Source organism: Excalfactoria chinensis, chromosome 10, assembly GCF_039878825.1.
Source record: "Excalfactoria chinensis isolate bCotChi1 chromosome 10, bCotChi1.hap2, whole genome shotgun sequence".
Taxonomy (NCBI): Eukaryota; Metazoa; Chordata; class Aves; order Galliformes; family Phasianidae; genus Excalfactoria; species Excalfactoria chinensis.
This window is the reverse complement of record NC_092834.1, coordinates 8125195-8197283: the sequence shown is the minus strand read 5'-3', so window position 1 is coordinate 8197283 and position 72089 is coordinate 8125195. Positions and strand designations below refer to the sequence as shown.

At 39.3% G+C, this 72089-nt stretch overlaps 1 long non-coding RNA gene across 2 annotated transcripts; it reads right to left on the bottom strand.

Moving 5' to 3' along the window:
- Positions 1-24952: 24952 nt before the first annotated feature.
- LOC140256674 (uncharacterized) lies at positions 24953-51958 on the bottom strand. 2 transcript variants are annotated; one of them, XR_011904828.1, is made up of 4 exons: positions 51710-51958; positions 36373-36492; positions 35573-35649; positions 24953-27241 (listed from the first exon to the last, which is right to left on the bottom strand). It is a non-coding gene; the product is annotated as an uncharacterized lncRNA (long non-coding RNA). The 2 variants fall into 2 exon arrangements; XR_011904827.1 differs by lacking the exon at positions 24953-27241 and having other exon boundaries at positions 32047-35649.
- Positions 51959-72089: the final 20131 nt, after the last annotated feature.

Below are 72089 nucleotides of genomic sequence, written 5' to 3'. Positions count from 1 at the left end.
GAACAAGGCCAGAAAGTGTATCTCTTAGGATATACCTCAGAACTTTATTTTTTGTGAGTATTCTCCCTCTCCAGAAAGAAAAGGGATTTTCTGCAGCACTCACTGAGCATTACATTTCAGCCATCCAATTCTTCTGTCAGAACTTCTACGTCCTTGTCTCCTGATTAATAATATCACCTTCCCTTTTGAACAATTGCAATACTAGATAAAATAATGCATACACTTGCATTGTCTATCAGATAGGTAGTGTTTACAATTTGCAATCCATCTTTAGGAACATACAGATCTTCTCATCTCCCTGATTCTCTCTCTCAGATGAAATGATGTTTCATTTCACACATGAAAGAGACTGACACAGGTGTTTTCCTAAGGCCTTGGAAAGCTGTGTTAAGCTGAGATCCCATACGTTTAGACAATACATCTTAGTCTGGCATTTAGATATATGTTTTGTTACATTTTTGATGATTCCATCAGCACCTGTGTCTCTTCAGTGGCAAACTGGTGTTCTAAGTAGAGCTTCCAATACCTGTTTGCAAGTTTTTAGGAACCCATTTTCCTTCTGTTATTCATTACTTAAGCAATATGCCCAAATGTGGTGCATGTGAAATTGTCTTCAGGAAGGAACACCCACTACAGTTCCGAATGACTACACAGGTTTCTCAAACAGTCCTACACAGCCTCCAGATCCAGCTTGCCTCTTGTACAGCTAGGATGATAAGCTCTAAAACTGCAGAACTTCACAGCATTACTTCTTAATATGAAAATCCTGTACTCTTCCATTAATACGTTACACCTTGTCAAGAACAAAGCATATTTAGAATAACTGGAAACTTCACTGTTTAGTATCGATCAATCACTTAAGGTGTGAGCATGAGCTGGAGATCTGGTATGTTACATACTCAGCAAACACTGTCCTGAGGAATTCAGAGAGGTTTGTTATGGATACAGCCCTTATGTTTGATTTATAAATGTTGAAAGCTGCTCTGTTTTATAGCACCCCCACCCCTCTCATGCAAGAACCGTTCTCTGCACATTTAATTCTAATCATTAAAGTAAATAAACTTGATTTTGGAATACTCTCAAGAACACTTGCTCATGTTCTCATGAACACTTAGGAAAAGACCCAAGTTTTTGGTAGCCAGTATTAAAGCCTTATCCAAAATATTCATTCCAGCTGCCCCAAATTAGAGTTTCTTCCAGCATACACTTAGAGGATTATGGGACTCGGGAAGGTGACATGAGACTCCAGAGGAAACCATAAAGTGTTCTGGCCCTGAAATACAGGACTGCAAATCTCATTTACTTTATTCATAATCTTTCTGGAGGTAAAATTTCTACTTCTCTCCTTAAAACAAACAAACAAACAAACAAACAAAACCATTAAACCTTCTGTGGATCTCTTTGGATGTCAGGCATAAACAATGGTTTCATGCTTTATAAGGCACGATAGGAGACATGCCTTCTTTGTATTTGAAATGGTACAAAGTAACTACAGAAATCAAATTCTATTCTCATTTGGCACTGAGCTACAGAATTATGGTTATAGAACATCAGTGGGCCTATGGGCTTACCATTACCAGCAGTGCAGTCCTCTCTGCACCCCTGGGAATGAAAGGTTACATTTAACTTTGGTACAGATAGAAGCTAATGGCAATTGCTACTGGGTGAATTAATAGCATATTTGAAAAAGCAAGACTTCAGGCTCAGGGTTGGATCAGATCCTGAGGCAGACGCATTCTTATTTCCTTCAATACCTTCTATCATCTAAAGTGCTTCAGAGTGTCTTCTGCAGTACTGGAAGATTTGTCTTTGGAAGCAGTAAGGCTCTGTGGGACACTTACCCACTGTATATCCAACTTGTTCAGTACTGAAGTTCTTAAAATAGCTCTTAAGTGTTATCTAGGCTTTGTGCTTCTCACTTTGTAAGTTGTGTCACTCAAAAGGATTAGATGCATGACTTTTCCTGGCCAGCAGCACACGTTTATAGTTTAGGCAGCTCTTTATCTAATCATGGGGCAGCCCTTGTATCTTTTCTAGGAAAACAGTAAAGCTTTAATTAGAAGGCATATTTAATTCTAACTTCAAGTATTTTATCTGTTGTTTTCATGATGTGATAAACAGAAAAAAAAGAAACTGTTGCTTCACAGTCATAGTTGTAGAAGAAATGCATAGAGAGTTAACAGTGGTGTTGATGCTGAAGGAGATATCTTTTGCTGATTAGGACTCCCACATTAGCTAGAATTAGCTTATTTTTCACTGCTGCATCCGTGTGTGCACTCATGCATACACATTTACAGGGCAAAAGTAAATGAAGAAAACTGTAGTGGAAGTGAAGCTCAGCTGAAATTTTTTGTAAGCTACAGAAACAAACTAAAGACATAGAACAACTCCTGAGGACTATCAACTTCCATGCCTTTGATCCACAGTCCCGCTTATTGAAATAATAAGACAGAAAAGTTTGTTCAGATGCCAACTTTTCTCCTGATTCTTTTTTATGTGTTGTAGAAACTGAGGTATAGCCATACATTTAGTGGCACAAATCTTTCAGGGTTATCAGGATGAGCTATAAGCAAATTCCTTGGATGGCTGAGCTGTCAGACATCAATTTCCATACAACATGACTGCTGTACTCTCTTCTTCACCAGCATCCATGGGGGTCTCACCTGCAAACATAAGGACCACATTACAGCAAAGCCTGCTATGTTGTGTCTCATCATATCTGCACTAAAAACCTTGGGTGTAGCTAAGACATCTACCATGTCTCTCCCTTTTGATCACAAGTTTATGTCAGGACCCCAGCTGATGATTTTGCAAACTTTTTCAACGTCTTAAAAATGTGGTCTTCCTTTGGTGGTAGACTTCACTGTGACAGCAATGTTTTGGCATAAAGCTGAATAATATCTTTCCTTTTCTTTTACTAACTGAGATGTTGACATAATTATAGTGCTATGTCAACATAACGGCTCCAAAAATTTTTGGTAGATTTTCAGATAGTGTATTTGTAATGAATACTTACGATGTCATAGATTTTTTCCAGCCAAGATTCTGCTGGGTGAAGTCATATTAAAAATACTGAGCTGCATTCACAGTTCCTATGCTAACTTTTAAAGGAATGCTCATAGAAAAATAATACTTTACTATTAAAGTGATGGCATTTTTCTGCTTCTCAGATGTAGTCTGATTTTGCAGCCTCTCTGCTGGTAGAACTCTTGATGAAATTAGTTAGCAGCGAGGTGGTTTCTTCTGCAAGGGTTACCTAACATCACCTCAAAGTGTGACTGAGACATCTCTGCCTTCATACTAATGCAGGACATTATTAGGCCCTGCCCTGACCAAGAAACCACTATGAAGAAATATAAGTTCAATAATTTCATAAGTTTACTGCATTATCCTTCCTGTTTTATTTCAGTTCATCTTGAAAACTGCTCTCTTTTATTGCTTTTAATTTCAGGAACTCTTTGTGATTTGTTAGAATTTTGTGATGTTCACCAGGAGATGTCTTCATGCTATGGCCACATTAGCAAATAAATCAGTGCAATTGGAGCAGATCAGTTGATTAAAGAAGTTGTTGTGAGAATTCTGCATCTACTACAATAGCACTGCAGTACTGCATGTATTTTGGAGACTTTTCTTCAGAATAAATTCATTTTGGTCTCTTGGAGTGCATTTCCCCACTGTGGTGTGAGGTTGCCCAAGTAGGCAGCTATTGGCTCAAGCCCCATATCCCTGTAAATCAGTTCACAGTGGAAGACAAAATTCCAGTTCTTCCTTTTCTGAATTGAATCAAACAAGGCTGTGTGCTGGTTTGATTCCCGGGGCAGTGCCTGCGTTCAGGTGGGGGCTTGCTTCCGAGCTACATCCAAAACACAGGCGTAGGCGCAGGTCAGCTGGCTCCAATTTCTTATAAGGGAAGCTCTCTGAATTTGCGAAAGCTAGATCTCAGGACGGTATCTCAAATTGGACAGTTAGAACATGAAACACTTTTTAAAGTGTAGATCACAATAAATAAATAATAGACGGTTTAACTGTATAAGTGCATAGTAGTTGTTCTGCCATTAACAAGACTAAAAGTTTAAAAGCTTTCCAAGTAAAGTGACTTCACTGCATAATGAAGTTCCTGGAGACTGAAACACTCAGAAATTTGGGTAGACTTGGGGAATTGTTTCAGCCAAAATTTAGATGCTGAAGGAGGGGAGCATTTTAACATATAAAACCATTTTATTTTATAGCTGGAAGCTTTTCAGACTTTCAAAACATTTCACTTTGGGTAGGAAAGCATAGCTAACTTCTTTTTTAAATGAAATAATTCTACCAGAAAGGCAGAGGTATTTCTTTCAGTTCCATTTTTTTTTTTCTTCTTGATTTTCTTTTTCTCAAAACCACAAAATGGGAAAAACAATTTATTCACCTGCTGTTTCTTATGTTTAATTAGTTTCAGATGCAGAATCTTAAATTATCCTCATCTCCAGGGAGAGGCTGTGTCAGAATTTTCTATAAAGCAGTTTCTGTAAATCAGAGCATTGTATAAATAAAAGGAATATAGAGCTTAGAGCGTTGCTGCTCCTCTGATCTCATCATTAACCAGAGATGGCTGTATTTTAAAAAGATCCTCGCTCCCAGCCTTAACGAGGAATTTCAGACACTTGACAAAACATAGAGAGAAGTGAAGGTGTGTGCCGTTCTTGTGCAGCTCATGCTCCTCCTAAACCAGTTCACACATGAGCATGACCCATGGTCACCCATAGTGACACTATGAAGCCCAGGGTGCTGCAAGGGAGCTTGGGTGGCAATGTAGGGAACTGCTGCCCTTGGCATGGTTTTGTTCAGGGCTGTCAGGTGAAACCCACATTATTTGGTGGTTTGTGCTAAAACATCTCCTCTTGCCATGCAGTGCTGGAGGCAGACATGTGTCAGAGTGGGGTTTGGCTGTTGGCTGTCTTTATTGGGGTCTGTCTGTCTGGCAGAGCCCTGGTATGGGCAGGTTTAATTCAAGGGTATGAGAGCATTATTTTGCATCTGCGTCACATCTTTAGCATATGTACTTTGGGGAGGTTACTTTGTAATATACAATATATTAGAATGTTTAGCAGTAAGCGACCTCAATACCGGCAATTTGAAATCTCTGAACTGGAAATGAAAATAAAGCTAAAAGCAAATTCTCCCTGGTCCTCTAATGGCTGACCATTGTTAGAGGATATTGAAATGCTTTGCCAGGGGGATGCTTCCTTTCTCATGCAGTACAAAGAGTCCTGGGCTTAAGAAGGTTGTGTGATTTGCCCAGTATTACAGTTTGGTGGCAAAACAGAGTTCCCAACCCCAGGTCCAACCACAGTTATCACTACTTTTCCTAGTGATAAGTTAAGCAAAGTGCCATAAAACTGACCAAATAATGCTGAATTATCCTGAGGTTTGCAGTAAATGAACAGACAAAGGGAAAGCACTTGTCACAATCTTGCTGGTGAATAGAGACAGCCACCAAGCTGATGAAAGAGATAAAATGGTCCTACAGCACATCTTTACTGTGTGATCCCACTGCACACCCTCAGATCTCCTGGTTTTTGTGGAAGCTGTTCCTAGAATTTGACCGCCTATGAGAAGACAGAAATACTCTGCCCGAGGGAGAACAGCCGAGAGGAAAAAAACGTTTCTTAAAATCCTCAGTAAAAGTCTTGGCGCTTTATCTAGAGCTCATTAGAGAGTTTAAAGAAAAGCCAGCGTCGTGTTTAAATGCTTTTTCCCCCTCCGTTTTATAGATAGTTAAATGGCACACAGGTTGTGGCTGTCTCAGCCATCAAAAGCTGAGAAAGGAGGTTAAAAGACCCCAGGGGTCCTCTGCATTAATTACTACCACTGTCAGTTGGTGTGAAACCATGTTTGGGCCTTTTAGAAAGGAAGAGAGTGTAATTTGTGCATTCAGTTTGGGCTGAAACAAATCCTATGTGTGCTGATGGCATACACTCACGTGTAAAAATGAATAACTAACTTCTTTCCGCTATATTCTTGTAGTTAATCTGGAGAAAAAAATTATAGGAAGCCCCCTCACCCTGCCTGAATAATTCCTAGTGAATTTTAGCAACCTGAACTGGCGGAGTCTGTAAAACTGCCTTGAATTAATTGGAAACCTAATCCACGGAAATTCTCAAAAAAAATGCATTATTCACTCCAGTGTAACAGCAGGGAGGAGAAATGAAAGAAGCAGAGAGGAAAAGCAGAAGCAGCACCTAAGGCAAAGGGCTGTCATTTGAATTTCATAACCGAGGGTGAGACAAAGACACCTCTTTGTCCAAGTAAATTACCTTCCGAAAGGGAAAATCTGTAGAAAATACAAGACTACACAGAGCATTGGGGCTGGCTGGACTGCTTTGCGCATCTTTTACAGTGATGCACAAGAACAACCAAAGTGCAGCGAAGTTTCTATAGCACCGCAGCACAACGCTTGGGATGCATTTGCCCCACAGTCTGCCACTTGATTTTGTCTTTTGTGGGCAGCCTGCTGAGAGATATGCATGGAAAAAATAAAAAGCTGAAGGGTACCGCAGTTACAAGGAGACCGGCTGGAAATCCCTTCCCACACCTGCATCCTGTCCCATGTGATGGCAAACAAAAAAAAGACATATTATATTTGAGTTCCTAAACATCTGTATGCATGCAGGGAAGTAGCAGAGGTTGAGAAGGTAGAAATTATCTGGAGTAGTTGACAATTATCTCGACAACTGGTGATTATCTTGCATTACCTAACAAATCTATCTCAGGAGGGTAAAGACAATAGGAGCTGGAAGGAAAGCAGCTGAAAACCTCTTTTTCATTTTTAAGAGTTATGTGGAAATCCACGGGCTAGAGGACAATGTTATCTTTTTGAGTTATGGCAGTAGGTGTTATCCTTACGAAAGACAACCTCGAATTAAGTCCCCTCCTGAGCTGGAAAATGTTTGAGGCTGCTCAGCCTGGGTCCTGAGCAGGGTGTTGAGACTGAAAACCAGCGTAGCAAACCAGGAGAGCTGTTGTCTGCAGGTTCAGAGCTGAACTGGCTCCTTGGGAGAGTCAGAGACCTGGCTGTGCTGCAGAGTGCAGAGCAGCAGAATGGCAGCTTTGGGTTGTGGTATCTGCTCAGGGATCTGCTGAATCCATGTTGTAGTCCCCGCATTTTCCCTTCACAGTATAATACTTCTCCTAAAGTCTTTTGTGTTATTCTGTAGGGTGCTCAACCTTTCAAAAGAGATACTTAGTTACATGCTGGTAATGTGCATAGATTGCTGCATGGTAACTGTTGAGTCATGGCCTGAACCACTGATTGAGCAGCTGGGGAAAGGACCCGGTCAGCCCTGGGAGCACAGGTGAGGGCAGTTCAGCTGTGGAACTAGAAGGGGTGCAGCCTGGCTGCACTTCTCTTAGACCTCATTTAAGGGCTGACTGCCAGCGGGGAAGGATTCCTGGTTGGAGATCATTCCTGTGAGCTGAGGTCTTCAGAGATGGGTGAGTGCTTTTCCTTTGTAATACCATTCCATTTGCTCTATTCCTTTTGCTGTTATACTCCTGTTTTGCCCTTCCACCAATCTTTCTTATTGTAAAAATTGTCTACCAAAATTTGGCACACAGACATACTTTTCTCTGAGGAATTTAGTGCTTCCTATATGTGTGTATTTATATATATCATAATAAAAAAAAGTGAAAAATTGAAGTCTTCCTTAAGGGTGAAGAAGCTGAGAATGCAGCCTTATTGCTGCAGAAATACCAGTTCTCTTTTTCATCCTCAGCGGAAGCACGGGGAAAGTTAAAGAACGGACCTGCCTTATTTTTAATTAGAGCTGCATCCCCAGTGCACTATGACCTTCTTTTTGGCTTTGCCACATCCATGTTTTACGATGTGTAATCTCCCAGTGTCTGCTTCCGTCATCTATAAACTGGGCCGTATGCAGCCACTCTGCAGACATGGTGGGGGGTGGGAATGAAGAGGAGGAATAGGCTGTGCTGCCTTCCAGCTGCTCCCTGGCATGGCTTGTAATTCACACATAAACCTGCTCCTCTGCCTACATGTGCACACCTTGGAGGGGGATGTAGAGGTTAATTAATTGTTGTTTGAGAAGTGCTTTAAGATATTTGGATGGAAGTGTAACTGAATGGGAAATGATTAACCTTCAGGTTGGTGTAATGCTGGTACAAGCAAACAAGGATAATAGTGGCCTACATCCACCTTACATGAAGAACTCTGTTGTTCCTCATCAGGAGCGAATGGGGCAAAGCTGACTTTGCTGTGGCCAGAACTGTGCATTTTATTAGGTTTTCTTGGAGAAAAGTGGCTGCTTCACATAGGTTAGCATTTAAGGACTCTGATTAAAGTCATGTTCTCCATGCCTGATGCAGGTTATTTGGTGTTTGGTGATGAGATGGGATACAGGTGTGCCTTAGAAGCAATCTTCTGCAAAGAGCTAATGAAGGGCTTAATTACTTTCCTCAGCTGTGACTGAGAAGCTGATTAGGAGCAGCTGTTGTAGCTATGGCTGCCCTAGCCAAAAGGAGGCAGGGGCAGAGGTTGCCCAAGGAACCACTAGATGGAAAATGGAAGAGTCAAGTTTGGTGCTGCTTCTCTTCAGGTACTTGTGTCCTAAGTACAGGGAGAGGGCCTGGGGTTTTCTCTCCTGCTGATCTTGGGGAGGATTAATTGAGCCTATAGTAGGTCTTACTTTGTGGCACTCTCATCTTTAGTACATGGCATTAATCTTTTTATTTTTTTTTTTCTTGAAGACTGATGAATGCTTAATCTACCTAGATAGAAAAGTGTAGTTTTTCTCCCAAAAATGTGGTATGAAGAGATGATCTCTATAGGTATTTTCATAGCCTGTTTACAATTTAAAACACATATACTATGAAAACTCTGTAAGCTTCTCTGCAATCTCTAAAATGTTTGATTAGGGAAATCATGTATGTGTAATGATCTGAGAAGCTGGCCATGTGTCTTCTTATTCCAGAAAGTAATTTCCTTCAGTTCTAGTTTACAAACTTACAACAGTAGAGAAAAATTTGCAGAGGTCAAATTCTCTTGTTTCTCCCCTAACAGCATTTGGATTCCTCTGAATCCCTTTTAAAAACAAGAAAGGTTTTCAGAATTTAGTGGCTGAGGTAGCTCATGGCATTTTGTTTCCTTCCTACCGTATGGAAATCTTTGTGTTAAGCAGAAGGAATGCCCTCTTCAGCTACTTTGGTAGGACCTTTTTGACAGATACAATTGCATCCTAATTCTTCTGGTCACAAAACCGAACAATAATGTCAAGTTAATGTAGATCTGATTGCTGGTGCGTATGCATGTCCCACTTTTTACTCCTTGTATGAGCACCAGGTATTTCCCTGGTCTGCTTGTGAAAGCAGGAATAAACTTGATTTCTGTTTTTCTGTGGCTGAGCAAAGGAAGGAGTGGTGTGTCTACAGGTGCCTTTCAGGTGGTCTGTTTTGGTTGGGATATCCTGTACTATATCTCCCAGGAGTAGTCTGTTGTTTCCTAACATCAGGATACTTTGCACTTTCACAAGGAGTCACAACTGAAGTTCTAGGTACTTGGTTTAAATTTCTTTAGCCAAAACTATGTGCAGAAAATATCATTCATAGGGGAGGTAATACTACAGTATGACTTAATGAACTGTGTGCCTACAAATGTGATAAAGCTCACAGTGTGCTTATATGGCTGTGTAACTGATCGTCCTACAAACACAGCAGCTGAAAGCTGTATTGCCTCTCCATTTCCAAGCACTGTCAAAATCTGCAAATAAGTTTTCACAGCAACAAGGTAACCATTAGTCACTGATGGGAAACACATGTGCAGTTGTGATGGGCTGCAGTTTTGGAACGCCTGGTTGTGTTTTAAGAAATCTGCAGTTAGTGATGATAATGTGAAGGCTGTTGTTAACTTCTTCGGTGCAGGATGAATTTGTGGGTGTGAACTTATTGGTGCTTAGAGGCATGCTACCATCTTGTTGAGGAAGGAGCTTACTCTGCTCTTTATCTTAGTTCTTTTGGACAGTGATGTCATAAAGATATTGAGATTAAGCTAAATACACTCTTCATTTATCTATATCCATATTCATGGCTTGAAGTGCTGTTTTTGAGGCTTGCAGATTTTCCCTGGTTCCTGGAGCTTTCCAACTAGCTTCAGCTGGTGCTTGGGACTGGGTTGAACCATGGTAGTGATGTGCAGCACATGAGCTTATAGGATCATTCATGGCCTTTTGTGATGGAAAAGTGAGATATTTCCTGAAGGATGGCCTAAATGAGGATAAAACAAATGAATGCGTTGGCAGCAAACACCAATATCAGATCTATGTATAAGGGAAGAGTTCTTCTGGGACATCTCCTGGTGTGAGGAGTTTTTCAGGGCTTTCCCTGTCCCCTGGGGAAAACAGAGCCCTTCCTCTTTGCAGGACAAATGTTCTCTCGTGCAGTAAAGTTGCGGCAATGGCAATGCTTGGTTAATGAAAAAGAAGTGAGAGTGTAGTAGTGAGTTAGGAAAAGAGGGTAAGAAAACAAAAGGTGAAAAAGAGAGGTGTCAGATTTCTTCTGGCATTCATGTGCTCTGAATATAGAGTCTGAATATATTTTCCAGAAGAGGATTTCCCCTTACATTTGCAATTCAAAGCTTCTAGCAAATTCCACTGTTTCCCTTGGCAGTTCTTCAGCCTCTGTGGATTTTCCAGTTCTGCTTTTTAGATGCCATGTGGCTGTCAAACAGTGGAGTTTTGTTTATTTTCTTCCCTGAAGTAATGTGGCTTAAGGTGTATTGTGACATTCCTTAAGGTTTTAGTGCAAAAACTGAACATGTGCAGGGACCTCATTGTGTTCTGGATTTCTGGTTCAATTCATGGTCTTTAGGGCTCCTTGCATGTCTGACAGTGTTTCTTGTCTTACTTTCATTTATTCATGCATGGGAATAAAGCAACAAGAAGAGTTGGGATTCTCAGTGATATAGGTAGCTGGTGATGTGCAAGTACTTTTATTCAAGTAAAATCCCTATCAGAAGTTGGTTGGTTCTTAAAAAAAATAACATCAAAGTAGAGAAATAAGCAACTTGCTGCATCACTGTTTTTGCTACAACTTGATACAGAAACTTTGGTTCCCAACTCTTCCCTCTGAGCCCTTCTGAAGTGTTCTTTCAGGCTGGTCGTTTTGAAATCAGGTTGTGTTTATTATGATGTTTTCTAATGGTAAACAGCGCAGATGGTAGTTCTTACTCTTACTTCATTTAGATCTCTTAGCATACACAATGAATGAATATTTATTTTTTAGAGTGGCTTGGTTTACACACATGTTGCTTACAAATAGGAAACATTTTCAGTTTGTTAAACAGGACCACAATACTTATCTCTGAAGTCTTAATATCTGGAGAGCTTTTTTAAGTTGTATTGCAGTGAAGTAGCTAGCATGTGGCTCTTCAAAAGCCCACATGCAGTGAAGATATGTTAAGAAAGTGAAAATTGTTTAGACTTGTTCTGAACTGAAGTAGGATCCTGCAAATGGATCTGTTACCAATATGAAGATGTGCAGTAAGGCTTTCACTAATTACTGCTGTGATGAGCTGCTGAAAGTATTGAGGATAAGCTGCAGTAATAGGTAATTGTATGTGGAGGCCCGGCAACTTGACCAGGCAAAACATTTCAAAGAGCTGCATGGGAGAATTCACTTCATAAGAGGCCCTTTTCAGATACTCTCCAGGTTCGGAGCTCCTTTCCTTTTAGTACGTGTTCTGGGAAAGCACTTTTATAATCCTCCTTTGGAGTTATTGCAAGCAAATGCAGTGATGGTTCAATGAAAAAGCATGAAAACAGTAATGGAATTTCTTTTCTTTTTTTCTTTCTTTCTTTGCTAATAGGCCCTTTAGAAAGTCAGGCCATATGTGAAGGCTTATTAACTAGAGGCCAGCTTAGGAAAGAGTTGTGGTAAATCACCAAAATGAATTTGAAAATAAACCTAGAAAGCCTACATTCAAGTTCTAAATTTGTACACAAATAAAAAAAATAAGCCTATAATTATTTGGCATCTTATGACAGTACCAATAAAGTTTTGTGTAGCTTTTATGAGATGGAAATTTATTAGGCTGGAAGTATTAGGAAAAGTTTTAGAATGCTGCATTTTTTATTTTTTTTCTTTCAGTTTGAAATCTTTTTCTTTCAATGAGAGAGCTTTAATTTTACCTTGTGTGTGTCTTAATGCATTACTTGCAGAAATGGATTTTTCAAGGCTATGTAAATATTCTGGGTGGCCTGTGTATGAAACATAAATACGTAGAACTGTTTTACATAGCTGCAATTCTGCAAAAGCTAGGACAGGACGTGGGGGGCAGGAGGCATTATTTCTCTTTCAACGTACAAGGATTTTCTTTAAGAATTCCAAAATGTTCTTGGTTAAAGAGTATTTATCTGCTAATACTTGTTCCTAATGTGTCATAGGTATGTACGTTGTAGGGCCATCTTTTTTCTTGTTCTTCTGCCAACACTAAGTAAAAAGGATGAATAAACTAGAGAAATAATGAGCGAATTATGTCCAATTCAGTTGTTATCTGTTTTTTTAATAGATTATGTGACTCCTTTGTTCAGAGGTCTCTGAAAATTGTCATTTCCACCCTCTCATCTGTAAGATTCAGCCGGCTGTTCTGTTGAAGGGTGAAGTGAAAAGCTGTTAATTGTTTGCTTAAATTAAATGAGTAATATCTGGAAGGTTGGTGTAAATTTGTTGCATTTCAGAACAAATGTGCATTGTGTACGTGGTTTGATTGTGTCCTTTGGAAGGAACATATCTGTTGTTTCCTCCCCCAAACTGCTGTTAGCTACAGCATGGTCTGTCTGGTTGAAGTAGCACCTCTTCTTTACTTTAATCACTTCTTCAGATTTGAACATTCTGACAAGACCTACAGAGAACAATTAGAGCACTTAAAATATGTCTTAAATTGCTCCAAAGCTTCATAATCAAAACCTCTTTGTCGCTTTTTTCTTCTATTAACTGAAGTTAAAGTATCTTATTGCTGAAACATCACTAAATAGAGCATGTTAATAGAAAGTAATGAGAAGGAGAAACAAAAGGATTTATGTTCTGCGCCTTCCCTTATGTATTTCAGAATAGTGATCTTGCTTCTAGTTTACAAGCATCTTAAACATTGCCTTTTTCTAAGTGGTTTCTCATATACTGCACATCTTAGATTGCTAATAGATAATGTGGGCTTTCAGATTTTTTTATTTATTTTTTAGCTGCCTCAGATCAGCATAATGTACCTTTGTCTGGCTTTGGTTGTTTTTCTTCTGGGATTAAAATTTTGAAGACTTTCCTGCAAACATCAGTTTGAAATGACACTGTGCAGGCTAACTGGGAAGAACAACAAAATAGCTTGTGTTTAAGATGGAAAGATATAGCTGCTCTTTTTGGACAGTCTATAGCTGAAGGTAGAAGAAAATGCAAAAGCAGAGAACAAAAGTTAGCGGCAGCCTAGTAGAATTAAAAGATTATTTTTCTGCATCCTCATCTCAGAACATATTGGACTCTCAAATCTTAAGTTATTCTCCAATAACTTCATTTTTTGTGGTGAAATTGAATTTAGATATATATTTTAAGCATAATACAGTATTTGTTTAGGAATTTGTCTTCCCAATCTTGATAGTTTACTGGATGCACTAATTGAGCACATTTGTGGTTCTTTCTGATGCAACACAAATTAGCTAGCAATTGTGAATTAACATAGATTTGGTTACAGATGGAAGTGCGAGGCAAATCACATTTATGGTTTAAACCTATTAATGTTTACAGCTGTTGTTTTAAGTTAGATTTGTTTTTAAGTTGGTTGATTGTGAGAATCCTTTTGGGTTTCTAAGATGAAAGAAACTGAGCACGTAACTAGTTACCTGTGGCATGGATATTCATAATGTCTTTTGATTTAAGGAAAAGATATAAATTGCAACATAGAGCCATGCTCTAAAATATCAGTTATGCTTTTTAAAGAAAGATTGGTCAGTTCCTATTATCACTGTTTTGTAGAATTTTATCTCAGTAGTGCCTTGGCTTCTGGAAAAATATAGTAGATTGAATTGCTTACTTAAAGATGAGTATAACAAACCCTTATCTCTCCTTTCTCTATTACTTCCAGTGCATCTTAAGCAGAACACCTATGACTGAGTTACCAATTTAACCTTACTGATACAGCTTTGAAGCATTGTCTTTTGCTATTGCTGAGACAGCATGCTGTGTTAGGCAAACAACTGAATATAGGAGGAGGTGAGGTTTAGCCTTGTTGTTTATATCAGACAATGAAATTGTATGATCTTCTACCATCCTTGTTGTTAAGATGAATGTTCTTCTGCAGCTCAGGCTTTCCTATGATTTCATGGACTCTATACAAGCTCTCTGCTATGCTGGACTTGATTGAATTTCAAAAGAAAGAGAAAAATGAGTGGTTTAAAAAAAAAAAATATCCCCTCAAGGCTACAACTCCTGAAGATATCCTTCATTTTCAAAGAAGATTAATGAAGGGTAACTTCTTTAAGTAAGAAATCTATTTCTTGCTTCTGAAGTAGAGTTCAACTGAAGTGGCAGAATTGCCATTTTTTGGTTTACAGGGAAAAAGCTTTGCTATACATTGAATGCAAGATTTTCCTTTTTTTTTTTTTTTTTCCCCCTCCTTCCAACTTTTTAAATGTGAGTTTCCATCCTCCTCTGAAGTGGAATATTGACAAAGCAAGAGAGATTTATCTGCGGTTCAAGGGTACCTCAACAGACTGTCTATGCTCTCTCCCAGTTTTGATATGGGAGCCATTAGATCCCTGTTAAAAAAGTTAATGCCAGCTTAATGCCATTCCTGTTCTTGACCCCAGTCCTCAAGAGTCCATGAGGTGAGGCAATTGCAATGACTGTGTAATGCAGGAACATACGTATTTAAAACACTTTTTTGTGAGCAGCAAACAACTTGTGATTCTTTCTGACTGTTGCCCACAGAAGGTGTTTAAAGAAGAATAAACTGAGGCTTCTGAGAGGCCTGGGTTGATTGAGTTCTGTGATCTGTAACAACAGTAAATGCAGGATGGCCTCCAATGAGATACTTAGCTGGTGTAGTGTTGGCATTCAAAACTTCAGTATCCTGAAGTCCATCTTCAAAGGTGATGTATTTAATAAGCTACTACATAGAGGTTACATGTGACTGCATTTGATTATTTTAAGGAAGAAAATCAATTTTTAAAGTATGATTTTTGGAGGCTTTTTTTTTTTTAATGATCTATCATTCAACTTAGGTCTGCCTGGCCGTGAAGTCATTGGGAATTTTGCTTTGTTAGATCAGTTACCTCACTACAGAGGGAAAATTGCTGAACTTGCACACTGCTTGTTTCTGCTGTGCAAGCATTCAATATTTCATGTGATAACTTTAATAAATTTCATACCTCTCTTTAGAGGGACAAGCCAAATAAAGAAACATGTTTAAAGTCTAATTTTGGTTAACAATTAACATGACCAAGGCAAGTTTCAGGCAGGTTAGTAGGAGGTGAGAAGCTTCCAATGTCCTGAGGCATCCAGTTCCCCTGATGCTTCATATATGATAAAACTGCTGTTTCTAGATGTAAATATTGCCAAATAGCTGCTGGCTTTTTTTATATATAAGTTACAGAAATGTAGCAGTGCAAAATAAACTCGATAAACTGTGTGGAGGCAAAGAGTGAGTTGCTTATGCTTTTCTCTTGGATAATTGCTTGCATTCTCCAGTTAGCAAGAGCTCTCTCCAGTCTTTTTAAACTAAGTGCTGCTATGAATCATCTTGTGCATAGTGGCCAGAGCTTAATGAATATATATATATATATATTTGTAAGTGGATGCAGTAAAAAACCTCTGCTTCTATCTGTTTTAAATTAACTGGTTTCCCCTTAGAATGGTGATGCAAAGAGGAAAGCCTGAGCAAAAAAAGCTTGGAATAACATTGTAGAGGTTGCATGTATTTGAAGTGCAGGGGGATTTTTTCCCTTATCCATAATGACTAACTTCCTCTTCTGCTAGGCTGATGTGTGTTTGATCTTAAAGACTTTTGAGCTGTTGCTTAGTGAGATCTGTTTCAACTGATTGTGCTCCTGTGGGAATGTTTCATGGTGTGACCAGCTTCACTTGGTGGGACTTTGGAATAAAATGGAAAGGTGAGATGGCAGACGGCAGTGTCCTCCTAATGGTGAACAGCTTTTAGGTAGGCGGGTTGAAAAAGTTGGAGAAGAAAATGCGGATGCTGCCGTATGTCTTGCTTTATTGGCAAGGAATGGCCAAAGGAATGCAGTACTTTTGCTCTCATCTGTGACCTATTTCCCTGCCTTCTTGTTGCAATGGTTGCTGGAAGGGACTGTTTGGCTAGAGCAGAAAGAAAATGTAAAGTGTGGTTCTTAGTATAGAAGTCTATAACTTATTATCTTCCCTGCAATGATGCATGTTCTATAAGGTAGCTGCTCACTTTTGCGGAGCAAATGGCACTAAATGCCCCTTTAGGCCCTTTTTTGGAGGTGATCTTGGAGCGTATAGTAGCTCTGCAGTTGGATGTTATGCACTAAAAACTGTTTATTCATTATATTCTGTAAACAAAGGTAATTGCCTTGAGTGTTGTGTTGGTGCTATGTGATACAGGGTAAATATACTAGTCTAATAGACTTTGGTTAGTATGAATAATTAAAATGCAAGAAAAATGCACTCATGGCAGATTTCTTTCACTCTCTATTCACCTTCACCTCATTGTGCAAAGCTCTGGGGAGAACATGGCAGCCGTCTTGTCTCAGTACTTGTTATGAGCTGCATGTGGAGAGAGGAAAATGGCTGCTTCTCCTTGTGCTTTCTCACCAAAACATTAACATGAATGGTACAATGCTGCACATAGCTGCTATACCTCTCAGGCTCTTAAAACTTTTAACGAATAACTTACTCCTTTCATAGTCTGAGAGCAACATATCAGTTTGCCTGCAGTCCTTGGGCCCAGTCAGCAGAGATGCTAGACTGGAGGGCCGTGGCAGATGACTGGAGGCTGTAGTTAGATCCTACTGCAGGAATTTGCATCAGAACATGGCTCTGGGCATCTAATCTAGATCAAAGCAAGAAATGCTGCTCAATACGCAGCAGTGAGTCTTAACTTTGTTCTTCTTTCTGTCTTGTTGCAGGCTTCTCTCTGGGACACTTGGCAGAGTCTATGCTAACCCTCTTTTGAAAGTTGTTTCTCCCAGTAACAAGTTGTCATAAAGTTTTTTGCCTGCATGTTAAATTTTCTTGCTGGAGCTGTTGGTGTCCCTGTGTCATACAGTGCTGCTTTTGGTTTTGACTGTGCATCACAGCACTTGAGCCTTAACAGGCATTAGAGTGTACTTTGAGTCTGTGCAAGTTGGGTGAGCGTGTTTTATCATCCTCTATTTCAAGGCTGATGTCCTGGTGCCATTTCTTATTTATCTCGTCCTCTTCCAGAAAGAGTGAGAGGTTAGTTTTTGACTTCCCACGTGCCACCAAGTTTTCCATTCCAATCTTCCTCTGTACTGTAATTCTTCTTGGAGAAAGTGATTTAACTACTGTTATATGTAGATGGTGTGGTCATGGTTAGCAACCTCAATTCAGGGGGCTGTTGTCCCTGCATCCTCAGCACATCTCATAGATGATAACAAAACCCAAAAAATCTGCCACCCTGTACTGTCTTTGTTCCCCAAGAACAAATTTAGGGAAAAATCTTCATTTACTATTAAGTTCTAACACAATCTTGAAGAAATAAAATACTCAGAGCATTGTGTAATCATCTCAGAGATTTAAATGAAAGGGAATTCAAAGCTAAGGTTCCATCTGAGTCACTGTCTCAGAGCTGTACTCTTGTAAGCAAATCTACAATACTGTATGTCAGTGGTTCAAATGCTCTGAGCAATTAAATTGTTCAGTTCCTAATACTAGGGAATTGCAGGTATTCTTGCCCTAAGTTTATGAACTGGTATTAAATATTTATTTCATTTCTGCTTATCTAGGCCCTGTGGTGTATGTGCCAACAGCTCTACACCTATCCTTTGTAGTTTTTAATGGAATAGCAATGTCAGGGACTTTGTAGTTATTCAAGATTCATATTGAAATAATGGTTTTGTATTTGAATACAGTTGAATTCTAGTCTTCCACATACTCTTTGGTGCTTATGATTTCTGGACAGCAGGTTTCAAAAACAGTTCTGTCAGGAAAGGTATTAAAAAAAGTCATTTAAAATAGGAGTACTTCTGGTTCTGTTTGAGCTTCTTAAGTGTAGTATGACAAACAGACAACAGAACAAATAGATGTCCTTAATTTTAAAGAAAGAAAGAAAACCTAACTTTCACTCTGCAAAGCATTTGTAAAAGGATGCTTCCTTTGTGGAACAGCATTCTATTGTCTGCATGTCCCTCAGCAGTTTAGCTGAGAAGATGCACAACTCTAATCCATTTGGTGATGCTTGTCAGCTTGCTCTGTATGCTTTCAGTTGAAAGGGCACGCATGTTATACTATGTCCTGTTATGATTGCTGGTGGTGAGCTGCAGCTTGCTTTTCTTGCCCTTGCTCTGGGAGAGGTGAAACCCTTGAGGGTTACCAGGCAGGTTGCTCCATGGCTTGCAGGGGGGGAGGATTTTGGGAGGTCCAAGTAGGCAGCCTGCATGAGCAACCCTGCCCAAGATGCTGGTGAGAGAAGTAATGCCAGGCAAGTAATGCCAGAGGAGTAATGCCAGGCACCTTCAGAGGTGATGGAAAGGAGGGTGATCTCCTGAGGACTCAGATGAAGTGGTGGAAATCTGAGATGCCAAAAGCCTGATGGAAGCAAAGGTCTCATCCTTTCTGTGTTGAGAAAACTTCCATTTGACTTCCATGTTTTAATCTACTTCCCTTAATATACCTTGAACAGCTGATACAATCTAAAGGAGCCTGCAGTGCCTAGATGGTATCTATTTTAAGGGAAACTGACATTTTGCTCAGAATATTCTTGCATGGTGGTTCTCTATTTCAGATAAAGAGATTATCCAGAATCAGTGCCCTTTTCCCATAGTATTTTCAGTATTGTTTTTCACAAAGTTCTGTGACAGAAGAGTTGGGATTTGTCAGTATTCTGCTTTTCTTTGCTGTTGGGATGTACAGTACTAAACTATGTTGTTGAAAGCTAGAAAGAAAACAGCTGTCCCACACAGTTACCATATCTCACAGACTGATCCTCCTGTGGTCTTCCTCTTATCTTTGTGCACCTAATTCTTATCTTACAAGTAGATGTTGCTAAAGAAGAGTAAGAGGAAATACAGGTGTACCAGCACTTTACTAATGAAGATAAATTAAATGGTTCTCTAGCGGCAATACTTGTCTGTCTTCCTAGTACCTGCACAACTAGTGGAATGCTTGTTGATGTGTGTTCCTGTCTGCACTGGATGGTGATGGTCCAGATTATTCTGTTTCTGGACAGTAACCTAGGTGGGTTACAAGACTCTTATTGCATGCTGAAGTATAGATTGTTTTGGGTGCAAATAAGACAAGATGTGTGACTTAATCCCAAGAATTCTCTTTTTCATGGAAAAAAAAGACTGTTGCAGAGTCATAGTCCTCATAAGGAAAAAAATGTGTGATTTGTTTTTAAAAACAAACAAAAAACCATCAAAACCCAATTGTTTCCTCTAAATTGATTGCAAATGTGCAAGTACAAGTAACATTTGGGTTTCTTTAGCAAATTCCCAAGTGGTTCAGCAGTTGCCAAGGTAACAGTGCTACTTTTAATAACAATAAGGAAAGCATATAAAACTTTCACGTTTCTCATTGTCTAAGATAATGCTGCTATGATGCTGTAATAACTTTATTAGCATGTACTTTCTTTTGTTCATTGAGAGGCATGTCTGGCTTATAAATTGGCTGAACAGTAGTGTCAAGCATGATGTGATCTGGGTCCGTTAGGTCTCCTGAATACTACAGTAATATGAGGAGATAAAGTATTTTAGCCCATTTGTTTCTTAGAATGTCTTTTTGGTTCTGCTTCCTATGGTTATCATGGTAGTATGTGGTTGCCTTAGATTAGTTAGTTAAGCATTGCTGTGACTTTTTTAAAATTCAAAAGCAAATACTGTAAGCAAATGTTTGGGATAGACTTTGTGACTAAGCTACATTTCATAGGACATCAGGGTAATTCTTTGTTATTCATGGAAAGCTGTGCTTTACTAAAGCAGATTCAGTTTCTAGTTGTGAGATGTTGCTCTTGCGTCTTTTAAAGCTGCCCTTTTCATGTCTAAAGGGATGTCTTCTCTTGCGCATTTCCCCTCTCCCCCCTCCCTCTGGAACTTGAGTTGCAGTTGAACTTTGGCAGATATCTCAGTGTGGTTACTGTGGATATAAACTCCTAGGTCTGGGTGGATTATTTGTATAATGAGTACTTGACCTCATGCTTCTTTCTAACAGCCTTCCACCTTACTGTCAAGATTTTGGCACTTCACAAGTGAGAAAACTGGTTTCTTATTTGATGATTTTGTATTCAAATCTCTGGTTTATTGATTATTATTATTGTATCTGTAATTTTATTAAAAATGTCAAAATAAACATTGAAGAGACTTTTACTGTAGATGCGGCTTATCTTATTTTCTTTTAAAACATACCTATTACTTTTTAACATTCTTGCATTGAGGAAATTGTGTGAATAACTGCAACAGTCCCACCAATCTGGTTACTTGTAGATTCGGGATAAGAATGTTTAATCTATGTCTGTATAACAAATGCAGGGTATTTTTAGATTAACCCTCATGGGATGAATTTGAGAAGTGGAAGGAGGAACCACTTGCCCATCTATAGCCTTGTCAGTACTGAGCCGTTGGGCTAGTCATCTCTCAACAGTGTTTAAAAGACCTCAGAAAAGATCTTTCCTACCTTAACATCATTTATTTAAGGCTTCTGTATTCTTCAGTTTTTCTCACATGGGGTCTGTGGCCTGGGGTCTGTGAAGGTTGAAGGGGCGCATTGCTGTTAAGGTGATCTTGTATGGGTTTCTGTAGGAAGGTGTATTGGAGTGCAGAGGTCCAAGGCAATCATGACAGAGACCAAGGGTGGGTATCAGTTTTAATGCTTTTTTTGGGATACTTGTCCTTAAATATCACACAACATGACTTGGGGAAGGCTGACATTCAGAGATAACTCTTTGACCTACCCAGTGCCTCTGTCAGAATTGGAAACCTTCTGTTATTTTATAGATACAAGACTGTTAGTGCCAACTGTGCATCTGCTGTGCTTGTGCTATATAAATATCCATTGATAAACTAGGATACTTTAGGATTAAAAATTGATGAGCTCATTTTAAAATTTTCATCTTTTTTTTTTTCTATTGGCTCTTGTTACGTGACATGAGGTTATTTTTTATTTTGCTCTATGTGAGGATGTGGAAACTTATAATATTCAATACTTTTAGTACAGGAAAAAATACACTTGATACAAAAGCTACATTTAATACAGAAAAAGTTAACCTAAGGAAGAAAAATTGTTGAAGGTCTTTACCCTACTGAAGTCCTACTTTTTTTTGGCTCCTGTGAAGGAGTCAGTTCCAGCTTGGTTCTGTCATTAGATTCCTTCTGGGTTACACTCAGATGCTTTGGGGCAAGGATCGTCTTTTCTGGTTTGTTTGCATTGTGCCTAGAAAAGTGTGGCCCTTGTCCCTGATGGGGCTACCTGAGTGATGTTGTAAAACAGGTAATGGGTTACTGCAATTGTGCAGAGGACAGATCAGGATGCTCTGTGGCTTATATGCTTCTTTATAAGGAAGGTTATCACCAGGGACAGGATGTAAAGTAAGAGGAGAGTGGTGATAACCATTAATAATGATATTTCATAGGAACAGACTACAACAGATAGTACAGCTACTATAATTTACAGCATAAGATATAGCGTTGCTGATTTAAGCTTTGAAGGAGATAAACAATTTTTAAGCCTTTTCTATTCCAGGAAATCTCACTTTTAGGGTAAGTGGTGAGCTGTAACTGAAGAAGCACAGAACAGTTCTTTCCTCATTGCGAAGGACTGCAGTAATGAACGCTTGTGCTTAAATACCTAAATGCTCTCTTAAATGTAACTAGGTTGTTTTCTGTCTCCTCCATCCAGGCATCCATATACCAAAAGTGCAAATTTGCAATTTCCAGAAAAAAAACTACTGCTTCTTAGTGGCCAAGGGCTGATGTAATAGACTGATGAAATCAAGATTTCATTTGCACCATCTTTGCTATTTCTGGTTGGCTTTGGTTGTGCTGTTATCTGCTTTTACCTTGGTGCAATAAGTCAGTCCTTAGTCTCCCATTTGTTTTTTATCCCACATGCTGCAGTTACCTGTTAGATAGCAGTATTAAGAGGAAGAAGTCTGTAGCTTCGTGCTGGTTATAGGAGAAGAGAAAGCATGCTGAGTTTCACTTTCTTTGTTCTCATACTTTTCATTGGTAAGGAAACAAAATTATTTGAAAGCCATTTGACCTGCATGGTTCTGCTTTGTCAGGATATCCAGTACCTCTGCTTACTGCTTGCTTTTTGAACTGCCTCATTCTTTCTTGTTCTTTGCTCAACACATCTGGGAGTTGTTCTGCTTGAGAGATAAAAAGCTCTGTAACACCTCCTAAGTTTTGTGCCTGTCATCAGTGCCCTTCTGTCATGGGCAGAGGTATGGCCTGAAACTCAGCACCTCATTTTAGAATGCAGTGTAATGTCTAGACCCAATTGGTAATGCTGAAGTGTTTGAAGAACATCTTAGAGGAAAATGTGGCTCAGGACTAGAGGGAGATGTTTAAATCGATGTCAAATGGTTCTGAAATTTACTTGGATGGATGAGCTTCTGCTGATTCATTAGTGGGCCTGCCAGTAGGACTGCTGCTGTGCTAAAACACAGGCCTGCTTGGCCTTGAGTAAAAAAAACAAACCAGGAAATAGCCTAAATCCAGTTAAAGACTGAGTTATTACGATCTCCTGAACTGGCCTAATTGGGAGCAGCACTGGACTTCAGAATGTACAGGTTGAAGGAGCATTGGAGAATTTCCTGTAAAACCTCATGGTCAGCAGGGGAAAAAAAATGTTCTTTTTCCTTGTAGTAGTCAGCTGTGTAGAGAGCAGTGAATGAAGCACTGGTACTATTTGCATATTCTACTGAAAATAGTTTTATAATGTACTGGAACTTAGCAAATCTTGGTTGACATTTTGGTCAGCTTCCCCTCACAGGTGAATGCAGGATAGGGCCAGAGCTGGCAAAGGCTCTCATTTTCTGATCTCAAATGAAAGTTAACTGCTAATTAACAGCTTTAGTCACAAATACGTTTAATTTTCACCATGGATGGCTTGGTAACTTTTCACTCTGTAGTGGGTGCTTAGCCATGTTGGCTCACGCAGCTTAGGAGTTATTTCTAGATGGATGGCAGAGACTTTTCTTTTTTACTGCTTGGCTTCTATTTTATCTTTTGAAAGCTAAGTGACTTGTTATGAATAGATTGTGCAAAGCATTACTGGATAATTTCTGTTAAGTGCTGCCTCTTGCAGAATACTGACATCTGTAGAACTTCTCTCCTTTGGAAATACTGAGTATCTACTGGTTGAGTCACCATCATACAAAGTCAGCACTTGGACTGGTGAAGATATGTGCTGATTCTAAAATTTAATCAACTCTGTCAAAAGGAATGAAAAATTTTATAGATAGTTGAATGTAGCAAGTTGGAGGAGGGAAGAGAACAAGTTAGTGGCTGTAAACCAAACTAAGACTTTCAGTTCTAAAACATTAAGTCTTGTGGATGTTTGAAAGCTGTGATTTATTTATTTATTTTGAGAGGAAATTTAACCTATTTGTTTGTTTAATAAAGGGGACGGTAAGGGAAGGGTGATGGGCTGGTTGGAGGGTTTAGTTTACTATAGGACAGGAAGTTTATGCAACTTGGCAGTTTTTCATGGTGTTAGGAAGTAGAAAGATGTTGATGAGAAGTGCTTGACATGTGTAGACACCAAACTAAAGACTGAAGAGTAATCTTCAGCTAAGTTAGCACTGAAAAAATCTGTCTAGCAAGTTGAGGTGGCTGGGGACTATTACTGCTGTCACTGAATGGTGGAGTCCTCAGATTTTTGGGTGGCAAGACAAGCTGGTTGCTGCAGTGAGTGTCTAAGAATGGAGTACATAGAGTTACGAAGTTTGTTTGTAAATCATTTTGCTAAATGTAGCGGTGATTACTGTTCAAGATCAAACATCTTTGACAACTGCTGTTGGAAAGGAATTACCAGTAAATCTCCTGGTTATACTCGCAGCAACATTTGCTCTTTAAATTGGTAGTATTTTAAAGAGTATTGTATAGTGATTCAGTGGAAGAGAAATGCAACGTGCCCAGAGAAGTGATGCAGAAATATCCTTCCTATTAATTGCTTTAGCATGATTAATCTAGGTAAATGGGCGCTCTTTCTATTAAAATATTAATGGTTGGAGTAACAGTATTCCTGTTATTGAAAAATAGCAATCACTGAACTTCAGTAGGTTCTGATCAGACTTTGATTTGTAACTGAGTGAAGTAAAAGTACTCCTGATAATCTTGTAAGCATGCAGCTGGATGAATTCAAAACAATTTGGGGATTATGAGCAGGGAAGAACAACTGGCATAACTTATTTTTATTAATGTCATCCTTTGGAAGCAGGAACTGTGTGGAATTACTACAGAAACTAAGAGCACTTCTGTACTTTCAGCCTGTGATGTTCACAGGCTTGGGAGCAAGCTGGTGTCCAGGCACTGCACTTAGGCAAGGCTGTGCCTTGCCAGCATTGCACTGATCAAAAAACCTCTCCTGTCATTCATTCTGAAGTCAAGGGATTTTTTTCTGCTCCAGAAGGAGAACTGGGCTGGCTCCCATCTTGCTCAAAATCTCATGTGGATGACTGTATTTTTCCTTTTAGATCTGGTTGCATATAGCATTTTGTTGCTTCATTGTAGTTGTGTTAGGAACAAGCTGCTGCATTTCACTGTTAAGTTGGCTGCTTCTGGGCAATGGGGTGAAATGGGTAATTTACAGGAAAGACAGTAATGAGGTTTGTTGGGTATTTTGTTTTTTTTTTTTACAGTAATTGTGGAGGTATTTTATAACAGAGCCTGTAAGCTGGTCGGGTTTGAACCCAAACTTTTCAGCTTTCTCTTTTTGACATTCAGATTGAACTTACAGGGTGATAACACCAAGGCACCTCTTTGTGGTTGTAATTACAGAGTTTTGTGTAAGATTCATACTGTCGAGTTTGTGGACTCTTCTGATTCTCTTTCACTGGAACAGAGTTTTGTGCTTCAAAGACCAGGTCTTTTTTTGCAAGAATCATAATTGTCTACATTTTCTTTTGAGGAGATAATGTGTCTTAAATTTGCAGCAAATAAAAGAGTTGAGCCAATGAGGAAAGAAAACCTAGACTTCCTGTTTAAATAAATGTTTAAGTACTATAGCACACCCATAATTACCAACTGGTGGTACAGATGTACAAGCTTTTAGAGGTAAAATGCTTACATCCTTGATTATCTGACTTATAATGGCAGAATAGGCTATTTTGTTATTGCAATAAAATGAATTGAGTATCATGGCACTTAAATGTCTTGAATATTAATGGATTTAAGGCACAGACTATTTGAAATGGTGCCTGCTCATCCTCATGCTATTCATCCTGATTCTCTGGCTCAGTTTCCTTCTAACCAATGAAAGGAATAATCAAACATCTGGACATCCAGGGAAAAAAAAATGGTGGTGCAAAAATGCACGGATACTTGGTTTAAATTGTTTGTATTATCCTATGGGATGAAAGGAACGCCAGCAGGATGTATTATGTTTAGTGTTACTTGCTCTCTATGTTAAGGCTCTCCTGGAAAATGAATTTAATAGCCAGCTTTCAGGGTAAACATACTTTGCAGTGAGGAAGTCGGTAGGTGGTGTTTTTCACTTACTGACCACTTGGCTGTACCACAAAAGTCTTTGGCTGCTGATAAATATTATGCTGCTGGTCTGCGTAAGACTTAGTTTTCTGTTTCTCTGCATTGCTCTTAACTCTCCAACACCTCCCTACTCATGCCTGTCATTGGGAACAGCTCAAATATGAATCTTCAGAAGAAATGCATTGCATTAGTAGGCAGGCACAGAGTTCTTAGACTTCCTTAATTCATCAGACAAGCAGTTGTTTGCAGGGAGTTCTGTCTGCAGGCATCTATCTCCTTTCTTCTGTACAAACTTAATGAGAAAAATGTAACCATATGTACCTTCTAATGATGTAAGTGACTCAAGTTACTTTGTTTGAGCTGATTACTGTAAACAGGACAAGGAACCAACATTTATTTTTGCTTTAATCTTTTCCTGGTGCTTCATAGGAACTGGTAAAATTAAGCAGTAATTAGGACCTTATTCCTGTATAAGAAAATTCATACCACTTAGTGTGTGGGGTTTCTTTGGTTAAAGGAAGAATTCTGGCTTAAAAAAGCATGTCTTCAAATTTCACCAAGAGTCGAAAGTGTAATGTTGTTTTCAACTTTAGTGTGGCTGCATCTGTTGAATTGCATGCATGTTTGCAGGAATTATTCTGTATGTACAGTCTGTAAGAGGCTTTTGTGATCATAGGATAAAAGTTGCTGCATAACTGTGAATTAAAGTATCTGATGAACTATAGCTCTAGGGCAAGGATGAAGAGTTTTGGCGAGGGCAGGTTATTACACCTTGGCTGAAGTCTTTCGAACACTGTATCCAGTTCTTCCTTCTTTAATTGACCTGGGGTGATCTAAATGCTGCCGCATCCCATTGTATGGCAGGCACTGCTTAGCTCATGTCTGTGGTTTAACACGTACACATTAAGTCACAAAACAGATTTAGATTCAGCAAAAAATATATTGGGATCTTGTGAAAGAGTGAAAAATAAATTGCAGGGACTGAAAAGCTTACAGAACCAGTTCAACCGATGATAGTAGGTGCTTTTGTGGGGCAGGTCAGGAAGGTGCAAAGCCAGAGGCTAATATTGCTGTATGATGAAGCCTCAGCAGCCTTCCTTTCAGGAGGAATTCTCAATGACTTACTTCTGTGATACAGAACTTTGCCTGAGAAGTGATTACTCTTTCCTAGCATCATCAACTCTTTCTTGTTCTAGCCTTTTCTCTGAGAGCTTATTCGTTGTTCTTATACAACTAGGACCTTCCAATTTTACACTCTTCTTCCTCCCCAGGATTTTACCGTGGATATCCAATCTTCTGGTCCTTAAAGGAAAACTAGCTTCAAATTCATCTGAGCATGCCTGGGGAGAAAAAAGATCTGCATTAGGAACTGGGAGTGCTGCATGTACTGTGCTCAAGGGAGATGATGCACTCAAAAACATGCCAAGAAAAGATTAGTCAAGGTCATGGGCAATCTAGCCTGGACTTGTCTGGGTCAAAGCATGCCTCCTTTCTATGAGCAATCAAAGTATCTATTTTTAATGTCTTTTCCAAGGCAACGGTGTTTTGACTTGCATTGTTCCAAAATCTCTCTAGGCCATAGCTATAGCTAGATTGCTCTGATCAGGCTGGGAATTATTAGAGGTGGCAGATAGGTATCCAGTGGGTGATGAAATTTAACATAGACCTCCAGCCAGTAGCATTGTAAGCAGCTCTTAAGACTGATAATGAATAACACTAGTGATTGATCATCTTCACCTTTCTTTTGGAAGGCTGAGATGTAAAATCTATCAGTCAGGGATCCCTTGGGGCTAGGAACATGTCTGATCGCATCCATCGGCCTGCAGAGGCTGGTGGGGTGTGTGAGGGGGAGCCTGGCCATGGGCTCAGGTGTTTCCTTTCTCTGGCTATTTGCTGTGGCACTGTATGAGATGAGAATGCAGGGGATTTCTGAAAACCCATTCTATTCTGTCCCAGGCTGCTGGGAAAGGGTTTCCCCTGCAACTTCACTTTCTCTGACGGTCTTTGCCTTCTCAGTCTTGCCTTGGGGTGAGAAAGAGGCTGGGAAAGAGAATAATGAAGAGTACAGTGAGGAATGAAGATTAGTTGAGAGTCAGGCAGTAATTAAAATGGAGTTGTCTGCAGGCTGAGAAGGAAAAGAAGAATACTGTACTTAGTGGCTGAATCCTGGTCATTTTATTAACTATTATGCTCAAAAACTTAAGGCCTGCGAATACTAGTTTTGAGCACCTGTGCTCATTCCAGGGGATTTTGTATTCAGGCCTGTGAAGGAGGTCAGTCAGCCAAGATGTTCTTTTGAAAGAACATCTTGTTTGTCTCTTTTCCATTGCTATAAGTATGCCCAACCCTTTTCCTGGGTGTCTAAACACAGGAACTGTTACGACTGTAGGATATATAGTACTGTCAGCCATGGAAAAGCAAACCCATTTGGATGAGATATCCTGCAGAATCTGTTCTATGTTCTGGAAGTGATTTATTCACTGCATTTTAACCTCTTCTCATTGCTTGCTGATAACTCATAATTTTCTCAGGTGTATGGCTTGTTTGATGCTGAATAGAACCTGCTGAGGTTCATTTTTATTAATTTGGAAAGTATATATACAATTAGTTGGTCAAATTGAAACTGAACATTATGGCTTCGTTTTTATTAGACATACAAATCATCTCTTTTTTTTTTTCCTTGAAAGAGTTCAAGATTTGCTAATGGCCCTGCTAATAATCTCATCCACTGAATTACTTCTGGAAGATGAACAGATGAGTTCATAAACTTTATGTAAATTATTTCTTTTAATTTGAGCGGGTTTGCATGGAGCAGCTTATTTATTTATTTTAAGGTTACTTCTTTAACTGAAGAATAACTGCGTGCCAAGCTCCACCTTGACCCTCTGTTTACCTTTGAGGGCAGCCAACTTCTCTTTTCATAATTTTATGTATTGAACTTAATGGTTTCTGGCTGGTTCAGCAGAAAATAGCCAGTTTCCTGAAAAGCAGCCTGAGAGGTTGTTTTTACAGTACTGTCTCTGCTTGAGCAGACATGGGAAGAACTAGAAATCTCACTCAAGCTGTTCACAAGACTTCCAGCTCTGTTTTGCAGAGAACTGAGTTTTCTGAACTTCTGAGTTTCTATCCCGAACCAAACCTCCAAATGTTTTTTTGAAGCCTGCCTGTTGTTACAAGAAAATCTTGTATAGAGGAGGTTTGTTTATGAAAGGATATATTAGCTCCTTCATTTCCAGCCAACAAAAGCAGCACTCTCTCGTTCTGGCTACTCTAATTGATTTTTAGTTTTTATTTATTGTTTTGAAGTTAAACAAATCATAGATTTAAAAAACCCTCAATCCAATGCCTCTGGGTATTTTTGCCACATAGTAAAAATAGAAATACTGGTGCAAATGAGAAGTGAACCACTGAGGTCTGGAGCATGTCGTTACTTGCAGACATTTTGCCCATGCCTGTTGACTTGTTCAGAACCACATTCTTTTGTAGCTGCTGCTGCTCTGGGATTGTGGTGTTGAAACCAACGGTGGTGGCAATGCCTGAGTTCAGAGTAAGCTGGCAGACATGTGAGGGATATAAAACTTGTTTTAGTGTAGGTGAAATAATTATAGTATTGAAGTGAATATAATAATAAAGATTGTTTTTAAATGGACTTTCCTGGGAAACACTGAAGCCAAAGACATAAGCAAAAATACAATGTCGTGGCTCAGAATAAACAGATGATTCCACTTCTGACCCCAGTCTCTGAACACAGAAAGACAAACAATGTTTAAACCCACTTAAGAAAATATAAAGCTTGTAATTCCCTCTTAAAAACTTCAGCATGAACTAAACCTTGTGAAGTTTTCAGTCTGGTTAGACTTCAGCTACCTGTCAGTCTTTCTTCTTTTCCATTTTATTGCACACAGCATTACTGTTGGCAGCATTTAATGAATATTTAAATCCATGTGATGAATAGGGATAGATTGCTTCATAATAGAATATGAAATGTCTTCTATTAGGAAGAAACTTCTAGAGTCATGACAAAGCCATTAGAAGAAAAATATATTCTTTGACATTTGAGTTGGGCCACAGTGTTTCTACAGAACGTAATTAAGATTGTAGAAAATAGCTAGTTTGATCTTAGCCTGAGTACATTCACAGGCCTTTTTATGCAGGCTGGCTGCGATTCTGGTTCACAGAAAGGATGGGCAGAGCTCTGGCATGGCAGTAAGCTGAGTGAGGGTGTGCGGTTCCTGAGTGCTGTAATCGGTTATTTAAATTCTTCCATATCTCTGGACAATTCCAAGTCCTGCTACTGGCTTTTTCTTCTGTTTTAAAAGTGCTGTGTAAATTCTATCTGTCTTTCTCTCAGCATGCTATCTATAAATTTGAGGGGCTGATGTGTCTGCTGTGCTTGGTGTTCTTTAAACCTATCAGTGGGACAGATTCTAAGCCAAGTGATGAACACTCACTGACATCAGCTGGGTACCCATGAATTTCTTATTTATGAAAGCATGGGGTACTTCTGAACAAGCAATGGCAAGGTGCTGGGATGCTGCAGAACTTCATGAGGAGACCAAAACACTAATCATGAGATCTTGAGTGTGCTGACTCCCTTCTGAACAGATGTGCTGCCCATAAATTCACAATGTATTTCTTCAGGAAGTAATCTTTTCATGCTGATGGTTTAATAGCAAGGGTATGGCTTTCTTTATATGCAGAGTCTTCGTAAGCTGTACCCCCATCTGTATTCTGTGATTAATGTGAAATTGGTTTACTTAAATATTGTTTGGGCTTGGTGATGTCACATGTCCTTCCTAAAGAGGTCTTAACTGTCCATTCTTCTTCCTCTATAACAAATAGTGCATAGAAGGTGTGGGAAATATCTTGGAGGAAACTGGTAAATGATTAAACTTTCTAAAGGAGCTCATTATAGGATGGTAAGAACTATAATCTGACTTAGTTGTACTGTAAAAGTGGGCTGACACAGTGCTGAATCAAAGCCATTATCTTTGGGGATGCAGCACTTTGAAACAGTCCATTAAAACAAGAGATTGCCCAATTAGATATTCACGTGGTAGTTAAAATTGCATCAGAATGTTAACCACTTCCAATTTCCGGTCAAATAGCCTTTTAAAAACTTCGACTGAGATGTTCTTAGTTTTTGACACATGGCAAAAGTGAGGAAAAAGAGCTTGAACCATTTGTTAAAAATAATCAAAGTTCTTCTGTGAGTAATGTGAAACATCTGTGATATTCAAGTATTGAGACTCATAATGGTAATATTAATATGCCCTTATAATATTACCATACTTGTGTAAGTGATGCAAACTTTTCCTTTGTAAACTGAGATCCGTGAACTAGAATTGCTGTTAAAACGTGGTCATAGCTGGTTTTTCTTCCTTTGTTTTTTGTCTTCCCCTATTTTATTTGGGTTAATATTGATTCTGAAAACAGGTAACTGAAAAGTACCTTGGTCTAATGCAGATGTGGATCCTCCAAAATGACGCATCAGTGGGGTTGTGCAGCATCCAGTAAAGCTGATGTGAATAAATTAGACACCATAATACTGGAGTCAGTCACTTACAACTGTCTAGTGAAAACAAGATAATAAAGGCAGAGATCAAATTGCCTGGAAGACTGCACTGGGGCTCTGTGTTCCCGCTTGTGCCACATGAATACAGTGCCATGTATATTACAGCAATTCCTTCAGGAATGACAACAAATACTATAATATTAAGGCTGTGGTAATGGGCAATTACTTGCTGCTTGCAGGGATGGATACTTCAAGGAGAGCGCCATGATTATTTGCTCTAGGAGTTGAGGAACATAGCTGGATACAGTTTAAAAATTTAAATCCCAGCACTGCTAGGGCTACATTAGAGTTTGTATTAAAGTGGCTGACTTCTTGAATATTTAGGTATTTCTATAAACATCTCAGATTTGTTATGCAAAGAATGGGCTTACCTAAACCCTCTGCCCTAAAGTTGTGTGAGGAGGTTGTTGGTTTTTTGGCTTGACATGAAAAGAGATGACCTTCAGACAGTTCAGGTGTTGATGTAAATTCTTAGTCAGCATTTTACTCTACTTAAAGATAGTGACTAGGAGTAGTCAGGTACCCAGTGACTGACAGTGAGGACTACATATGTTAATTGTTGGGTTTTGATCTTGGTAAGGATTAATAAGAAAATAAATGAAGTGGATGATATCAACTGTCTTTGTGGATATTCTAGCATACTGGAATAAGTCCTTGCATTGAAAAGTCAAAGGAGAATTAGCCAAGAAGGAATGAAATGGAAGATGATGCACCTTGTTGTTTTTCTGCTGAAACTAAAATATTTTAAATGTAAGGAGCTGAAAGGCTGTTAACACATCTGTGCTATGATGGTATTGTGTATCAAATGCCACATAGTAGGGAGAGGCTCAGAGTTGAAACTACTTCATGTTCTGTATGGCTCTGATTGCATGAATCTAGACAGTAGGCTAAAGATTGTGGAAGTAATATGCTAAATTAGGATATATGCAAGTAAAGAAACAAAACCCTTGTTCTGAATTTGTTTTCAAACTTTGAAAGAAAACACCTAAAGGTGTTAAGGAAGATTTATTTTATGGCATGGTTTGTGAAAATACCTAGGATGTGGCTCCAACTGAATCACTGCTATAAGAGATTCTTAGTAATGGGTGCTGCTTTGTAGAGGGACCAAGAGAGCCCTTCACTGGGCTACCTATAGAGATGGAATGACTTTCTCTTATTACTTTGCCTTGCGCTATTCTTTAAGCTTCTAAATCCAATCTTATATCTCCAGTGAGAAAGCAATGATTGAAAAGAATAAATACATCTGCCTTGTGATGGAAGGTTTGCAGATACAGTAAGTATATATGGTAAAAGTGCAAATGTTGAATTTTACCTGAGAAACAACAGTTTGTTTCCAAGTAACAAAAATAGCAAGTAATATGTAGCAAACATAACCAGTACCCACCAGTGTTATCTGGGGAAATAAAGATTAAAAGCTTTTGTAGCTTTAACCAGACTTTAAAACAAATAAATACAAATAATAAAAGTGCTCAGTTTGAGATTCCTGAGGTCTGGAATGTGACTAACATATAATGCCTTCACTGGAGAGGGTCAAGTAACATACTGGAAAACATTAGGCTGCACTGTTTGATGTCATTCATGTGGAAAGTCTTAGAAGTTGTTTTAAATTTGAAGTGAATTTTAATGGACCAAATGAGAAAACACTTGGAAAAAATGTCCTATGATTAACTGTTTACCTGCTGAAGTTGGTGGGTAGCAGAAGAGGATGAAAAGCCAAAAATAATAATATCCTTCCATAGCCACCAATGCTCTGAAGAAAGCTGTGTGGAAGTGATGCTGGGTATTACAGACTGCTAGTAGCTCTTCCATCACATGCATCCTACTGTTCCTGATAGACACTAGAGAGAGAGAAGGAGTCTCTCCAAGATGATATTCTGAGGGAGAAATGGCTCAGGAAGCCAAATTCAAGAGGCAAATCAACCATCAATAATCTCTACAGGCCAGGAAGAGCCCATAATGCAGGATCTGTGGTTTTTAGTGCAGTCTTTATTTGTGCTGTAATCACTTCTGACAATGTGACACAAAGCAAGGATTTCAAAGTGAGGGATTGGGGAAAGGCACGACAAATAACGAGGCCTCTCCCACTACAATTAGAAACAGGAGATTCAGGTCATTTAAGTTGCTCATAAATTGCAAAATGCAGTCAGTTAGGAAGCTATAAATAGGCTTTAAAAAAAAAAAAAAAAAAGCCTAAAAGGAAACAGTTAAAACCTCATATATTATGGGTGAGATTGCAGAGTGCACTGCCCAGGAAAGACACTTTCAAGTGAACATAAAAATTGCTGAAGTGCTGATCCCAACATGTACAGCTGCAGTAAAGAAGGCAAACAGCATCAGTGCAGGAGATGTGGTGTCAATAAGGGGGGCTGCCTGTCTTGGTGTCTGCTGTTTGGGGCAGGAGTGCAGGGCAGCTCTGCTCAGTGTATCACTGACAGGAAATAGCCACCCTTAATGGGATGTGAGGGAGGTGAATCCAACTGACACCATAAATCTTGGAGATGTTGGTAAGCAGAGGAAGCTAGGATCTTTTTTGCTGCAGAAAGGAGACAGTTTTATTGCTTCTTTTAAAGTGTGGTTGTTTTTTCCCCTAAGTGATATAGGTGCCTATTTTGAAACCACTTCATTTAGATACTGTAATGACTGGAGAATGTAATCTCAATGGGAGAAGCAATCTGAGGTTTTGAGCAGGCTATTCTATACAAACATGATCCAAACCAGCTGTTTGCTACCTTTAAATAATTCCAAGTAGTGTTTGGTGTGTTCACCTACATGAAGTGTGCAAATTCAAGCTTCCAGTATGGCTGCCAAGGCAGCGTTGACAAAGCTGTGTGGCTTCTCTGAACAGTGTATTTTCTTGTTCACTCTTCATCTTGGCCTGAAGCATCCCTCAGCTACCAAATCTAGTGGCAGCCTTCTGAATGTAGGTGGTATCTCTTGGACCAAGTGTTCCTGGGTATGTGGATGGCTCTCCAGACTCTGCAGAACCTTGTGTGGAGGAGCAAGGAGGCAGGAAAGGGAATGATGGACGTATCTATTAGAGGATTGCTCCTTTCCTGGATATGCTGGCACTCTGTCTTTATAATGTGTTGATCGCCATGGTATCTGGGCACTTTTTTTGTGTTCATAATTTCAGAGCTTCTGCTAATGCATGGAATCTGCCTATACACATCTGTCTATATACACATTTACATTACTTTTCCCATACCTGTTTTTTTTATACACCAATTGTGTTTTTTTGTTTTGTTTTTTACAAGCTGAATAGAATGGTTTGTTTGGATTTTCTTCCTTCAGAGCTGTAGAAGTTCTGCAGTAAATGGGCTGGCATACGTATCATGCAACTAAGTATTTGTGTAGGGGTGGAGTTGGAGTTCTGTGCTTATTTTTTTATCTGTGCAGGCTACAAATACGTTACTATCTTGAAATCATATAAATATTTCATTTTGGTGCAGCAGTAGGGCCCCTGTCTTGGAGTCTATTTCATAACCATTTTATACGAACTGTCTGCTATGGTTCTCAGTTCTTCTCCACCTTCTCTGCATTACAACTTTGCATGCAATCCAGATGCTGAACTATTATGGGTGTTTATTCACATATCAGTAGAATAGAAATTGAATGTAGTATGCTGAGGGTTTCATATGCAATGCATTTGATTCCCGATCAAATTTCCTGAGCCTGGGAAGGAAAAGCTTTTCCTGCTGTATGGAAAGGCTGCAAATTCTCGTATCCGGAACACAGTGAATTTCTTATGCATGTTGCTAATAGTAATTGTGGCAGTTCCATTCTGATCTTAATCTCATTCTTACTCCAGTGCCTGTGTGTTTGTAACCCTTACCTGGATCATCCTCAGTGTTGATACAAATAATAATGAGGGCATCCATCGCTTTGGGCATGCCTGTAGGTTTCAGTGGATCATTGTAGGAGTGTTGTCAGTGAGGTAGTGTGTGTATAAATGATGAAAGCTTGTCAAGGAAAAGAAGTTTTTTTTGTATTCATATCCACGGTGCTGTGGAAATAGTATAGTTTTAATTGCTCAAGTGGTGCGAAATGGACTCGCTGACAACTCATTTGGCTGGTGTCTCCAGTTCTCATTCCTCACCTTGTCTTTTCGCATGGTCTGTGAACAGAGCTTTGAGTTCTTCTGCAGACTTCCTTATGCTTGATGAAGGCTTTTCCCTTGAGAAAGGTAAGGTTACAAAGCTGATGGTTAAGCAAGAGTTTCACAGACTAAGAATGAAGAAAAGTGAGTAATAGGAGTGATACTGAATTACCAGGGAACTTCTGAGTGAAAAAATTCCAAGAGAAGGGGTATCTGGTTTGTGCTATTTATAGGGGAAATGGAAAGTTGCACTTTGGAAATTGAAGGTTCAGAGTACAGTAATGCAGACTTTGGGAAATGCTCGAATGGAAACTTGTCTGTAACAAATTGCTGTAATGATCAGCATAAATGTGTTTTAATTTGGATTAATTACAGCCTGGAAAGACTTTACTTCTAAATAAACTTCAGGAAAATGTCATTCATAATGAATATACTAAATAAACTTCAGTATAAATAACTGGGTCATAGCTTTCCTTCCCACTAAAGACTTGCTGCGTTTAGAAAATGTAAACAAAGCCCTGCATATATTCTATACCTTAAGGTATTTACGTAATGACAAAAGATCAGTCTTTCATTTTCCAACCATGACCAAGGGATTGCAAAGCAATCAAACTTTAACAGCCAATTAATCTCTCTAGATGATGTTTGTGTAGCACTTAACCAGTTTCAGTAAATTAGATCCCTGTAGGCTGGGCTGTTACATTGATAGAAATGTTAGTGCTAGCTGGAGGCATTCATTTTCTAGTTTGTAACAACAGCAGTATTGAGAAATCGTGAGCATATGGAAACAAACTCTGTACCTTTTTAAAAGAAATGCTGTTTGTAAAGAAAAGGAGATCATGGGAGTCACCCAGCATGGAGCCTCTCTAAATGAGTAGTTTGTCAGTTCTCTAAGACTTCAGAGGCTGCTCTTAAATTCCCTGTAAGAAACATAAGAAATCCATTGGGAGGCAGCTGTGGCTAAAGAAAGATAATTCACTGCAATAGCATCCTCTTAAGCAAACTATTAAAGGAGTAGATTTTCCTGAAGTACTTCTCTTCACCTAAGCACAATATGCTAAAAATCATTAAAAAGAAACTGTATCCAGGAGAGTAAAAGCTTTCAGGATAAATGAGTTTTAAAGTCAGGAAATTATTTTAGAAGAAAGCTGGAAACTTTCCCTTTTTCTGTGGGTGTTCAAGGCATCTACGTTCGATATGCAGATCCTGTGACTTAAGACCACAAAGCACATCCGCAGGTATCAACGTGGAGGCCTGCGTGACTGATGTCTCTGTACCCAGGACAATATGGCTACAATTACCAAGCACTGAGTTCTGTAGAGGCCTTCCGCAAGAATACTAATGATTTCTATACCAAGTTGATGTAAGGATTTCCTTGTCTGTGATGAGGCTCAGAGAGAAAGGTACAGAGGCTCATCAGTGAGTTCATCTGTCTGCTCCTTGCTGCCCAGTTCCAGCTGGGAGCAAGGAAGGGATGGTGCATCCAGGTGTTCCTGTTCACAGCTGTGTTTGTGTTGCATTCAGGATGCACACAGGGAGGAGGCAGGTGACTGAAAACAGCTCAGGAAGGTCTTCTGTTCCTAGGAAAAATGGGCGGATGTCTTGAGGGAGAAATGAATGTGGAATGAAGGTACTTGGTAAAAGGCTTGTCCTAGAATGTTGCTCTTGAAGAAGGTGTGGAGTCAATGATGTGGGTTAGGATCGCACAGTAGATATGGAAAATCTCCCTGGTAAGGATAGGAGGCTGTGGAAATGCAGAACTTGCTGTTATTTGGGATTTGTCAACTCTGGAGTGCCACAATCTAAGTTTTCTGAGATGCTTTCCTTCTAGTGCTATTTTCAAATGCTACTCTGAGCTTTTCCAATGAGTACAGGGAATGGTAACTTAGCTGCTACTCCAGGCTGTTCCTTGGGTAACTGAAGTATAATGGGGGATGCTTTCTTTACAATAGCAATGCAATATCTGTTATAGAAGAAAAGAGGTAAATATTAACCATGTAAGCAGTGCGTAGCATATGTGGATACAGATGACCAAATGTACAGGCCATCATACCTGTGTCTGTGTTTTTACAGGACTTGTAATGCAAATGTTTAGAAATGCTGCCTGAAAATAAGAACTTCACCTGATCTTGTAGCAATTGTAGCCTTTGCAAAAGTGGGCAAGAAGGTTGAGAGTGGATATTGTGGGCAAATCATAGTTTAGAACTCAGGAAGCCTGTATTATAAATGTGCTATTCATCAGTTTCCTAACAAAGACGTGGTCTGAATGGTTGGTAATGAAATGCTTTCTCAGTGCAGTAAATTTACTTACTGTTCAGATATGCTATTGACAAGTTTAGATATAGGTGTTGTTTTCTTTTCCTGAGAACAGATGAGCAACTTAATGTATTGAATAAAATTTCAACTTCTAAAAATGACATGCTGGGAAAATAGATGCATCTTAGCGATGCCTGGCTCTAGGGGTGAAATGAAAGAGCAAAACTGCAGGACTCTTTCCAGCTAGGGGGAGTTCTGACAAGGTCGTATAACAAAAGCCTAATATCATCACTCTGGGTTTCTAGTTATTATTTTAGTGTGTGCTCTGACCAGTGAAAGCATTGCTAATTTTGTTTTGTGCAGCTGTCCTCCATGTCAAGAGTTTGCATCTTTGCACTGTTGGATCTTGCACTCTCTGAGATAGACCTGTTTTTTGTTTTGTTTTGTTTTTGTCATGGTTTTGCAATGTTGTAATTTTGCTATCAGTATTCCACATCATAACATCATGTTAAGCATAGATAATTTTGACGAATCTGCTGCTCACAGAAAGAAGACTACATGTCCCAGGGAGCACCACGGTCAGTCAAATGACCAGGACTATATAATCTCACTTCAGTGCTGGACTCGCTCTCTTGCATCCTGCCAGCCAGGGGGAGAGCCGTGTGGGAGCGTTCCAGCCGTTTCGCCTAGAGTTACAGTAGGCCTCTCGGTTTCGGGACTCACTCTCTCTTATTTTACTTGATTTGTTAGCCTTAATTCCAATTATATTGCATTATATTGTATTATTCTGTATTCCGATATAGTATTTAGTAAAATAGTGTGCCTCCTTAGATCGCTGCCGCTGCATTTATTTCCTTTTCCCTGTTTTTTTTCCCTTCTGGGCCAGCGGCCTGCGGGCCGACTGCCCCCCTGTCTTGGGTGCAGGTAGATTTTAGGCTAACCCACGACAGTTTTTTCATCTCTTCAACAGTCTCAAAGCTGCTTATTACTGCTGGAATGATCCAGCTGAAAGTTACAACAGAATATTTTTCTGCAGTTTAATAGTCTGATGAAGCTCATTAAAGGTTATGCCATGTATCTGCTAACTATCTTCACTTCGCAATGCAGGAAGGCAAATGCATCTGACTTCTGTACAGCAGCATGCAATCAAATGATGTTAAAGCTAGAGTGAATGATGTAAAGATTCAAGAGGTGGTGTTTTGCCCCTGTTCAAACATTACACCTTTGCAGAGCATTTTAATGGGGTGGGAAGCTGCAGAAGGAAAACCATCTGACACTTTGGTGTCTTTTTCCTGAGATGTGCAACTTGGGAGGCTGTTAGCTAGGAAGGCAGAAGTTGACAAACTGCTTCCTCCATCTTCACACACGCAAACACCAATGGCCACTCAAAGTTTTTGAAATTGTTTGTGAAAACCTTAATGACTTGTTGTTATCCAAAGAAAAGCAGCTGTGGTTTCCTGGAGGAAGCCAAAACTATGGAATTTAAGCATGTTGTGCAAGATGCTCCAGGGAGCAACTGAAGTTGCACTGAAATTTGGATGACCATCACAGGACCAGTCTTTAACAGTGGAGTGGTGATTTTATGTGACTTTTAGAATGCCCTTCCTTAGTGGTGTTGCTTGCCATCAAAATTATTTACTTATTTTATACCAATACTTAAAGCATTTGCTTTCCATTTTCCTCAGGCTAGTGTTTTTCAACTCTCTGAGACTTGCAGCTGATTTCTGCATGAACTAGATCTGTCAGGTAATAATTACCATGCTGACATGCTCGTCTTCCTCTATAAAAGAGAGGGGTGTTCAGTTCAATAGTAATTTAGCTCAGATCAAGGTGGTTTGTTTTTTTCCTCTCAGTCATCTCTATCACCTCAGTGGTCCAAAATTCAAACTAAATCTTGCTTGGCACAAGGATTAAGTTTGATTTCTCCAGAGGTGTTACTCAAAGCTATGACTCTTAGCTGGCAGAATAGCAAACATCGGTATGCATTCAGGGTTGACTTCTTTGAGCATCTGCTCAGATCACTCTTGAGATTGTTAGTCACAAAGCAAAACCTTCAGTTATTTGTTCATTCAGTAGTGTAGAGAACAGCTGACTTGGATAAACAAACTTAATGATCTGGAGAGGCAGGTGACTATAGGGGTTTTTGTGTCAGAACTGGATATTACCACTTAAGCACGTATTGTGAAGTGAAAGCTTTAAGTTCAGATTTGATCCAATGGATCAGATCAGTTCGTGCCATTTTATCTTGAGGAATCTCGCAGGATGGGGGCCTTGACAGCCCCTTTTCCAGGACCAGACAAACTGACAGTGTTCAGATTCATTTACGGATGTTCTTGATGTGCCCAGCTCCTAGGGCTGGAAAGAAAGCGACAAGGTTTTTCCTGTAACTGTTGTAGTTAGCAGGGAGAGATGCAAACTACAGCAATAGCTGAAAAATCTACAGGAAACAAATAACTTGGCTTCAGGAGCCATGAATTAATATACCTTTTGGTCCAGTAAGGTTGTGGTTAGGGTTGCAGTATGGATGTGGAGATGCAAACAGTTTCTTGTAGCAGAAACTTTTGGGTTTTGGCCAATGTGATCTGTCTAAAGAAATTCTTAATTTTGAATTTCAAGGGGTGAGGGAGCTCTTAGCATTGGGTTGCTTTGTGAAAAGCATTTCGGAATGGAACAGGCCTGCTGTAGGGGAAATGGCAATTCTTTTCCTTCTGGAATGTATTTGTTAGATTGGTCCTGATGAGAACTCTCTGAAGGTAAAATAGGATGTAGTCATCCTGGCTTGAATCTGCTGCTTAAGGCAGTGAAGGGAGTTAAAGTTGTTTAAAGAGAATTCTTAAGAAGATATAGATTTTTTCCTCATCCTTTTTCACCTCTCCAGACTATGTGGCACCTACCTCAGGCAAAGTGGGGAAAAAAAATCCATTGCCTCTGTGTGTTCTGGAATAATAGCTCTGCACTAGGAAAAAATGCATTCCATCACATATGCATGTATGTGTGAACAAGCTGCAGTAATCTCTGCCCCTAGAATTGGCTCCAGTCCAGAGGCTGGCTTGCGTTGTAGGGCAGAGCAGGTGGCATCTTTACTCAGTCTCCAATTTCAGATTGCACGTTATCTTTAAGGCAGCTTTAGCTTCTAGCCAGCACTCTGTTGGAAGCCTCTTGATGCACGCCATCTGGTAAAAGCACCAAGTCAGCCTGGTTTGATCCTGTCTTTTGAGGGGGTGGTGGTGAGGAAGTTACTGTACACGTTGTTCTGCTGTGAGCTACTTCAAACAACCTTCTAACTAGGTACCATGAATGAGGATACCAGCAGTGGCTCATCAGCCTTAGACTGGGTCCTTGGAGTTGTGCTTTGTGACAATGTTCTAGTAAGGAGGAAAGCTTTTAACTCCAGAACTATTCTGTGACACTATCTTCCCATGTTAATCACATCTCCTCTAGTCAGAAAGGATACCTTAGTTTTGACTCTTTCAGCATGGATGGCGCTTGGTATCTCTAACCACACTTTTTTGCAAGAATTTTACTTCCCTCAGTGCTCTTTTGGGATTAGAAGCAGAACTGAACACAGTTTAGAGAGGGGGAGGGGGGGAAAAATAGAAAAACCACAAATGTGGATATACTGTAGATTTGTGGTGACAGACATGATGGTATTTTCTTTCCTTCTCTGCTCCTTGAAGTGTTGCTCCTCTGATTCATTTTTCCTTTGTTGATGAATGCTGAGCTAATGCTTACACAAGACTGTCCACACATTTCTCTTCTGAGTGGCAATAGCAGATCTAATCACTGTGTACCATGGTTGGATTGATTTCCCCATCGCGCCCGCAGAGCACAACTTTGAAGTTACTGATGCTGAATTCCATCAGATAAGGGCTTCTGGTCTCTGTGAAAAACTTTGAGGACTGGCCAAGGAAATTTAGGAGACACCAGGCAGGGAATAGAATTATGTTGTATTTTGAGTTGTTGGCTTTGGAGGTATCACTTTCATCTGTTCACACCTCTGGGTTATTAAAGCTTTACCCAAAAAAAAGAAGGGGGGAGGGAGGAGTTTGAAGTGGAACACACTAGAGCGAGTGCTAGCTGTTCACTCTTTGGGGCTTCTAAGTATTACTGGTTAAGAATGATAAATTTAGCTCCTAAGGCTGGGGGAACATCTGAGGGTGTACCAACTAAGGCAGTGTGTGGTGAAAGGGTTGGGGAGAGCAAGTGTCCACTCAGTTGGAGAAGCAGAAACACTGCATAGTTCTTTTGGCACCAAACTTCTTGGAAGTGTCTGAAATGCTGTACACAAAAGTGAAGGAGCTTTAAATTTTTAAATGACCTCATTAACCTTCATCTAAAATATGATGGCAATACTTAATTTGTTGTACAACTAATATTTTTAAAACTTCTCACATTTTGTTGTGCTTTATCATTTTGCTGAGTACTTAGACAAAGCTGTCACTGGTTAATACTTTCCTTGATGTTCCTATTTGCCTATAGTAAAAACTAGTCACATCAGAAGCACCATGAGCACAAGATACACTCTCAAACACTGCTGGGATGCAGTTTTTGTTTTCTGTGCCTGTTTACTTTACTCTAGCCCCAAGGTTTTTGTGCTGACTATTAAACATAGAATGCTATAACTCACCAAGTACTGTTTATTTGTTAGGGATTTAAGCTTATCTTTACTAATATTTCTACCAGTTGTACTGTGTTCTTTGCCTTGCAGCTTTTCCAGTTATAGTTAGTTATAGTTCAAACTATAAAACCAACACCCCACTGTGGTTCCTCTTTTTTCTGCACTTGCCCCTTTTCTAAAGTACTACCCTTGTAATACAGCAATGGGGAGTGGTTTAAAAAAAGAGTTTTTGGACTCTGATACTGAGGTTGGTAATGCTCCTGTAGAATGTTCCAGCAGCTCTGGCTGGGATGGTTGGGGGGGAGGGCGGATAGAAGGACAAGAGCTGTGACCAGGCATCTTATGATAAATGTGCATAAAGCACACAGGAGGAGAAACTAAGATCTGCAAGCAGCTTCATCCCAGAAAAAGTAGACTTCAGCAAAAATCCAAGTTCAACCTATGTTAAGTGTAAGCTAGACATTTTGCATTGACTAAAATTGCAGGGCATCAGTAATACAGTTCACAGTCTTCACCAGTACCAGCTGATTTGTGGGAACTGCAGATCAGGGCCAGCAGGCTGCTCAGGAGCTCAGCAGTAAATGTGGAAACAGCTTGCTGTGGTTATGATAGCTCAGCTGCTATAGATACCTCCAACGTGTTACTGCCTGAAGACACCACCACTGTTGGCTGAGCTATGTACTCTGCATCACCTGAGGCAATGCTGGGATCTGCAGAGTCAGGAAAGAGGGTAAGGAAGGTGCATAGATGAGTATGAGGTGAAAAGCTTTACGGTAGACTGGGACTATAGGGCTGGAAGAAAAGGAAATGATGCTGAGGTTAGGGTTGGCAAGATGTGCCATAATTGAAGGGAAGAGGCAGGACCCCAAGTTTTAGGGGTGACTTTTGGGCAGACAGACTTGGAGTAAAGAAATAATAAAATAGACTTCTGATTCTCAGAACTGCTTTATCTTCTGTCTCAGACTGATCCTGTTTCTTCATCTGCCATGCCAACCTCTAAACAGCAAAATCTCCATGCAACAGCATGTTATCTCTTGAACATTAATGTGAATTAGAAGGAAATTTGCTGCAGCCTGTGTCATAGGCTGTCAATGTACTGTGGTACCATGCATGTGTGCAGCTGTGCTAGCAGCGCCCTTGCCAGGAGGTTCAGGAATGGTTAGTGATGTGGGCAAGTTATAACTGAGGATGAGAAGGTTTTGAACAAAGGTAGGAAACCAGGTAGAGATCCTTGTTCTGAATGAAATAAAGCATGGTAGGCTGCTTTGGAGGGACATGTGGTGGTTGGTGCTCATGTGTTGTCAGCTGCTTTTTCTAAGCCTCAATTCAGAGTTTCTAAACTAACAGAATACCAAGTAAATGAAATGTTTAACAAAACAAAAATCTGTCAGAAGAGTATTACAGCTCCTCTTTATAGGAGGATGTTCAAAAATGTGGGGAATCTATGTGAGAGCTGCTTAAAAAAAGAAAATGCTGTGATAATATTTCTGTATGTTTTGAACATCTTTCATCCTCTCAGTTCTTGATATGCTGTTGTCTGAGAGTGAGGTTCTGCACAATCTCCCAGGAGTGCAGATGGAAGGCTGAGATGCACGTCCATTTATATGCATCGAAGGATTTAGTCACAGACAGAATAGACAGTTATGTAAAATGTATCCTGGGGAAAGGAATTATGGTGCAACTCTTTTTCATGATGAAAATTTTAGAATAAAAAATTAAAATGTTTAGATGAACCTTTGTTGGTGATAGTGAGCTCTGCACCTCTCTTCATGAACTCCAGAATCCTTTAATCTTTTGCATTTGCTGCAATTGCACCTACTTCAAAGTGTTGCTGCAGGCGTTGGGAAGGGATCTGGCGCTCAGAGGAAATAGGGCGGGGATGTGAAATTCTGTCATCTCTTGGAAACTGCAGCCATTTCTGAAGTGCCAGTGTGAACTGTCTTAACAAAAGGGCAGCAACATTACACAACTGGTTTGGGAAAGCAGAGAGACATGACTATATTGTCTGTAGTTACGAATAGTTTTTTTTGTTTATTGAATAAAAATGAAACAAAATCTGACCTCTTTCTACTGAGGTATGCTTGGAAAATTATCTTAGGAGGAAGCTGAATATTGCATGATAATGATAGCTGGGCACGTATATGGATGGATGCCATTCTGTCTCATGGTTTTGAAACCAGCTCTGGGCACAACTCAGCCTTCTATCAACCCAGCCATTGCTGGCCTGGGGTGAAGTGGGACAGAAGGGTGAAAATGTTGATTTGTGGAGTTAGGGCTGTAAGTTTTAATGAAGCTGGTTTGAATTTTGACTACTATTTCTCATACCTCTCAAACAATCTTTCAAGAAATAGTCTAGTATGTGTTAACCGTTAAGTAAGCTGAATTCATTCTGCAGAAGCTGAGGGCGGTGGTACCTTACATGGAGCAAATGCTATGCTGCTCGTGTCAGTAGGAACAGTACATCAAACCTTTCGCTGAGTGCCATGAGAATGATTTAAGCAGTAAGGAAAATACTTGTTTTTCAATCTGATATTTATACACGGACATGAGAACAGAATGTCATTTACCAGTACCTTGGTGTATCATATTCCTTCATGTTCTGAAAGAAAGCCTCCATCATCATTGGCATCTTCTTGCGCTACATTGTGCTCTAGCATATGCAACTGATGCTTTGACTTGCAAAATTACAAGATAGTGCTCTTCATTGAAGGAGTTTAATTGTGGAAGAAGCTGTAAGGTTTTTATGGTACTTAGATTGTGTTTTATCTTAAAGGCCATATTAAAAGCATTCTGCAATTAAGTCTCAAATGAATTGGGCATTGTAATGCATTTCAAGCTGCTGCTGTTGTAAAGAATTACAATCCTTGAAGTATAAAAAGTGACTAAATTGCTTTTAAAAGTGAAATTGAAATGCACTACAGTTGTTTATTGTGCATTGCATTTAAGTGATGAATTCACATAGTGCTAGGAACAGAAGGCAGTTTTCAAGGTACTTCCAAGGGTGGAGAGATCTATTCTTTTAATAGTCATTGTCTCTTCAGCTAACCTGTACCCCGAATCTTCTGCTCCTACAATGGAGTGAAAATTGAATTGGATGGAAGGCTGTTTTATGTGTGGATAGAGTACACTTTAAAATAATGCTCAAACTTCTTATTTTGTTGTATTACTGCAGCAGCTCTGTTCCCTCTCTGTGTAAGTGCTGCAAGTTCATACTCTCAATTAACACTTATGTCCTCACGTTGGGAAGAAAGAGCAGTTCCCAGTTTAGAAGCAGAAGAAAAATGGATTCTAGTTGGGTAATTAACTTAAAATAGTATATTGAAGGAGTAACATGTAAATATAAGACTTATTGTCTCTAAGAAATCTAAGTCCAATTTTTAACTGCTGTTGGAAAGGAAGGAACTTGACTGTGCTTTTATCTGTATTTAATAAACTTGATCTTGGTTTATACTTCCTTCTGTTATGAAAGATCAAAGAATATTCAAAGCTGGTATCTTCTTGGATTTTGCATGTTTAATGTGATGTTATTCTGTTTTTGGTATTGGAGACGGCACTGTTTGCTCAAGGCAATAAGATGAGAGAAGGTAGCTATTATTGTGTCTTTGTGATACCCACTCTGTTAACGTTACAGGTGCCCTAACCGAATAAAATCTAGTCAAGCAATAAATATGACTTTGCTTAGCACATTCTGTAGTTACCATAGTGTTACTAAGAAAGTTGTGTACTTGTGTTTCTGGATTATTATTATTTTTATATAAAGAAAAGCTAATATATTGCCTACTGCTTTATAAAAGTCTATAATCCTTCTCTACAGAGGCACTAAAATCCATGGGTAATGTACAGTAATCTTAGTGCAATGTTAGTCCACTTTATACCTAAAAAATTATGCAACATAGCCAGTGATTACATTAATTCCTTTATATCTATTACTAAATGTGACACCATTCACAAGGAACATGTGTTCTGAAGTAATCTCCAACAGGGCACAACCTCTTACCTGCCCAGGCAAGAACAGTTGAATTGATGCACATCCATACAAAGAGTTCATGATGTCACCTTAATTTTTAGCTCTGTAACTTTCTACATAGGTAGTATTTTCTAACTATTATTGCAATATTAGCATTGAAGTTTTAATTGCATGATTGAAATATGAAGGCTTCTATCAGTGTACTGTACTGCTGTGGAACTGTACGTGTACAACTGTGTTTTTGTTGCATAATTGTGTGAGTTCTGGGATTACTGAGTAGCAGAAACTATTAGCAATTATAAGGCTATAGGGGAAGAGATGCTTTAAAAATATATGAATGCATAGACATATCTTCCATTATTTTTTTTTTCTTTAAGTCATACCTAATACATCTACAACTATTTTAGAGTATCCTTTGTGGTTTAGCCACAAAATTTTATTTCCCTTGTGATGTTTGTTGATGTTTTGCATTGTCCAAGATAATATAAGGTAAAAAGCTGAGCTGGGATGGCTGGAATGTTAGATAATCAGAGGGAAAAAAAAACTTGCAAAACCTTCCTATGGTGAATTTTTTCACCTGCTTTTATGTTATTCTTTTCTCTTTAAATATATGCTTGCTTTGCTTTGATAAGACTAGCCTATTCTCTTTCCTTGAAGCTGCAAAATCTAATCTTAGTGGACTGCGTAGTAGAGTATTTGGAGATGCTAAGAAGTACCAGTAACAGTGCTGTATCAACAAAATGTGGTTTACGGCACTCTGATTCTGCCAGCTCAGCAGTCCTAGACCAGGCTGATGCTTGGCTGGAAGCCACCTGGGAACCATGGGTACTGTAGGCACAGCCCAAGAGGTCAAGATCAAACTCCTGGCAAATATTAGGCCACAGATGCTGAATGAGCAGAAAGACTTCATTCAGCACCGTCAGTGCTGCTGAGCTGACAGATGGGGATAAACTCCCACTGACATCCCTTTCCTTCTCAGTAGCAAAGGCTTTCTGTGAATGGCCAATCACACCCAGGCAGCAGCATTCTGCGGTTGTCTCGTTTGAGTCTAATACTGCTATGCTTTATCTATACATAAATGGAAAAATGTTTTCAGGAAAGCTAAAGAATTCTGTTTTTATTTTTCTCTCCTGGGACAATGTGAGATAGATATTAGCAGGGGATGAATGGGAAGTGTGGACCTAAGGCTGAAAAAACAGGCTGTGAACTGGGTTTTGCTAATTCCATCTTAGTGTGTGGTTTTGAAGCAGAATTGTTATGAGGAAGTGCTGTTACTATAAAAATATATATGTGCTAGATTTGTTATTTGTCTGTTGTAGGAATTAAAGGGAAAATGAGAAATAAGTTACTACTGTGGGACCGCCGGGAGACAAATTTTCGGCCTTTATGACTGTCTGGCATTATGAAAGAATATCATGAATGCCTGGCATTCCAAAATCTATTGTAGCTAATTTGTCCTGCCTTTTCGTACTCTTTTTGACTTTCTATCTGATAAGGTGTATTTTTGACTGTTGAAAAGTGACATGCAGCTCTTCTGCAATTCATTTTTTTGGAATAGCTTTGCAGATTTACCAGATGAGAAGTGCTGAGAAAAGAAAACTATTTTTCATCTGTTTTCTCAGAGTTGGTTCGTGTCTCTCCTCTCTTGATAATTTATGCCCTCAGATGATTTTTATTTTTTCCTTTGGAAAGAAGGCTTGGAATGCAAAGATTAAATTTCACTGAGGTTTAATCAGATTTTTCGCAAAAATTTGAGCCAGAAGAAATGAGCTCAGTTTGGCTGAGTTCTGAAGATTCCTCTACCACCACCCCTGAATTAGAGCAGGCCAGATGAGCTCTCAGCTGCCATTGCTGGTTTACTTTTTTCCTTGTCTGACTGTGGTGATGCTGTCTAAATGCTTATAAAGAAAACCAATGTCAGCAGAGATGGGAACGTAGAGTAAGATCCATGTCATGTTCACTGATTGACCATAGGGGGGTTTGTTGCTGTGTTAGAGGTGTTGAGGTTATCCTCATGTGTGGAGCTGCTCTCAGCTCAATACTTACATCATCAGATCTGTGCTTTTGGAGGGCTCCTGAGTGGGTCCAGCGTACAAGTCTTTTACAGCACAGTGTAATAATGTTACTGCAAGTCAGATCACCTGCAGTTTTGCTGTAGGCCATTACCTGACTCTGTAGGTCACTGATTTCTTGTTTGGTTGCTAGGAATGCTTTGTGACTTTTAGTTTTCTTCAAACATTTTTTTCCAAGGATAACTCTTGCCATCTTGCAAAAAAAAAAAAAAAAAAATTCTTTTTTTTTAAAAAAGTAAGATGATGGAATAACTCTCACCAAGTCTACAAAACACGTTGCTGAAGGTATGATCATAAAGAGGAAGAATGAAAAGATAGTTCTCTTAATGCCAGAAGTCCACCTGTGTGCTGTTCACCAGTCTTCAATGTTGAGTTGTTTGTCCTCTGGAGGTATAGTGCCTCATCTTCATTTGCAGGTTGCACTCATAAAAGCTGAGACATACCAGTTTTCCTGGGTCAGATCTTCACATCATTGAGCCAGGGGGACGAGCATGTCATCCCATCCAGAGGGCTGCTTGTGAGAACTGGCCTGCTGGGAGAGCTCAGTGCCTTGCACGGGGTAAGACAGACAAGCCACAGTGATAAGGTATCCCACATGCTGTGCATGGCTAACACTGCTTTTTCAGTCGAGTTCACATGTGGGAACAACTTGTGCTACTATCTGCCCTGCATCTTAATGTTTGTTTCAATCCCTATTCTTTGAATACTGCACAGTTAAGATTATGTACGAACCAGCTTGGTAAACTCGGCTGATTCTGGCTTTATTCATGAAGGCAGTTCTAATGTTCTCTGACAAATTGTTCCAGATAAACTGTTTTGTGAAATACAATATCTGCCAGTTTCTTGCTACTGAACTATATTCCTATTAGGACACAGTGTTAATGATTCAGTACAAAATACAATGCCTGGTGTGGAGTGAATCTGAAATCATTCAACATACTTGACTGTTAACTGAACTAACTATCCTGTGAGTGCATCGGCTGCCATCTGTCCGTTTTCTGACAGCCTTGTCGAGGGGGGAAAAAAAAAAAAGAAATCCTGAGAGCTGGCAAAGGTCCAGTTTGCCGCAGGTCTGCTTTCTAGTGTTTTTGTAACAGATGTTGTGCCACATGTCCAAAGCTGCTGCCTATAATCTGCTGTGTGCTCAAATTTTTAATTTTGGGGATGCCTGACTGTTTCTGATGCAAGATTTGCATTCATCTTAGCCAGCCCAATATGGGCTGCCTTTGTTAGAATGACAATCTGATGAAATATCCAGAACTCCTTGGGCCTCTGTCACAGGTTTTCTGATGACTTCAGTGGACCCTGATCGGGCCTTGACTTGCATTAATAAGATGCTGATCTTTTTATCACTGAGTTGTTTCTTAAATAGTACTGAGTTTATAAGGCGCATGACTTGGAATTAGGAAGTCTGCATGCTGCTTTGAAGGAAGAGTGGTCACTTTATCTAGGATGCTCTTGAGGGGTTACACACACAACCATGAACTAGGAATTACACTGAGTTCTTCCCTCCTCTACTAACTTCCACATTCAACATAATTCTGCAGCGAGCCTGTTTGTCCTAAATGTATGTAAATCAGCCAAGGTGAGTTGAAGACTTAGGAACTGCTGTGTTTTTCAATTCCATGATTAAAATGCCGTGTTCCTCCTGTGGAGCTCAGTGACTGTCAGTAGAGCAGCGGGGGGGAATTATCTTCTTCCTGCAACAATCCCTGTTGCTGCTGATAGGAAAGATTTCTTCTCTCCTTCCTTTCTTTTTATTAACAGAAAGGGGGGGAAAAATAGGTCAATTAGACAACACAGCATGCAGTATCATGCGTCTTCAGACACTTTCTCTATGTTTTCTGTTTCAAGAGGTTTGTGACGTTAAAAACTGCTAGCAGGGTTGTCCGTGGTATGTTTCTTCTATCCTAGTTTGTATTTCTGCTCGATCAGACTTTAGTGGCCTGCCTGTGCGTTTTCTTGGAGGGTGAGAAATGGTTTGGCTTTGCATCTGTTCAGCTGTGAAAGAAAGCGCCTATTGATTTGCTGCTGGCTCAGTGCAAGTGTGTGTAAATACGGTACAACAGGTGACCTATTTTGTGTGTTGAGCATGGGAAACTGATCTCAGCAATTCGCTTGTCATCTTTCAGGACAAGCCTGTAGCTCAGTTCTGCAACACGTGGCTCAACTCGCCTTTGTACACTGTCTGAGCTGCTTTGAGCTTTAAATATTTGGGTGACAGTTCCTGCTTTTCATAATCTTAATTGAACATATGAGGAAAACAAATGTGGTCAAAAGTCTGAGTCTTATTGGTTAGCCTTCATCATTTTTCATCATAGAATCTGCTATTCTATGGTTTTGTCTGTTAAATGCCATTAATATACATTGCAGGGATGATAAGCTTGGCATATTCTGAATTTTGGATGAGGCCTTCATAATTTCTTTAACTACAACACTGAATAGCTGGTGATCCTGGCATGCAGGTCTCAGCCTGAGAAATGCTGCTAGTTCAGGCTGTGTCTGCAGGCATTTGTTACTCAGCAGCAAATGTCACTCCCTCTCCAGCTCTGCTGTTAGAAAATGTTAAAAAGGATGGTGGACAGTGGAAGTTTAATGCCTCTGAAATGACTTGGAAGCTTGAGAAAGCCTCAGCATGCAGAATACAGTTCAGCCACAAATGAATTGCAAAGTATTGATGATGGTTTTAACCAAATAAAAACAAAGACAGAAAAGGTGCAGCAGCTGCCAGGTTAAAAAGGATGTACAGGAGGAAAAAATAAATAAATAAATTTATGATTCATAAAGCATGCATTCTTGGAATGTATGCTGTAGTTTATGGAGGCACATAACTGAGCAAGGCGACACTTTTTCCTGCTGTGAAGTAGTACAAGATGCAAACTACTTGTCTGCAGTTGAAAAAGTATAGCTTTCCTAAAAGACTAGAGGTAATTGTAGTAAAATCAGAGCAGGAAACTATTGCAATACCAATCCGTCAAAGTTTGCCTGTCCACTTGCTAAAGTCAGGTTGAAGATCACTTAATGTTTTCTGTCTGATAAAATCCCACACCTCTGCAACTACAGCCTAACAGCAGAGCTGGAACAAGCTGTAGCTGTCACAAGCATTTAATTTTCTACACCATGCATAGACTTAATTACATAAAAACATGTCTGTAATATTCCTCTGAAACACAAGAGAGCTAATTCTACAGTAGCTACATCAGGACAGCTGTTGTGGTTCTTACCTGTTCAACGTGGAGACATGTTGGCAGTTCTGGTGTGTAACTGCTTGTGCCAGAGCTCCAGGATGCAGCGCAACTCTGTGCTGGATGCGTGGTGTGAACCACATTTGTTTAATTGTGGTACAAATAGATCAGAAAACAGGCAAGAAAAGCATAGGACTTGGAAACTGACTCTAAATAAGGCTATGTAGAAGCCTTAGTGTTTTCCCTTGTATCTATCCTTCTAATCCTGAAGTCAGGCGCACTCCCTCTCTCGCCTTCTCTCCATTGCTTAGCAACACTCTTGGGTGAGCCTACTTAAAGCAGAGCTTTGTTCCCAAATGTGATTTCAGCAATATTTCCAGGCTCAGTGTTTCTGAGATGGGAGAACTGAGTCTTTTTCTCCCCACCACTGCTAACCTGCTTTATTAAATAGTATCTCTTCCTCTCTGCTTCTGTGCCCCTAACAAGTTTCATTTTTGTTCTTTTTTGACCCTCCTGTTTTGATCTAACCAAGGGTGATGAATAAAGCAGGGGGAGATATGAATAAAGGTTTAATCATAGAGGGCACTGATATGATGTGTACAACAAAGCCCCGTGTTGGGTGTAGATTGGAGAATAAATGCAGAGAGGGTCAAGTTTCACTAAGTTTCCAATTTGATTTTAAGGTAGAGATTCAGTATGTGGTATTTGTGCCAACAGTTGTATTCTTAACTCAGTATGATCAATTGTTGATTACAACATATCTTTGAACAGTCATTTTACATAGGATGGAACTACACTGGCTAATTGCCATCTTCACAGTTCTCCTAATTTCAGCAACCAGTGAAGTATCAGTATTTCCTAGAAACTTTCTGTTTTCTGTGCTCAGTCCTATTTCTAGAGGAAGATCTGGCTTATCCATTTTGTTTCCTTTCCCCTGACTCTTCTTATGCAGTTCACTAAATTTCAACTAAGTTGAAATGCAAATATTTTCTGTTGAAGTTTCTCAGAGTATGTGTAGAACATTAACGTGATACGAAACACATGTAAAAGCTGCTAGTAGGTCTATGAGAGAGTTGTATTACTCTATCAGAGCTGTGACCATGTCACTGATGGCCCTCTGACAGCACCCTGCTTTTCTGAATGGAAGATTAGCCAGTCATGGCATAACCCTGGAGCTTTTCTTGGCAGCATGGTGCAATGTAAATACTTTCTTGTATTTAGGCATTTATTTTAAGGTTGTTACCAAGCTGAATTTCCAATGAAAACCATGGTTTTGGGTGGTTTGTTGTTAAGAAGAGATGAGGTATGCAGTCTTGTGCTCTCTCAGCTCTGAGATGAGGAGGCTGCCCAGGAAAAAGCCAGAGCACAGAAGCTGTCAAGGTAAATCTCCAGCATGGTTTGTAGGGTCATAATAAAATAGATTTTGGGAAAAGGCTGTAGGGTTTTTCTGTGATAACTTGGGGAATTGTGAGTTACCTGAATCTAAAATGTACTTGCCTTGGAGTTTGTCTGAATAGAAACCAAATGAAATTCAGTTACTGTGTAGTCTTATGAGTTTTGTCATGGTGCTTTGCTGTGAGATTCTGTCCTTTTAACATGAGATTGAATCAGCTGAGGCCAGAGTATCCCCATGTGAGGTTATTTACAAAATAAGAGCCTATTTTTAAAGCTTTTACAGCAGGAGTACTGAAGAACTTTGTGATCACTTGTTCTCTCCTGCATGTTAGCTAGTGTGTTCCTGCTTCTGCACCTGCTTCTGTTGAGCACGTACCATTACCTTCATAGTCTTGATGCTGCTGTGTAACTTCAAAAATTAGTGCTGTTATGAGGAATTAAATCGAATGTAGAAAAGAAAAACAAGACAAAAAGGTAAATTTACTCTTCTGGGTGAGGGAGGTGAGTTACTGTTGTATCATTGGTCTTAAAATGTCAAATTAATCCAAGTACGCTTCCTGAATTGCATGCTAGCTGTTCCATTGTAGCATGGGAGCTGTTTCAGAATGAGGTCACTCAGGAGTGCTGCTTACCTTGCAGGAGGTAGATCAAATGCTTACTAGCTGTTAGGTGTGCACCATGTGCTTGGGAGTACTCTACCACTTGCAGCCTCTCTTCCTGTGACTGCAGCTATCCCCAGACCTTCATTGCTAACAAAAGAGGTAACTTCTTAGTGCAACTCTGTATTGCTTTCCTTGTAAGGTAAGCTAACTTCCCTTGTGCTCCCCCAGCTTTATGTTGGAAAGCCAACTTGTTGGTGGGATATTTGACGAAAGCAAGTACTACTGTGAGATGCTGGTTGGAGTGCTGCAGAAAAACACAGTCCTTGACAGTCTGTGTCCTGTGCTTGTAAACTGATATACCTCATTGCACTCACTGAGGCACGTTCACCTAACTTTGCTTTGGGCATCTTGGAATAAGTCATACTGAAGTTAAAGATAATATTCCGAAGATGAAAGAGAAAAAAACCAAAATGCTCAAACCAAACAGGCTAATTTTCTGTATAATGTAGTTCTGCATTTTTCATTGTCAGTGAATGTACAGTCCAACAGCAGAATGTCTGTCCCTTTTTCTCCTCTCATTCTTTTCAATGAACACTGCTTTTCATGAGTTAATTGACATCTGAGGATACCACTTGCAGCACTCTCATTGTCTGGATGCAGTCCATATAACAACTGATAAGTGAAAGGGTTGCTCTGCTTTGCTTTCCAGATCTTATGGTAGAGGTGGCTTTCAAAGGGGAGGGTGTTCAATGGTCTTGGGACCACAGCATCCTCTAATCTACCTCAAAGGCTTCAGGAGTTATGCAGTTTGTAAATGAAACGCCAGGGAAAGCTGACAATTGCTTTGTTACTGTCACTGCTGCTCGCGCTTTAAAAAAAGCACTGTTAATAGCACTGTTGGGTGCTATTGTATCTTTAAGGCAGAATACATTAGGAATATGTTACAGTTGAGCTGGTCTGAGCAAACAATAGATGATTTTTCAAAATATCTTGCCAATGGTCAATTTTCATTTGCTTAAAAGTGCATAAAACTTGTAATATGGCTAGATATTCAATTGAGAATGTATGGCAGCATAATCCTCCTCTCTTTCTGACATCTTCAAATCGCTTGAACTTCCAGTCAGTGTGAAACCTGGCTCTATGGCTCTGAGGCTGAGCAAGGCTGGGGCTGTTCCTGTAGTACAGTTATACAGCCCCATGTAAGACTAAACCTTCACGTGATGCCTCATACTGTTAGGTGGGATTAGGTGTGGTGGTGGTGATGAGGCCTTTGTAATGTGAATACGCAAGTCTCCCTCGTGACATATGAAAGAGAAATGTTACCATGTCTTTGTAGGTAGTACAGACAAAAGGTAGACACTGACACTGATATCTTCCCTTGTTCTGTGTTTTCAAATTAAATAACTGAGAAGCATGATATGTAAAATCCTTCAGTAAGTTGCTTTGATTATGAACAACAGTGTCTTTGAGAACTTCACAGCCCTTTTAGAATGGGGCCTGCCTGATGTTACACTACTCAGCTGGACAGTGTGTTGCTTCCTATCCCACTTGACCCAGAGTGTGTGCAGCAGCGAAGGAGCCTTTCTAGGACTCATTAAATGTACATGCCAACAGAGGTGCTGGAAAAATCTTCATTTTTCTTCCTGGTACTTCTGGTGCAGAAATAGTTTGCTTCTGAACCAATTTTGCTCACGCTTTCTCCCTGTAGCTTCAGGGGAGGTGAAGTGGAGGCAAGTGAGTCTAAGATCCCATGCAGTGGTTTGGGCCCCAATCCTGCAATTGCCTCATTTTTTACTTGCAAGCACTGGTACTAATTTTTCTGCGCAGCAGCCTTTTGGGTTTAAAGGACTTTTAAAAACTGGGGCTTGAAGGGTTGTTCTTGTTCTACTGCAATGGGTGATTTTGTCCCAGACTTCAGTGGAAGCAGGAGTCAGCCCTTAGCCAGGCAAGATTTTTTTCCTAATGTGGCTGCTTTAATAAGGGCATATTGTCTCATCAATTTTTAAGCTAAACTCCCTGTAGAAATCAAAGAAGAGTTCTGCAGAGCAATCGATAGTACAGTATGACCCATAGGTACTGTGCGTCTTACAAGATTGAGCTGCTCTTTTTGCAACTTGGCCTTTTCCCCACCTCCCCCCTTTTTTATTAAGACAAGGCAAAGCGTGTGCAATATCTTTAGAGCACGTATTTAAGCATGCCATCTGATGGCTGAAACTGCTTCATTTCCTTTGGCTGTGGCGGATAAGTTAGCTCCGCATGAAGCTTTGCCTCCTGCAGGCACCAGAATAGCATGTGAAATATTTACCACTTTAATTGTGTGAGGCTTCATTGAAAATCTTATTTTCCTGGCTATGTGTCACTTAGAGAGGCAGCACTGAGCTATTGCTGCAAATGGGAGCCCTGACAGACAGGGAGCATGGCACTTGTTTAACAAAGAACAGCATGCAGGCTCACATACTATCATGCTTAAGGCTATAATTCCGTTTTCTTCTGTAGGTTTTGTTTCATTGCTTTAGCGTCTGCAACATGAGCTTTTAGTATTCAAGAGGAAAAAACTCAAAGCCTGCCAAATGCAATGTCATGTGCAAAATAATTGAGGTTTTGCATAATAGGCATTTACTTTTTTTTTTAAACTTGAATGTGATATTCAATAAATGTAGAACATTTTCTCTTTTAAACAAAAAAAAGAAGCCACAAAAACTCACTCTTAAGAAAAATCTGTATGTTTTTAACATCCCTGTTCTTGAGTTTTTGGTGAAAAGTATGCTTGCACACAAAATCTATTGTTCAACAAACAGCACTTCACAAGGCATAGTAAAAAAACTATATCCTCTGGGCAAAATTGTTAGTTTTTCTTTAATCACATTAGAAAAACGTGGCCTTTTTGCAAGGGCGAGATGCAGCTTTTCATGCTTCCCCACCCCTTGCGTTTAGTCATGAAAAGATTCTGATAGGAAAGAAAAATGTACACAGCTTGTCTAACCTGAAATAAACCTAAAGCCTACATAATTCACTGCTTTGGTCAGTAGCTCATGCCGATTGTTTAGGGAGAGCTCCTCAGTGAATGGCTGGATTTTCATTCTTTGCAGGAACCATAGTGCCTGTTTCAGGTAACTCATTCAGGTATGTGCGTGAACTAACATGTGGCCACTCTACCTTATATCCAGACTATTTATGTAATTTCACTTGTTTGGATCTTCAATGTGATTCCAAACTTCAGCACTGACTAGGAAGAGAATTAGCAAAATTCGAAACCAGAAAACAACGGCAATGGTAAAAGCCCCCAACACTGATTTGTCTTATTTCTCACCTGGATAGAAAGCTGAAAGTGGGGTTGAAAGAATATATATATATATATATATATATATATATATATATATATATATATATATATATATTTCAGATGCTACTTCCGTCTTCAGCCTGGCTTTTCAGATTCATTTAGTTTGTATTAAGCTCAAATGAGACCCTTTGTGAGTGGAACCCGAGGCTTTGCTGAGACTCAGCCATCATCACAAATTCCTTCTCCTACTTTGACATGTTTATAATTCATTTTGTATCTTGTGCACTTTGTTTGTGGAAGAGTCTTAAATTAATCTGCCTCAGTAGAAATTATAGGGTGAAAATAAACTTCACCTGTGTTCTGGCAAGAATAATGATGCAGTATATTTGACTGAGAATGTCAGTATATATATCTAGTGTTGATAGGAAGTTTCTTCAGTAGTTATCTGTGCATAGCTGTAGACTAAACAAAATTACATGTATTATCTACAGCAAAGATAGAAATACTCTGGAAAACACTCTAAGCTTAAAAGAACTATGAAGTGCAGTGTTTCAGTGACAGTCTGTTCACAGTGACAGCGAACTTACTTTGCATGGAGACTTAATCATTTATCTTCTCCTTTTGTGAAGGAGCTGGATTTTTCATGATGTACCTTTCTACAGTAATAATGTGGAACATATTTTTTTCCCTGCAGTAGGTAAACTTTGAGGTTAATTATGAATACTTTGGCATACAGATAAAAATATTTTTATCTTTCTCTATCCAGACAATGGTGTTCTTACTGGCTTAGTTTACACTAAGATTCGAGAATCCAGGTAAATCAGAAATATCAGGCAGCGCATGAGGGGCAGCTTTTATGAGTGTGTGTAACAAAGAAGCGTGTACTCTGAAATGAAATAAAAATACAGGTTTGAAGCATGATTCCGATCAAAGAAAATTAACTGATAACTTCACTCTGATCACCAGTAGTTCAGTGGCTTTGTTTTCATGCAGTTCAACATTGTGTCTTATCCTTTCAAACTGTTTTGGAGCTACTTTTGTTAATCCATCTTTGAACATGCAACCATACATAGATGTATATTGGTGTACTGGGATGAAATTCAAAAGCTTTGGTTGATGGGCCTTTGTAGCAAAACAGTTAAAGTTGACCAGTCTGATCCAGCTGGCAGTTTAGTTAAGCACTCAAGTCTGCATCAAGGCAATGATAGAAGTTTCTGTTTTGTTACGGCAACCGGAGGTGCAAAATGAGGGTTAATCAGTGGAGACTTGAATGGCTTTGGGACTCTTGAAAAGGAGGCAGCTGGTTTTGTTTCTGTGCATTAGAGATGAGCAATTGGTGCTTACATTCATTTTAAAAAAACAAACAAACAAAAAACAACCCATGAAATACCCAAACATCAGTTGGATAAAAGTAATGTGTGAAAAGATCCTTACGGTTAGGAAGTTGGGTGCAGTGATCTCATGACTGTGGAGATAAAGCTGTTAGTAGGAAGTACCTGATTGTGCTGGCAAAGCAACTCTGGGTAGGGGAAGTTGGCAGGACTGAGTGAGATGTAAGGAATGTTTGGACAACATAGTTACAGGTGAGATGTCTTCAGACTCATGTCAGGCTAATGAAACAGTGTAAAAAAAAAAGAAAGGGGGGGGGGGGTGCAGCATTTTGCAGTAACATATCTTGTTTTGGAGGGCAAGGAAAGAGCAGGAACAGGAGAAGGAGAGAATCTTGTAAGAAAATAATTGTGAAGTAAGAAGGAAACAATCCAAAGAGTTTTAATACTTAAACTAATCAGCTTATCTCCTAGAGTCCTGTGTTTTCTTGTTTTGTAGTATTTTTCCGCTATGTTTGAAGCCATATATTGGAGCATTATAAATGTTTTATGTACAACAGTCAGCTAGATTATGAGAGTTTCAAGATTACTGGAAGTAATCTTACAGCGTCTATAAAGATACCCATGTTATATGATGTGCTGTTATCAGCTAACATGCATGAAGAGGTTTGCACTGTGTCATGTGCAGGAAAGAGCCCTAGTTCCTGGCTTGCCAGTACGTAACAGTGCAAACTGTAGATGTGTATCAGTAACTCTACAATGTCTATACCTTCCAGTGATGAGAAACTTGATTTGTGATTGAAATGAGTTGCAACAGCTTTAACTGTAATAGGAGCTCAAGAAAATTTATGCATATATGCATGCACTTCAGATGTCCAAATCAAAGAATAATTATTGTAACAACATGGAAGTAGAAGAGAAGGCTCTATAACATTTATACACATGTTTCAGCAAGATGTGTAAAACATCTGCAATTATGAGTGAATGGACTCATTATTCTACCATGTGCTCACTGTGCTGAACAGAAAGTAAAAATAAATCTTTGAGACGCTTCTATCATTTCCTTTTTCGTCAAGAATTTACATCTGGAATCCTCATGGAATCATTCAGAATACCCAGCCATGTAAAATGATCTGCCTGACTAATACAGCTATTACGTTACATTGGTTATGGCTTTCTTATGGTTTAATTGTTGTAGCCCCTGTAATGTTAGCCACTGGAATGGGGAGATGCTGATCTTTGTCAGATGACAGATATTAACCTTTTGCTAACCCTGATTCATGTCTTCTGAAGGAGGTGCTTTCTTAAAATGAGATGAGTAGTCTTTCGCCCAGGTTGCTGTTGTTGAAGACCTGCATCCTTTAAAACTAAGTAATTATTGTTGTTATTTTTTAATACTAGGCATTCCTTTAAAAACAAAAACAAAATCAAGTCAGGAAGGTGATCTGCTGTTTTAAGGACTCACTACATTTTCATCTTGCAATTCTGTTTAATTTTGAGCCAGATGAATAATCCTGAAATAGCTTTCTCTGCTTCCTGTCAGACACATGCTTTCATTCTGCAGGGAGCAGCAGGAGGTCTTTTGCCTGTTTGGAGTAGTGCTCATAAATATAAAATTGGACTGGACGTTGCAGTTCAGACTGAAGAATAGATCACACAAATTGATCTCTGTTGCCTCCAGAATGCATAGCATGTGGACTACCAATTGCCTGGCAAGGAGCTGCAACGTGGTATAAGGCTGACTTCTCTCACTTAGGGTTTCATGTGAGGGTAGTATAAGGAAAGGAATGTTTTGTGAGCACTTGATGGCAAAGTGATGGGTAGGTTCTTCCAGAACAGGGTGAGATTACCTCAAATGTTAAAATAGAGAAGAAATACTGTGCAGTGCCCATTTGCCCTGTATGCTGAGATTTTCAGCAAGGGCTTGAATTATTAATTTGTAATTTCAGATCTGTGTAGTTAATAAAGCATTAATTTTCTCAATGTTAAGACTTGTGATATACTGTACATGAACGGATTAACCTAAATTAGAAGAATTATTTTTCCCAAACTATTCATAAAGGGGAAAGTATGTAATGATACAGACGATTCCAGCTAAAGCAAGTGAGATTATGGAGGATGGACTAGAGAAGAGTGAGATTCTTCAGTAAGCAGTGTGGAGCCGTCTGTCAAGGTATAACTAGGCTGAGCTAATTAAGATTTTGTTAGTTGTATATAAAGAATGATTGACCATCTGGCCTCATGGTGGAGAACTGGTTATGTATATAACTCCATACTATGTGTATGCTGTTTGGTGCTATGAATTACACTGCACAACATGTGAAAAGCTAAATCCGTTCTTGGAGTAGAACAACACAAAGAGATAAAAAGGATTTGTATTAGGCCATAGGGTAAGTGCAGCAGAGAAATAAGAGCTTGTGTTTCCTGAGCTTCATATGCAAGATTTCTCTGTACTGTGTTTACTTACGCTGTTTGTTTACTAGATCATGTGGGAGTAGATGAGAACATCTTCCATGTTGACTTGGTTTTTGGTTGTGTAAATCGATTTTATTTTGTAAATGAAGCTTGAAATAGACTTGGATTTACTGGGGAGATTACGAGGATGTGAGGCCAGTCTGGTGTGCTGTGTGAGGTCTTGTCTGTAGGATGCAGTATGGTGATGTGGCTTCCACCCACTCCCAGCACGTGGCTAAGGCCTCTGCCTCTGGGTGAACGATCCCATTTCTCAGAATGCATGCACTCTGTGTATTTTATGTCTAGCTTTGGGAACTTACCCTGAAAATGTAAGAGAATGGAGCTCAGTTGATGGCTATCTGGCACTGTCCCTGACTAGTATTTCAAAAAGTGTGATTGAGTAAAAACGATTTCAATAATCTCATTCTTTTCTGTGTATGTTTGCTTGTTTTAATGTCAGCTGAAATGTAACCTCTGTGTGCAGACTTGCCTAGGTTTGAGCTCTAGGTACTAATTTAAATTTGTATTACAGAAATGAAGACAGAAGTTTAAGGACTGAAGGCAGATTGTAACTTGCTTTTCTCCTGAGTGTCAGGAACTATGTGGGCTGAGCTTTGGGGAGTGGATCACATCTACTACTTGATTGCTAGCCACTTGTAAGAGTTTAGTAAAAGGTGTTTCCTTCCTCTTGTTATCCAGGAAATTAGTGTCTAATAATGAAACAAAACAAGCGGATAGTAGTGTGGATAGGTGTAGGTGAAAATGTACTTCATATTGTGAACGTATAAAGAGGGAGAAGGTTGCAAGGAGAAGCCTGCTTCAGATGCTAATCATTTGAAAAGAAGGGAATTATTTTATTATGCTGCAGCTTTATGCTTAGTTTGCCTGACTGTGGCAAAGGAGCAGCCTTAAACCTAGATGATGTCCAAGAGGCAGCAAATTAAATGGCACTTATGAACTAAGTCTCTCTGGTGGAAACAAATCTCCAGAGCCATCCACTGATTTGGAGAATTCTGACCCTTTAACAAGGTAAAAAGATAATTAGGAATGGCTTCAAATTGAAACAAGATGACACGCAGAACAGTGCAGTGGGAAATTAAAGCTCTGTGAGAAGTATGCCAGAAGTTCGCATTTTAATGAGAACTGTTCTGACATTTGGGAAGATATTCTCCACTTTCAGATTCTACGGAAGGTCTCCAAATAAACAATAAAAATGTGGCCTGTCCTGAAGGAACAGTAGATGTAGATCAGATTGGGATGCTCATTCAAAAAGAGCTCTTGAATAATCTCAGTATACATTAAGTGCTTGCAAAGCCTTTGATTTAGGTAAGAGGCCCTTATTTAGGGTAATGTACCTAATGAATTATGTAATACACATTGATACCAAATGTAAATCTTCATAAACACAGATGAATATTTACCTTGCTTTCTTAAGGAAGGTCTCATTTAATCTGTTTATACCAATGTTAAAACTATGGAGATCTTCAATTAAAACAAACAAACAAAAAGAACAAAAACAATGCACTAATCACGATTGGAGCGATTCTGTTACATGATTTGGTTTTGTCTGAGATCTGACATACTGAATGTGAAGAACATGCCCACATGAATTTTCCTGAGTTTACTTTTGATGTGTATTTCTTATCTTGTTTTATTCAGTTACTTTAGAGGGCTAATAGATGATAGGGTTGACAATCCATACTATTTTGGCATAATTATTTTAATAACAGCCTTCCTTCATTACTGCAAAGTAAAAGGCTTTGAGGCTTAGATTCTGGAAATGCAGATTTACATATGTCACCATTTTATTGAACTGTTTTACCTATGCTCTGCCAAATATGCTTATCTTTTTATATAGCGTTTCATAAAGAAGTGTGGATGTAAAACTTCATGACAATCCAGGTTTTGGTGATCTTGGTTTTATGGCAGATATTTAGAGGAAAAGATTTCTTCTAAAAATATGGCAGGAGTTCAAAAAGTCTTTCTGTGGATGAAAGATCTTTTGGGATAATTAAATTTTGTGGTGGTTCAAAATAAACTATGCAATAATTTATGGGAGAAGGAGGGAGCTGCTCAAGCGGGTCCTTCTGTAAGAGCTCTAAGGGCAGCAAAACCTATATGTCTGAACTTGTTGGATTCTAACAAAAAAAAAACATTGAACAAATGCTTGACCTCAAGTCAGCTAATTCAGTAAAAAGACTCCTGATGATTAAAATGTGCGCCAGATGGTGGATGCTGAAAAAAGTGAAGGCAGCGAATGTGACTGGCGGCCAGATTGGTGGTCCCAGATGCTGAAGCTGAGGATTGATCCAGTTGTTTGCTGACATGGGTTGGAGGAGTCTAACGGCATGTTATATACACAGCTGCTTGCAACCATAACAGCCACAGAAAGCGTGTGTTTTGGGAGTTATTGGGTTTAGTTAGGAACCTTTCATAAGGCAAAAAAAGATGAAAATTGAAATGATCAAGGCTGCATTGAAGAAATGATGTGTTTAGTTAGCAGTTAACTTCGGGTTAGGTTACTTGTCTGTTAAAATTCAGAAGCTTTCTCCGGCCTCAGGTAACTCTGTGTACCTACAAAATAGGCCTCATGAGGGAATGGGGTCTGTCTTCAGGAAAGGATTGTGTTGCTACATTTTTTTTTTTTTCTTCTGAGCTAAAGGGCAGGAGGAAAAAAGGGAATGCAACGACCCATGCTTTGGACTTGCTAAAATTTTAGTATGCTACAAGCATGTGCAAAAGCTGCTGCAGCTGATGTGTGGAGGTGGCAACTCCTTCAAGCAGCCACGGAGCCTGTCTCCACCTCATGCTGTTCCCACGGTGAGACAGATGTCTTTGCCAATGAGCTCTCTTCTGAACAAAATGCAGGGTTTTTTCCTCAGGGGAGCAGGGAGGGTAGGGAGGATGCTAATGGAAGTGTAGGTAAGGAGTAAGGCAGAGCTGTGTTGAACTAGCATGTTAGAGTAGAGTTTCTTCAATGAAATCCTACTCCCTGGGCTCTCCCCTCGAGTGTTTTTTCATCAGAGGAACAGAGGACCATTCATTCTCTGCCAGATCATGAGGAAGGAGAGGCACTTGAGCATGTGCGCATGCACGTGTTTTTTTTTTCTGGTGAAACATCAGAGGTGATCACAAGGAAGGAGGCATATAAATTTATGCAGTGTGTGTACATAGATGTGTGTGCTTCAAAGTGGTGAGAATTGGGTTAAAAAACATGAAGGAAGATGTAATAAAATTGGAACTCAAACGTACTTAATCATTCGACAGAGTCCTTAAAATCTCTTCACAGGTGACTTACAAGTTAGGATCAATAAATGCTTTGGATGGATGACTTATTCATACTTACAAGGTACTTGGATTGCTGTTGTTCTGTTGACATTGGGCATATGAATCTCATTTGATAGACTATCAAAGAAAACTGAGTTTGTTCTGGAGAGTTTTTTAAAAAAAGTCTGTTATGGCAGACTAAAAACCATAGGAAAATAATCTGCATTCCAGACACATCCAAACAATGGCTTAACTCTCTGAATATTCAATAAATAAGTTGTCTTTTTAATAGTTATTATGTTCAGTATCAATGGCTGACAACTGCTGTCACCCCACCGAATTGTGCTAAATCCTCCTAAACAAGACACCCTTGCAATAAAGCTTCACTTGTAATCATTTTTTGGCAAGCGCATCTTACAATTGTTATTATGCTAACTGCTCACACTCGTGTACAGCATGAGGTGCCAATGTTTTCAGTTCCAACCATTAGAGATGTGGTGATAGAGAAGGCGAACCCTTATTAATTCTGAGAGATTTGCTTAATTGGGACACAATGTGAAGATTCTCAACAATAATAACAGATGATGGGGAATAAATAGGCACGGCAGGAGAGAGGCAGTTTCTAGTGTGAATTTCCCTTTGCTTCTGTTTAATTGCATTACATACTGTGGGAAGTATCTGGAGTATGTGTTTTCTAGTTAATTTTTCTTGACTGCATCCATCTAGCTACTGCTCCTGGACATTTTAGTGTTTGATAATACACTATTTGCATATGACTACACATCTATAACTGTCATTAGAACCAATTTACACACATGATTTGGTTCTTGAAGTGCCAATGTCTGAATTTTATCTAGAGATAGGAATAGGGTCAGGAAAGTTTAATTGATTGTATAATGAAATTGAAAAGGCTGGCAGGGATCTAGGGCAATTTTGGGACATCTGTCTTTGAGTCATGAAAAATAAAGCACATAACAGCTGTGATAACAGCAGGATTATGATTAGATATACAACATTCACCGTCAGATTGAACACGGACTGGAAAACAATAAGGAGGTAAATAAGTCTGTTTTGATAACACTAAAATAATTTTGAGTATGTATACACCCTTTATGAGTTTATATGTAAATTCCAAGTTCAACTGAAGTAAATGAAATTTGCATTTAGTTTTTTCTAGCAAAAAATCTTATATTCCTCAAAAATAGAACTTGTTGCCCAACAGCAGAGCTCTGTAGCTAAATGTCGCATCCTACTTATTGTGTTGCGAGCTGGGTGAGCAATTCCTGTTCCAAAATTACAACTTCCTGCTCTTGATTTTTACTTCAAAAGTATGGGAAACATTTCGATTCATTCTACCCTATAGAGGGAATGAGTTTTCTGTCTATTTTGCTTTTTGCATATATGTGCATGTATAGTTAAAATAATTCCTTCAGGAACAAGTGCATCGAGCTATACAGTGCTCCTTCAAACCAGAAGACTCCATTTAAACCTACTACACGCATTAAGGTAAACTTGTCTTTTTCTTTTATCTGCTTTAGGTTTTGCCTTGCATGACACTTACACTCCAGTTACTTTGCATGTGAATGTCTCCTTACTGAGACTGACATTAGTCTAAACCGATAGACTACTGCCCAATTCATCTTATGCGCATCCAAGAAGTACTTCAATGAGTCATCTAAGAATTCAGTTTGCAGTCTGGAATAGTTTCTTGGTTCCAGGGATTGTAAAAGGTGAGCAAGTGCTAACTATTCATGGGGTGAATTTTTTAAGTTGTTTTTAGTTATGTTAGTAACTTGATAAAAGCTGAAGATATGAAGGGTGTGTAGTTGAACAAGTTTATTGTAGAATTTTTGCATCTGACTTTTACATTTTACATTTACAGTTAGTTTTGGTTGGATATAACTCTGTGACTAGAAATGAACGTATTCCTATTTTATACTGCACATGAAATTAGAAGAACAATGCTGGACTTCAATATTAATTTATACTTCTTAACATGAAGGTAAACTGATAAAAACTGGATAATAAATAAGCACACTTTCCCAAAATTAAAGCACTGGTTTATTTTTCTGTCTATCTGGGATGTTGTTGTGGTACGGCAACTTAGGAACTTATACGGAACATTTGCAAAAATATGAATCCCAGAGCTGCTTCCTTATAATTGGTTAGCAAATTCATTTAAGATCAGACTTAGACTGCTGGCAACAGTGGAGTTACTAAGATGTTCTGTTCCAGTCTAACTCTACACTGTGACACTGGCTTTGCAAGAACATTTTCACTTCTGAGAATTGTCAGCAACTGCCCCATGTGGTATAAAGCAAGTTGATGCCTTGGGATCTGTCACTTATTTATCAGAGATGCCCAAATCACTACTTCATTTAGAAGTATGTTTTGGCACAGAAAAGCACCAACTGTGGAGAAGTATGCTTGTATGCCAACTATTTTTCTACCCATCAGCGTTAGTGCAATAACAATCATGTCATAATCAGTGTTCAGCAGATGCACTATTGGTTTAATTCCTGTGGGTTCTGGAGTGTTTTGTTTCAGGTATTTCAAGTGAACATCTTCATTTCCTGTTGCAAGTACACATAAAACTTCTGCAAGGCAAAAATATATGCTGCTTTACTGAAAGATAATAAAAGTAACCGGAAAACTTCTGGGATCCAAAAGGCAGGGAGGTAGTGCATCTCAAACATTACATAAGAACTGGTATTATGTAATCTGTCAAAGTGATTTGAAAGCTACTGTTAGTTATCCTTGATTGCAGTAGTTATAATCTGTAGGTTACTGGCTGACCTATCATACACCCATCAGCAGTTGCTTCTCAGCCACTGTAAGGTTGATCAGTGTTGCTCTGATCCTCAGCTGTTGTGGAAGGGTTGCTATATTATTCTTCAGGGCATGGAAATGAAGCTTTGTATGGAAAGTATTTATTGTGAAGAAGTAAAGCATGCTAATAAATTTTGGCTATACACCTATAATGCTAGGCAGTTCTCACATAGCAATTTCCACCAATGTTGGACATGATTGTTTCCATTGATGAGAAAAATTATTAATTTAGGGATAACAGAAGAGAGCTAATTTAGAGGGCTTTTCTCTCCTTATTTTTCAGAATGAATTAAAATATCTTTATCAATCTTAATGCCCACATATTGAACTTGCACTAGTATTAGTTATGTGTTATCACTGAAGTAGATAGGGCAATAAATGTCACAGAATTCTTATTGGGTGTTCTCATAATCTCTTCTGTGCATGCGTTTCTCTACCACTACAGCCCCTATTGCTTGGGATACCTGTTGAGCCAACATACCATCCCTTCAGTTGGGGCAGTCACCTTTTTTAGTTCCAGTTTCAAGACTTTGCTTTTTGTTAGGAGCTGGTGCATGACATACTAAGAGAAAATGTATCATTCTGAGTTCCTCTAGCCCTTACTACTTCCAGCTGTTGTTGTGTCACTAGGTAAAGTGAAATTCCATGAAGGAATGTCCTCTCCTACTTGCAAAAGGTTTATAAGTTGATCCTCTGACTCAACAGGGTACATATGAACTGCAGATAATCAAATTATTTTGGTTGTGTGTAATGGAGCCTTCTGGAAATCTTAGATCAGATGGACAATTGTGTTCAAAATACAGTGATTTTATATCAAACATGGCTCTCTTTTATGAGCCTTGGTATTTGGCACAGGGATAAATGACAACAGAGCAAATAATTATGTTTCTTATGACACCTTTGGGCACCCTTGAGTTGTGACTCCTCTGTTAACAGGACAGGATAAGAAAGTAATTTGCATAAGCTTGTGGGCTGGGTTAGAGGAAATTTAATGAGAAAGTAAAGGCTGCATGTTGGAAGTAAAACAAAAAGAGAGGAAGCTGGGAATAAACTATCAGCAGCCCATGTGCCCTGCTTCTTCCTGGGAATAAGGCTTCAGTATACACAGAAGCAGCTTTGGAAGACAAAGACTTTATCATAGGTGAATTTATGGGAAATCACATGAAAACGTTCTTTTTTGGTCCCAAGTATACTGGTAACACGGGTCTAGAGAGGAGAAAGAGGATCTGCCAAGATCACTGTACTTCGCTGTTGAAGTCAATAGGGCACTTGAGTTTGAATGCTGAAAGAATTCTGATGATAGTGTGAGTTGTGGTGTTAACCTAAAACTGATCAACAGCAAGATTAGAAGATCCAAAAGATGATTTTGCCTAGATGTGTGGGGCAGCTTCAAATAGCACTTCTGCCTTCAAGTGAAACATAGATGCTCTGCCAGGATACTTGACTGAAAGCCAAATGGATGTGGCAGTGCCCTTGTGTGAATCTTAAATGCACAATATGTGCCTGCAATATGTATATACAAATTTTGCAAAGCTGATGGAGAGTTTCTATAAAGAAAACAGCTCATAGTGATGTCTGGATTGATTGGAAGTCCATTAGAGACCCTTGTTCATAAGCCATACTGGAAAATTCATACATGCTGTGAATTTGGTTGTTTTAGCTCTGAATCTTTCATGTTCTGGACTTGCGTGGGTCTCTGCTTTGCTGCCTTTTTTGCTGAGCTTGAAAATACAAAGCTTTTGAAAGGAATAAAATGTTGTGGCACGAGTTTCTCCAGTCTCTCTAGCAACTAGTGACTAAGAGCTTTCCTGTATTTATGAAGATTAAAGCACCCACTGATTAGTACAACATTTTGCAAATTGCACAGAACTGGTGGTGAAGGACTCTTGCAGATTGAGAGTCTGTTCCAACAGCCTCTGAAATTGATGTAGAGATGAGCATTAGCAAATGCCACTTATAAGTGCTTTAGCAGAGGAACAGTTCATTAAAATCAGTGGCTTTTCCACAAGTCAAATGAAGCTGAAACAGTAATTTTGTCTGCTTTTACGTAACTTTTTGTGTGAGAGGTTTGGCAGAGGAGTCTAGGCAACAAGCTGCTCTCTTTAGCCTGTAGCTAAAGCCAAATGCATTCCTTCTCACCCTCTGAGGACCAGAGATAAGGTTTTATTCTGGATATAAGCTGGGATCGATTTTCATAGAGTGGGAAGGAGAAAATACCAGAGTGAGAATTGTGATTAGAATTCCATTTTCTCCAAGTGCCATTTTTGACAGAGGGATATTTCTAAGCAAGATGCATTATCTAATTCCTGGGAGAACTTAAGCTGTGCACTGCAGAGAATACCTTTGTATATAAGGAGTGTTTTGGTGGCTCTTGTGAACTTTCCTAATTGCCTTGCCAGGCAATACAGCTCAGGTATCTGAAGGGCAGAAGGAGAGGGAAGAGCATCTCCAATACTGTGTATATTTAAGCTGGCATAACAGCACTAGAGTCTCTGAAGAGAGAGACCCTTAAATGCAGTGTTTTTCCCAGCTGGAGTGCCAAATGTCTCTTGATTACCAGGCTCTTGACAGCCTGCAGATGAGGGGCAGAATGCACTCAGCTTTTGAAAAAATAAATAAAATGACAGCTAACCCACTTCTGACTTAGTACTGTAACTCTCAGACTGTATAGACTGATGTCGCGCTTGAAATCTTGATCTTATTTTAAAGTATTTAATGAGACGCTGCTTAGGCATTTACTATTTGACAACAGAGGAGTTATTTAAAAATTCCAAGTTATACGCTGTCAGGTTTTCACTCATAAAAATTCAGTCCAAGCCTTTAAAAAAAGTCTGAAGATACCTAAAACATTATGTTTAAAAATGGGAGGGGGGAGAAGAGCAATTAAAAATGTAAGAATAGAAGCTAATTATGAGCAATTCAGGAAGAGCTTTGTTTAGAAAATGTATCAGTGTTAAATGGATAGGTGAATAGATTAGCACTGATTGCAGTTTTTACATATAATAGTCTCTTTTTCATGAGTAATCATTAGCAATTATAATGTAGGCTTTAAATCAGCCTGGGATGGGACTGCACTGTAATATGAATACTAAATAATTGTATGTTCCCAGCCAGAAGAAGAAGAAAAAGTTGTGATTTGGTGATTTAAAAAATAAAAATTCAAAGCCCAAGTATTTCTATGAACTGTTTTCTGCAGTTCTGCTCTGGGTTCAATAATGTCAGTACTGAATGCCGAGACTCGTCATATAAATGAGTGTTAATTTGTGTTAGTTGGTGGTGGAAGCTGCTATTGTGCTTACAAAGAAGTGTGACTTCATATATTAATCACTGGCATTATCATTAATTGCTAAAGGAAGAAAAATGAACGAGGAAATCAGGTGGATAAAAGTAATGGTGTAAAACGCTGCACTGCTGTGATGGTGCAGATGGGTATGGAGGTTGATTGTATCATCAGCCAGCGATTATTTCCCATACCTGAAGGTTCTGTGCATTAACAATTGTGTAGTGCTGCATAGAAAAGACCTTTCTGACAATGTCTGTTTACATGGGATAATGCTCCCATTTGGGTGCTGCTCATCATGAATAGCTAAGGTTGGAAAAGATCACTAAGATCATTTAACCTGCCCATCACCACCATGCCCACTCACGGTGTCCTGCTTTGTACTGAGATATACTGGAATAGGGCCTTAAACCAATCTTTTGAATTGAAACTGTATAGATATAGCAGTAGGACCCTGTGGCTAGTTTAGATTTATTTTTATTTTTATTTTATTTTATTTTTTTGAATTAGCATCCTGCTTTGCTTAGTAGCTAATTTTAACCGAACTAGACAGATGGGTAGAAGACTTCATGAAGATTTCTGTAAGCTTTGTAAGTCAGTGGCTGATCAAGGAAGAAATAGAGCTGTTTGTAGCATGGAGCAGGACAGTAAAGATGGTGGAAGAGGGAGAAGTGAGCACGAAAATATGAGAATGGTTGTCAACAAAGTAGGGGAAAAAAAGGCTTTGATCTGTCTGATATCCATACTTTAAAAAAGCAACAACAGGGTTCTGAATGAGAAATCAGGGCTCTCAGTCTGGCATTTCTCTTATGTTGTGTTGATGCTAAGAGGTTGTTACTTCTTGATTGGTACCACATTTCCTAAGAGGAGTTAGTTTTCTTCTAGTGGCTTTTTTTTTTTTTCTTTTTTGAAAGCCGTGGATACTGGGTGTTGCTTAGCTTTTTCTTGTATGCCTAGGCAGAAGCTGGAAGTAATTAAGTTGAAAACTGACATAACTCTATAAGCTGATATTCAGATATCTGCTCACTGCATGGGCTTTCCCACTGGTATTCAAGTTTCGGTGCCTTGAAATATGAAGTAATGCTCTGAAAGGCAGCCAACTGCTGGTTCCTCACACTGTTTGGTTCGGTGCTTTTCTGCTCAGTGGTGTCTTACAGCACCCTCACCTATCTGCATCTATTTTGCTGGCAGCAGAAATACTGGCCCAAGGCAAACTGCTGCTTCACCCTGATGGTGAAGAGCTCATCCTGAGCAAGGGTTCATCTCCTAGGCAAAACTGAGTTGGAATTCTGAGCTTGTCCCATAAGGATCAAGCAGGGTTTACAGGGTGTTTCCTACAAAACTGCAGTCATGCTCCTGTTACTAGTTTAGATCTTTGTATTTAGGTAACAGTTCATAACAAATGCGTAAATGATCTATAGAAATGGAGCCTGATGTGTTTATTTTTTTTTTTCAAACCACATTAGGGAAAGTAATGGATATTTGAGCTTTAAGTTCATTAAAATACAATGCCAGCCATCAAAAAAGTCAACATATGGAAAAAATGGGAATAAATACACCAGGACAAAACTCCAGGGTCTCATGACTGCATGAGCATTTTCTCTTCCCGCCCTTCTCACTAAAGGAAGGAGAAGTGATGATTACTTACAAGGCCTGAAACCTCTTTCTCTCCAGATACTTTCCTTTTCGAAGGGGAGGAGGTCAGCCAATGGCTCTATGTTTTCATTTTGTAGGTCTCAGTTGTTCCTTTTCCTCCCTAGGGAAGGCCAACTTCCAGAAATATGAGAGAGAGGGAGACTGTAAACTGCAGAATTCTGCATCCCAATGTATTGGCTCTACCCTGAGGAAATGCCCTGCAGGTATAAAAGCACTGTACGCATTATACTTGGCTGGTCCCTAAATGAATACTTTTCCTCCTAACAAGGTCTCCTTTCACATAAGACCTACAGATTTCTATAAATAACTGTGTTTTTAATAGCTC